This window comes from Coloeus monedula, assembly GCF_965178545.1.
Source record: "Coloeus monedula genome assembly, chromosome: 3".
Taxonomy (NCBI): domain Eukaryota; kingdom Metazoa; phylum Chordata; class Aves; order Passeriformes; family Corvidae; genus Coloeus; species Coloeus monedula.
In genome coordinates, this window is record NC_138783.1 from 5953642 (window position 1) to 6014589 (window position 60948).

General features: G+C 40.5%; 2 protein-coding genes across 5 annotated transcripts; one reads left to right on the forward strand and one right to left on the reverse strand.

The window, feature by feature from the left end:
* Positions 1 to 33848: 33848 nt before the first annotated feature.
* POU1F1 (POU class 1 homeobox 1) lies at positions 33849 to 45294 on the forward strand (the record flags this gene model as incomplete). 4 transcript variants are annotated; one of them, XM_082278042.1, is made up of 7 exons in its annotated part: positions 33849 to 33990; positions 36614 to 36763; positions 37535 to 37648; positions 38643 to 38888; positions 40408 to 40572; positions 41172 to 41232; positions 45081 to 45294. In XM_082278042.1, 7 exons carry the CDS (start codon positions 33849 to 33851, stop codon positions 45292 to 45294), a joined length of 1092 nt encoding a protein of 363 aa, XP_082134168.1. The 4 variants fall into 4 exon arrangements, with proteins under 4 accessions (XP_082134168.1, XP_082134169.1, XP_082134171.1 ...); XM_082278043.1 differs by having other exon boundaries at positions 36698 to 36763; XM_082278045.1 differs by lacking the exon at positions 37535 to 37648 and having other exon boundaries at positions 33849 to 33999; positions 36698 to 36763.
* Positions 45295 to 48972: 3678 nt separating this feature from the next.
* On the reverse strand, positions 48973 to 60589 carry CHMP2B (charged multivesicular body protein 2B). Its single transcript, XM_082278189.1, has 6 exons — positions 60456 to 60589; positions 57388 to 57479; positions 54343 to 54537; positions 51874 to 51976; positions 50848 to 50954; positions 48973 to 50718 (listed from the first exon to the last, which is right to left on the reverse strand). The coding sequence occupies exons 1-6, from the start codon at positions 60487 to 60489 to the stop codon at positions 50605 to 50607; spliced, it is 645 nt and encodes a 214-aa protein (XP_082134315.1). The 5' UTR covers positions 60490 to 60589; the 3' UTR covers positions 48973 to 50604.
* Positions 60590 to 60948: the final 359 nt, after the last annotated feature.

Sequence of the window (60948 nt, forward strand, 5' to 3'; positions counted from 1 at the left end):
ATAGCTTAGGTAAAGAGTGTGATCTTAACACCTCCACCACTGAGAAGCTAGATATTCCTGTGATTTTACTTAAAAGTGTTGTTAATATGATAGATTTGATGTTTGCATGTGCTGAAGAAAGAACATCAATTCCAGCATCAGGAAGGCGATGTTTCAGTGTATATGGGGAAATAAGGGAATTTCCCCCAGCATAGTCTGTCTGCAGTTCTGGGTTCCTTTCTCCTCCCTGAGCACGATGTCTGATGGCCAACTGTGGCAGTAGATACAACATGCTGATACCATGCTTAACCACAGATCAAATGGAAACATCACACTCTGAGAGCTGAGTGTTCCAAACACTTACACAATGCCTGCTGTTACATCCATTAGCTCCTAAAAATGTGTTTGAGAATCTGTGGCACTTGGTTGCATCGCATTTTTCCTTACTCTAATCCAGCCTCGTAGAGGAGTTCCTCCTGAAACAGAACTCTTCTCCCTGAAAAAAAAGCAAGATTCTTTTTCTTGGAGGAATACAAGGGAGGGGTGTGATGGTGGGACTGGAAAGAGGGGAAATGGGTGTGGAAGAGGCAGGAGAAGAGGTGCCTGTGGGTAAGGTAGATGTGAATTGTGGCTTGTATTTCTGTGGTGAATTATTAAGGCCTGCCTCCCCTTTGGAGTTATGCACCTTTAATCAAGCCTTTGATGGCTGATGATGGGTGTCTGATGTTTACAGTATTACCCAGGTCTATGAGCAATCCCAACTTCTTTTTTTATCTGGTGTAGACAAGTGGGGTCCTGCAGCAGTTCATGGCTGGGTGAATAGCAGTAATGGTCCTCCTCATACCCAATAAGTTGGCTTTCAATGCTACTCTAACCATAAACAGTGGTGTAGGGAGGTTGTCGTGCTTGCAGGGGCTCTGCTGTGGTCATTGCAGTGACATTTTTCCATGGTCACAACTGTTTTTAAAAATAACCACAAAACCTTTCCTTGGCATTCGGTCAGTTTTGCCTGATTATATTTGCATGAAAAGATTACATCTCCATCTTTTTTTATATGTGCTGTTGGTGGAGCTCAGGATGTTTAGGTTTGTTTGAGCAGAAAAGAAAAAAAATGCAAAAGCTGACTGTTAGGGTAAAAAAGGCACCCTTCATCCCACACACCTGTCTCATATTATTATGTAAGGATCTTGGATTCTTCTTGCCAACCCTTTGGTGTTGAATTCATCATTTCCCCCTCTAGTTGTTTCCATCAGTGTCCTTGGGTTTTGTTTCCCTCTCTTCCTTCAATATTGTCATTTTAAACATTTGTCCTGTGTTTGTATGGGAAGTGCTCAGGTAGTTTAGGATCCTCTGGGAGCTTTTTAACATTGTGTTCTCCTATTTCAAGGCTTAGCTGAAATCTTCCTGTCTGAGCTGCAGCTTCCTCATACAGCTGTATTTTTTCCCAGGTTGTCTGATAAACGCTGTCCAGTAATTGTATTATCTCTTGCCAGCTTTGATGCAAATTTACTTTCCTACTTGTCTTCCTAGTAAATATTTTTTCTTAGAGAGTGGCAATTGCTAGGGTAGAGAAAGACTGCTGTGTTTTGAACAGATTTTGTATTAAGTGTTGTAATAGCTTTGATGTTCCTTTGTTTCAGTCAAAGAAATGCCTCTGCAGTGGGTTTGGATGGCAAATCTTGCCTGGAAACTGTTGCTAAGTAGAACTTTTGTTGATGAATAACTTTGGTTGGAGCATCTCTCAGTAAGAAAAGGGGAAGTAGAAGCAGAATCATAGATGTGGAGGCAAGAGGACTGGGAATGGTAGGCTGTGAGTAGTATGGATTTGTGTGAAGAGCTACTTTTATTTATGGAGCACACTTAAGGCTAATTCCATTATAAAGTTACCTAAGCTCATATTTGATTTATTTTTTTCTTTTTTGGGGAGGCAGCTCTATTGGCTTTTTTGCAGATTTTGCTCTTTATGTGGCATTATTTGGTGTGGATTTTTAATTGTTGTTTTCTTCATGGGATTTTTTTATCAATCTTTTCTTACCAAAGATTTTAGTTGAGCTCAAGTTTCTTTACAAAAAGATCCTGATGGTTTGACAACCACACGTGGGCATGGATTTGTGGATAAAAGGCACTACTTAAACCTGTGCATTAGGCATAAGTGACTGTTGTATCATAACAGGGCAGAAGAATAAAAGGCACATTTGGCCTAAGAGTGCAACCCAAAGATATGTGCAGGTGCTTCTGTCAGCGAACCAGAGAAAGACAGCCTGCAGTGGATACAGAGGGATTTGCTAAAAGGCCAGCTCTGAGAAAAACTGACTGCCAAGGACAGGAAATCACATGAATAGCTCAAAGCAGCAGTGAAGAAGTGCATTAGAGGTGACTTGCTGTAGACAATCAGCGTTAAGGTGACTGCCCCGATAACGCTCCACACCGGAATTTTCTTGTCTGCAGCCTTCCCTGTGTGCGAACCGGCTCTAATTATCTTTCCTGCCCAGTGCATGTCAGTGCTCCTTGCCTAACTCCCAGCTCATTCTGAAGACTGCCAGGTGAGAAAGTGTGTAATTGCCTTCCCTCAAGAGGCAGCAGCTCCTTGAGAGTGAAGAATTCACACACACAAATTCTAGAACTCTCAAGGAGTTTTTCCTCAAGTATTTCTACTCCTTTTCAGTGCTAGCACAGTGGCTACTGCAGGTCTGAGACTGTGGTACTTCAGGATGGGAATGAGGGGAAATCCTCAGGATGGGTTGTAAAGTCACCCCAGCCCCTTCTCAGAACGAGGGAAAGCAGAGTCTGTCTTCCTACTCTGACACAGTTATCTGTTACATTCCTGTCTTTTACAAAACCATCTTCTCTTTCATGTCTGGTTCTTAGATATTTGGAGATGAAGTGCCATCAAGAACAAGGTTTGTGTCCAGTGGAAGTATATGAGCCTGTTTGTATTTCAAATTATGAAGGCATTAATTTTACCCCGTGAAGACCAGCTCTCATAAGAACTACTGTTTTTTTAATATCTGTTGTCTGAGAAGATTCATTCTTGCTCAGATTTGTAAGGAGTCTAACTTACTGAGACTTTGGGTGTGAATGGAGATGATCAGGTTTTAGACCATGCAAAAACTTCAGGACTGTGCCAGTGTTTGTCTTCATGAACAAAATTCCATGATAATGACCCTCTCCTCTTGAGCAAGTGTGATTCTATAATCAGCAATCTCTTAAGCTGTGACAAAATGCAACTTGTAATATTTGTAAATTTATGGCATTTTGGGGGTCCTTAAATTTTTTTTTTCTCTCAGGATGTTAGAAATGTTGAAGTGGGTTCTGTGTGGCTAAAAGTTGCAGGTTTTATCTGCTTCTCTTCAGAATAAATAATTAGCACAATGCTGTTGATTTTATGCAGGAGGACCACAGGCTTGAACAGGGACAACTTTCACTGGCTTGGTGCTCTACAAAGCCTTTGAATGATGAGATTTCTTTGGACATGACAGCATTATTTTCTGTGCACTGACATCAGTGAGAGAAGTTGCCTACTTGTTCCAATCCTTTCTTAAAAACAGGTGATGTCTCCTTGTGCTGTCTATAGTTGCCTCTTGGCCTTTAAACATCTTTTGGAAACTGGATTGTAACCTTTTTGGTATAGTTCAGCTTACCCATTTCCAGCCTTAGGGCTTTCATATATCTCCTACCACAGGTTTAAGTTTTATTCCTTATGTTGATAGAGGAAACTCGTCAGGATAGCACTTATGTGCGTTGCATGCAGGCTGGGCAGTGACATGGCCACATTTCTGGCACATGAAAAAAGTACTGAACTCAGAGATTTGGGGTTTAAAATGTTGATAGGAACAGATGGAAGACAGCCTTTTGTTTGGGGTTTCTTCCCTAGCAAAACTAGAGCTTGAAATGCGGAGTCCTCTGTGTATATGTGTGAGTGAATGGAACTTCTCCTGCCTGAGTCATTGAAATAGGCTACAGTCTTTTAATTTTTTAGGGGTGCAACAGAATTGGCCATTCCATCCTCCTTCCTTCTGCTGTCTGTCCCTCGTTTTCTCCAGTGGTGTCCCAGACATGTTGCACGTTTGCAGTCCATAATTTTTTCTGGCTTTCTGGAAGGTCATAAGGGTCTACTGAATTAGCAAGAGAATTGACTTTTCAATGCAGACAACTCTGCCCTTGCTCATGAGAATATTTCACAAGGAGGTAGAAGAGCAATGCCTCGACTCTACAGACAGTAGGAAACTATGCAGCAGTACAAGGCACAGGAGCACCCATCTCACAGAATTATCTGAGAGTACAAGGCTCAGCAACTTCTGAGTCTAAAAAATCCTTAGTTGTGACACGTAGCAGCCTTCCAAGCTGCACAGCAAAATTATTTTCCTCCTTCTCAGTCTTCCCCTCCCAGCACACGATATGTCGGATTTGACACTTAGGAAGGAGAAGGTACTCAGCAAAAATCTCACATTTTTGCTGTTTAGAGTATTTAACTCTTGAGCAAAGTTCTTTAGAATATTCTTGTCAAAAGTAGAATATTATTTAAGTGCAGAGAAGCATGCAACATATCCAATTTAGCGTCTTACTCAGAATGTATGTTTTAAAGTCCCTCTGTAGTAAAAAAAAAGTGAAATTGAGGTGACAGAGCTCTTATAATTTATGGTATGAGTCAGTAAGAATAATTCTTACTGCATACGTATGAGAAAACTATGCCAAGGTGTCACTCAGCTTACTTAAGATGTTTGACATTGTTTTTGAAGCAAAAAAACATCCCTAGCCAAATAATTAAATAATATTTTCAAAATCTATGTATAAAGAGCCCACTGTCAGCATGACTGGACTGAAACAGGAACACTAATGCAGGAGAACAGTAATAGCTACTCACCAGTAGCAGTGCACTGAAGGAGAAATATGCATTAGAGAAGGTGAAAAAAATGGGATACCTGCATAATAATTAATTTAGCAGAAATTGTTAGCAAGGCCAAGTGCTACCAAGACAAGAATTTTTCAAGAATTTGAGTTGTCCTGGAAACAGATGGACATGTTGATTTTTTTTTTTTTTCCAGCAGTTTGAGTAGTATCTACAATGACGTATAGCTCCTGTGAAATGCAGAGCTCCAGGCGCAGGGCTTTTATATGATATTACAATAGAAACTTTCAATTTGATACTGTCTTTTATTCTTGAGAAAACCTAGGCTTAAAAAAATACTATCAATCTGAGAAAATTCTTTGCATGGTGCCTGTTTCAATTATTGCCTGTAGAGTGACAGGAATACAGTGCACATGAATGATTTACTACTGGAATCTGGGTTGATTTGCAATCACTGCAGAATTCGAGGCAAAAGGGGATTGGTTGGCTTTTTTTTTTTAATGTTTTTTAAATAGTCTAAATACATAAATAAATGGTTAGCTTGTATGCTTGAATTTGAGCTAATTCTGAATTTAATAATCAGTTATGTAATTCATAATTGTCACTGCTGGTGGCTTGCAGCATAAATAGGATCAAAATAAATCAAAATAGTAGTAACCAGAATGTTGTACAACTTATCTAGGAGCCCAAATGTCAAGTTTATTTTGTGTTACTAAATAGGTGTTGAAATGGTTGCAAAAGCAAGCATTTTGAAAGTTTTCTATTTCTCTGGTAAATGAACAGAAGTAAACAAAGAAATATTCTAAGAAATTAGTTACATTCTTTTGATTGTGCACATCAGTTTTAGGCACGGTATAATTTTGTAGATCAAGGTACATTCAGAGAAGAGGAAGATTTTACTCAATTTCAACCAGAAATTCTGTAAGAGCTTTGACTTTTTCTGCTATGAAATGACCCACACCAATCAACTATTAATCAAATATCTATTTTTATAAAGAATCTGAGCCTTCATTCCAAGAGGGACAGTTTGGATTTAAAAAAAATATCAGTTTAATGCTACATGGATAGATCTGATCCATTCTTCTATGCTGTGTAGGAACCATAGTATGGACATGGAGTTCCATAGAATCACACTATTTAAACTCCCTCCCCCAATGGGATAAAATTCTGACCCTTAGCTCTACCAAAAAATGGAAAAAATCCAATTAAAAATATATTTCCCAGTGTTCATTTGGGTTTCCCACAGAACAGATAATTAACAGTGTATTGTGTTACATTTAAATTTGCAGACGTAGAAGAAAATTTTCACATTTCAAAATCAGTGTGTTCCTAGTAATGGTTTCAAGAAGTATGGAAACAGAATCCACCTAAGAGATGTGCATTGCCCATCATTTACATACCCAGCAAAGTGTGGATTAACTGGCTAATAATTGCTAAGAATTTGGGTAATTTAAAGCAGTGTGTTAATACCTTGTGGAGGATTATATTAGTATTATTATATATAAAGTATAATCCTAATATAATACATTATATTATATAATATTAGGATTATATTAACATCTTTCTTCAGGATTATGTTTAATATTCCCACCTTGGATTTAACTAAATAGGGAATAGCTGAATAGAATGACACCAGAGAAGCAGGGCAGGAAGCAATAGCATGGATGACCTTGCTAATGTAATGATCAGAATGGTTATGAGCTGATCCCAGCCTGCTGCTGTTATTTACAGCAATGTCCAGAGAGACAGAAGCTGTTATTTGTGCCTTATTTTACAGAGCATTTTATAGAGCTACAATCAGGATTTGTAGTCAAGGGAAGTGCTCCCAGACATACAAGCAGCATGTTCATTTTGTTATTTCTCTAAAACCACTGCTATCTATGTATAACTGATTTTGGAGCCTTCAGTCAACTTCAATTCTAATTTCCACAATAAAAACCCATTTACTTTGTCTCCTCTAAAGAAATAACTTGTTTGTTTAAGGACAAGGTTATCCCTCTCACAGTCAGATGGGAATCTGTAGATGATTTCCCACTCTGGCCTTGGCTGTGACACCTGACCTTTACTTGGTGAAATATCAGTGACCTAATGAATGTTATGCTCTCCTGCTTCCTACAGGAATTAGCTTGCATTCTCAGCTTCTGACAATCTCTATTTTGGCCATAGAGTTGGTAGGTGTCCTAATAACCGTGGAAAGAGTTGAGATAACAATAGCAGTGCCACTTGACCTATCACCTTTTTTTCTTCTTGCGTCTACTTGTCCCGACAGGAATTTAAAAACAGCACTTTCTAGCTGTGTTTGCTGACTCTTTCCAGTGAAACCCAAAAGGCAGGGATTAGTAGCTGGTTGTCTTGACAGTTGTGGTGTACAAAAGTCCACAACAGCTCTCAAGTGAAGTGCTTTGTCCAGCCTCCTAGGAAATGTCTGTAGAGGGTCTAGGAAGGGGTATGTGGCTTATGGAGAGCACTTGCTATCACTTCAAGGTAGAGAGTGAACCTGCTTCAGTGCAGGCTCTGAGATCACAGCCAAGTTTAGGAAGGTAAAGGAGAAAATTCTGTTTTGTCATGCTTCCATGCTGAGCATTTTGCCATGTCTGCATGCTCTGTGATGAACAGGAGACTGCCACAGCTTATCTAGACATAAAGAGCTCATTGGAAATAGAAAACCACCACGTGTTTGGCTTCTGGGAGGTGGTAAAATAGTGTAGGAAATCTCTACAAAAAGTAATAGCCACAATCTGGACAAAGTGGTTTCTTTCCAAGCCCATGAACATTAACAGCCTGGGAAGTCATATATTGACTGATGCAGTCAGTTCACTACATTTGATGTGGTTTGGATTCCAGGTTCCAGTAGGGCATGGTGGCACTTTTTAATGTGTTGTCTATTGCACAAAAAAGAGAGACAGAGGCTTTGACAATGACATTTGAAAAAGAGAGGATTTGGACAAGAAAGGAAAGTGGTTAGGTATACCTTGATTGAAGCAGTTGAAATTTGAGGGTTATTCAATTACTTTTGCATAGCATGGAGATGCCTTTACTCTTGGAAAAGGCAGCACAGGAGAATAAATACTCTTTGACAAAGCATGGAGTCATCTCATACTATTCAGTGCCACAGGACAAACAGACATGATTTTAGTGTGGGTGTTGTGTTTGGGTTTGTGGTTGGGTTTTTTTCGTGGGAACACCTACACACTTTTCCTTGCTGGCGGTAAGCTGCCATCACAAGACAGGGTGCATCAGCAATACAGAGATTTTTCCTTACTAAATATATATATAGTTTTTGTCATTGCTCATACTGTTTATACCTGGAATTAAGTTCCTTATGTATGTGATTTCGTGTAGTTGACTTCAACACAAAGTAAAGTGTTGTTATAAAGTACAAGTAGAAGAATGTTCTGCTGTATTTTCTTTTGTTTAGAATTTTGAGCTACTTTTAGTTTGGCGGTGTTTGGGGGAAATACTAATGTGTTAATTCAGAGCTATTAGAGAGAAGGAGCCTGCACTTGTAAATCAAAGACTGTGATTAACAGTGGGTATTTTTCCTCTTGAGTGGCAGGAGTACTCAGGCATCAGAGAAACACCATTTCCATCTTGAGAAATTGCACCTGTACTTGGGGTGTGGCAGTTCTGCTCAACCCTGGACATTTCTAGAAAAAGAACTTGCTCCAAATTCAAAGATGTCTTTACCACAAGCCAAAATTTTAGAAGCAAAATATAACACAAATAATTCCTATTTATTCACCTGGAGTGCCCAGAAATTTGATGAGAATGGCTTAACCAGAGAATTAAATGAAAATCCAGTCCTCGAAACTGCCCCCACCACTCCTCCATCATGCCAACATGACCAAAGAGGTCTAGGTTTTAGAATCACAGAACAGTTTGGGTTAGAAGCGACATTAAGGGCCATCTGGTTTCAATCCCCCTGCTGTGTTCAAGGGCGCCTTTCTCTAGAGCAGGTTGCTCAGAGCCCCATCCAGCCTGGCTTTGATGTGTGCTCTCTTCCTGAAGTGTTAATTTAAACCAGCTAAAGAACCACCCTGGGCTGCCCTCCTGTCTCCTCTTTGCCCCTGTGGGGGAATGAGGACAGAGCCAAGGGCTTGGGACTGCTCTGCCTAAAGGGGTTTAGTGACCTGTTGGCCAGAATCCCACCAAGGGCTCTCCAGCCAGGGTAATTTGCTAATGAAGAGGGCAGTGCAATACAGTGCCTTGTATTCTTTCTATTAGAGAGAGAAAAAGTACATTTTTGAAATCTGAAATTCTAAATTCTCTAAAGTGGAGAAGGTTATTTTATTTATTGCTTTTTTTATTACATCCCACATGGAAGATGACTGCAGGCAGACACCTGTCGCTGAAGCTGCTCATAATTTCAGTTGCTGGTATTAAATCAAGATTTATTCTAAGGCTTTATAGTATATTTTTCTTTATTTAAAGAGAATGACAAGTTGTTTTGCAGGCTTATTTTTTGGCATCAAAGCTGGTACCAACTTCTCTGCAGGATTATCTCTGTTTATAGAGAATTTCCTGCCAGAACATGACTGGGAAAAAAGGCAGCTAATGTAGTGCTAAACAAACTTAGCAGTCAGCATACCCTGAGAGTGGCACTTTGAAACCTGCAAGCATTCTCAATATTACAGTGGCTTCTATCTTGATATATCCATTTCTAGCATGATAAAAGCAAAAACCAGACCAACCGCTGCTTAAAAAAATGTGGTTTTATTCTTTTAAATTGATGAATTTTGGAAATTAAAGAAAATACATCATATATAATTGACCAGTGAAATAAAAAAAAAAAATTGAAAAATTATTCACTTTTTCTATGCAAACTTCTAGATATGTAAATACATGCATTTGAGTGACTTTCATTCAGAAGAAAACCATTTTAGTAATGAGCTTGAAGATTTAGGAAAATTAACTTGTGTAACAGTGAAGGTAGTAAACGCATTTACTGCTTTGCTTTGTTTCCCCATCGCTGCCCATGTTCTGAGGTGTTGAGCTTTTGATGGGATACTCTTGTTTTTTGGATGAGAGTGAAAGAGCAGAGGAGGCTGCTGTCCTGCTAAGTTCTTTATTTCATAGTTTCGTAGTTTTCTGAAGGCAGAGTTCAGAGGGGTTACATAAGGCCAAGCACTAACAGCAGCAGCAGCAGGCGGCAGACAGCAAGTAGGAAACATCATCTTCTTCTTCTCTAAACTTACAGAAATGTGGACTATATTTGTTAATTGACCAATATGATTAACACACAGTTCTAGTTTTCCTTTTCTTAACCTATCCTGGTCTAATAGTTGTAAGCCTTACACCAGTGTTACATAGGTATTACGCAGATTTGCATATAGAGTTTCTATCAGCTCTTATTGTTTATGTGAACACTCCATCTGAAAAATGTGAACAGTATAGTTCTATCTATATTTTGTCTAAAGTAAAGAATTCTGTGAAAAGGTAACACTGCTGCAGTAAGAACTGTGTTTAAGATTTCTTTGCTGCAGCTTCTCAATGTTTAAAGCACTTAGCATATATTTCTACTAAAAGTTAAAAATCTATATTTCTATTTCACTTTGATGTGACTTCATGTATCTCAGCTTATCCAAAGGTGTTAATTCAACCCCTGTGCTTTGGCTTTCCTCTGGGCCTGGGTTCAGAGGAGCTTTCACTCCAACACCGAGGCACAGCAGAGAGCATTTATTCTACAGCTAACAGAAAATGTAGACAGATTTGTGGACCTGTAGGCTTGTAGAGTGGGAAGTTTTCCCTGCTGAAGTTTACAGCTCCCTTGACAGGACTTTAGGAAAAAGTGAAGTGCTTTCATGAAAATAATGAACAAAGAAGTCAAGGTAAACAATAAAGAAGTCTCACTGATGGACTTTTCAGAGCCAGACTGCAGAAAGTCTGCAGCTGCCATGGGGGAAGGCATTGTAAAAACCCACTTCTGTTGAATTCCAGTGGTGTGAAGCTCTAGCCACTTGGAAACACAGTGCTGAGTGTGGGTTGGATTTAAATCCTCTGGGTGCTGCCTTCTTGTTGTGGTAATGAGCAGAGGCCTAGGAAAGGAGAATGGCAGGAGCTGAGCTCCCAAGGGACACACAGAGAGGCCCTTGGGAGGCCTCTTCTTCCAGGGGACCTGCCGGGCTTGTACATTGATCTCCTTCATACAGACCTAGAGGATTTGCAGCTTTTCAGAGTCCAGCCTTATACTGTCCTGTGATAAAAACTCTTCTTCCATGAGCACAGTGTCTTTTGACACTACCATTTCAACCTTTCTGAGGTTTTTGAATCTGTAACCTGAAATTTATGTCTTATATGATCTAAATACACAGTTTGGGATATAGCTCATAGTCTGTTTTCAAAATCCTCTCTTCTACTACTTTGTAAGTAACAGAAAAGAGTCATTTTGATAGTTAAAGTACCCTGAGCTCTTCCCGCGACAGATTTCAGCTTCTGGAGTGTAAAGAACAGATGCTCCTGTTGACTTGTGTTTTGGGTTCTGTGTGTTGGGAAGAGGAGGAGGAGTACTTCAGCCTTTTCAAAAAAACACTTCAAGAGTTCATCCTATGTCAGTTTTCCTGTTCCTGTACATTTCAGCAGCACTGAGGGCTCCCATCTATGGGTTACCTCAGGTGTTTTTCCCCGTGTTTGCCTTACATTGTTTGCTTATTAACTGTAAAGAAATATGAATGATGGAAATAAGATAGGAATAGGTAAGTGTCCTACCAGAAATAATTGAAGAAATTAAAGTTTGTTTCTTTTTTTTCTTTCCTGAAAAAAATAAGAGTTTTCAAATGGCTCTTCATCCAGGGATCTTAGAGCTTGTCAAGCATAAATGTCTCCTTTCAGAAACTGAGCAACTGGAGGCCAGGCACACAGTAAAAATCCCTTCTAGAGAGTACAAGAAAAGTCCTAAAAACCACCAGTCACTAATTCAGGTGCCCCCCTCCTCTCCCTGCCACTAAAGGCAGTGAGTGGTGCTTTGGAACCTGAAGCTTTTAGAGGAGTATGGAACACACATGCAGAGATAGCAAATGTTTTGCTTTTTCCCTAGGATATGCTACTTTCATATTCCAGGACTGCATTCATATTGGACTCTATTTGGGATGGCCTGCAAACTTGCTCTGCTCTCTGGATCTCTGCTGAGATTATTGGTGAGAATGCCAGTGTTAATTTTGAGTTTTGTTTGTGATCTGGATACTTGCCTCTCAGGAAATGAATTGGAACAACTTGGTCTTACAGGGATTGAGCTGAGAAAAACAATCTGTCAGTTTCAATCAGTGCTTAAGTCATATTTTTTGATTTGTACATGAATTAATTTTATGAAGTCCAGGTTCTGAATTCATTGAGAATAACATTAATGGGTTTCAGTGGCAACACCACAGGCTCTATTTCTGCACATCACAAACAGGGACGTGTGAGTGCAGGCTTACACAGAATTCAAGAGAAGGCTACTTTTACAAGGTTTCCCTTACGGTTTTCCTGAAGAGAAAGCAGTTTTTTCTGAGACTTGACAGACCTGAAGTCCAGGCATCCTTTAGGGGAAACACTGTGTCTTGTACTTTTTCTTGGGTTTGTAGTTGGTTTTTTAATCTATGGACTAGCTTACCTACTGGAAAGCACCTGTGTTTGCAGCTTTGCTGCAGCATTTGTTTTTAACTAAAAAAATATTAAGCAGAAGTTGGAACATTCTCTTATCTTTATTTATTCCTGGTTTTGCTTTTTTCTTTGCTTCTGTGTATGAGAATGTGCATTTGTAGCCGGGGCTGATGTAACAAGCATTTAATAGTCCACCTTCTGTGTTCTATGAGCCACAGCAGCCCGTGAACTACAGGCTCAAAACCAATTCAATGCATTGGGCTGGAGCCCTCTCCCTGTTAAACCATGCAAACGGCAGAACAAAGTTTTGGCCTGATGTCCAAAAGTGGAGACAAATAGAGGGAGAGATTTGACTGACCACATCTTCTCGTGTGCCATGAGTCTTGGCTAGTGGGGAATAGCCAGCTCATTCCCTGTACAACTAGGACTGAGGTGCTTACTGGAAGGTACACACGTTACTCTGTGTGTCCTTGTAACCATTTCCCTATGTTTTATCCAGCTTTCAATCTATAAGTAGTGAGAATTGTTTTATAATTAAATTCCTGGTTCCCAGACCTAGTTTAGGACTATTCATTTTCTAATTCTCTTTCTTTAAAGCATTCTGGATACTGGTGCAGCACTCTGGAATTTTAATTCTGTTCTTCATGAGCTGGTTACTTTCCCAAATCACTGAGATTCAGAAAAGATTCTTAGGGTTTGAGATAATCAGTCATTTCTACTACAATATGCACCTTTCTGGTACTATGTTTCAAATTATATTACTGAATTTCCAAGGAGAGTAATTTCTGTTGAAGATCTATTTTCAATGCTCAGAAAGGATGATGGGTTCTAACTCTGTAGCTGGGAAGAGATCACAGTGCAAATGAAAGCAAAAGGAAAACAGATCACTTAGGTGTAGGATTGGGGAAATTAGTCAAGGTTCAGGAGCTTTCAAATCCAAGGAAATCCTCAGCAGGGGAAACCTGGGGATCAGAACAGTAAAAATAGGACAGATGGTGTTCCTTGTTAAAATCCTGGGAAGCTGTGGATTTCCTAAGTATCTGAGCTCTGGTTATTATTCTCCTCCGTGCCTAGAAGCATGCCATGCTTTCCTGATCCATAACTGGAGATCAATATCCATCTGAGAGGTAGTAGCCCTCCAGTAGCAAGAAAACTGACTGGACTTCCTTGGAAAAAACCCAGCTTGTTCAGCTAGTCATGCCCTTTGAAATCATAAGGATAGTTTTCCATCTGCAGGAACAGTCCAAGGAGCAGAAGCTTAGGAAGTTGTCATGTCCAGTAACATAATTTAGAGTCAATTCTTGCTGTTCCCATCTTTTGTATTCTGGAAGAGAATTGGGAAGTGTCATTATCTAGCCAAGATAGAATCAACTGAAATATATTTAGCCTCCATCCTGGCTTACTGACCCTTGAACTGATGAGGTCACTAAACAGCTGCTTGAAGCACAGTGGTTTCTCTTTTTTGATGTCTTTCCAGGTGAACAAATATCCAAATCAATGACTGAATATCAGATGAAGCATCAGTGGAGGGAAGACAGGTTGTATTAATATGGATGCCATGCATGAGAAAAATATTACAGAATAATGAAGGCAAATGCAAAAACAAGTGAGGTGGTCACAGCTTTGTTTCTTACGGGTTTTTTTTTACTATACGTAAGCTCTGTTTTCAGTCCTGCCTGGTAAGATATCTAAGAAGGTGGACATGTGAAGAGCTTAGCCTGGTAACAGAATCAAGAGCAGTGTCCAGCAGTCCTGAACATTAGTACTGACCCTTAAATTAAAACACTGATTCAGCACATGAACTTAGCAGTGCAGTGGCACTGCAACTGGAGTTGGAGTTCAAAGCACACACATTTTTACAGGACACCTGGGCTGGGATGGTTTTTTTTGTAAGCTCCTTGCATAGTCTCTAAGTTTGGAAGCAAGACTGTAGTGACATAGGACAGGCTAGGGGACACGGCCTCAAGTTGTGCCAGGGGAGGTTCAGGCTGCACATCAGGAAGAATTTCTTCACTGAAAGGGTTGTTAAATATTGGAATGAACTGCCCAGGGAGGTGACAAATTTACCATCCCTAGAAGGGCTCAAGAAACAACAGGAAATCTCAGTTTTGTGGGCTAGTTGACAAGGTGGTGACCTCAGAGGTCTTTTCCAACCTTGATGATTCTGGGATTCTGTGACAGCGATCACTATAGAGATATATTTTCAGGCGTTGTTAATATTTATTCAGCATTTAAAATTCTTTTTCTGTTTGTCTACAGAACAATAAATCAGTGCTGAGCAGTGTTTGTTCATGTAACAGGTGTCCCACTGCTTTTAGAAAGTGAATACTGTATACCGTGTGACATACCACTGTCTCCTTGCCCTTGACTTTTCAATATGAGAAGACTTTTGAACAATTCACTGACACTTCCATGACTTGGCTGGCTCTAAAACATTTGATTCTTTAAGCACTCTCTTCAAAAAATGAGTATTCACAGTGTCAGCACATGAGATTACACTGTGTGCTAGGTGCTACTGTGATTAGAATAAATACTGTATTGAAACCTGGATGGACAAGGAGCTGTAATTTTGGTGTGATTAATTGAGATGGATTAAATTATTCTCACAGGTTTATTGGCTTATGCTGAGATAGAAATGAATGCACTAAGCTAAACATCATGAATGAAGAAACTTTTCTTCTCAGTGAGCAATTATGACTTAGTTCTACAAGACACCAAATAAATATATCTTTGAGACCTCTGATTTTTAAGATTCTGAAGTATTGAACCATTTGTATTCAGAACGTGGTCTAAGACTGAGAGCTTAAACCATGAGAAAATTAAGTTTTTCCTGTTGTTCTCTCACTATTTTTACTATAAATATGTTCATGAGATGCTTCTATCAAAGGATTAGACCAAATACTTAGAGGCTAATTCTCACAGCTTTACTCAATCAGTCAGTTTGATTTGCTGTTCTTGGCTTATACAGTTCTCATCAGTTAACTTATTCTCTCAACAGGTGATCACATAATTAAAATGGATTTTTATTGCAATTAAAGCATGAAGCTTTCTCTGTTTGCCAGGAATAATTCATATTTTAAACCAATGTATGAGAGGAGTAAAAGTATTGGGGAGGCGAGTGGTGATGAAAATCGCTTGCGAGTGTTGGAGAAAAGTTTTATTCTTTGGAGTACCTTTCCAAAGATGCTTTTTGTTTTTTGTTTCCTAGGGAGATGGAGGGACGTTTGATAAGCGTGTGGCTGGGTTGCATCTGAAGTGGTGACATTAATTGTGCAAAGAAACGTTAATGGCTTTTCAGAGCTCTGGGGAGGGAACTTTCACTGAGAAAATGTGTATATAGGCCTGTTATGTCTGACCTGGTTGTTCTGGATTTGTTTTGTGGTCAGCAGAGAGAAATAAGCACTTTTTGTTCCAATTCAACTCATCTGTGGGGAAAACGGAAGTCTAAAATGGATCAGACAACTGGGCCCTGAAGTACTTATTTCTCACTATTGATTATAAAGAGAGTCTGAGGCATCTTCACTGTAGTTCTCTAAAGTTAAGTGAAATAAATCAGCCTTGGAAATAAATGGAAAATTAATCCCACTTTGGCCACATGCTGGTTTGGTTCCCCCTGCTCCCCCATCTTTTACTCTGATTTTAACAACTAGGCTGATTTTTGTACTTTCCTCCCCCCTCAGGTATCCACCCAAGACTAGACAGAGGATTGAAACTAAGCTCTGCTCCTCTGGCTTTGTATCTTTCTCACATTCTGTTAGTTTTTTTGTATTGTAGGATTTGGGGTGGTTTTTAGTTAGCTGCCTGTTTGTTTCTGCTTGTTGTTGGATGGTTAATTTGTTTGAACAAATCAATTCTTGTAAATCCCTGTGAGATGCCAGCTCTGAGAGGCTGAGCTCACACTGCACCTTCTCCCCTGCCGAGCTCTGGGCTCAGCTGCTTGTATTTTGTGTAGTCCAACCTGGAATAATCCGTACCACTGAGAGAGAACTCCTGATGTGCCAGCAGATGTGAACACACAAGATGCAGCTGCTGCAGCCTCATCCTGCTGGGAAACCAGGATAATGCTTTGCTGGCTGCTGGGGGCTGCTCCCTGCTGGCCATAACACAGTTTTCACCTTCTAGGGAGGATACCAAGGCACAAATGAACTACAAAACTACAGGAATAGTTCTTCCAATTGAATGGTTTCTTTTTTTTTTTTTTTTTTTTTGTCTTGGAAATTTGAGTGTGGCTATAGTTGTTACTTTACTCCAATGTAATGTGTGTGGGTTTGTGTAGTGGTGCAGGTGGTCGCACCTACCCTTTGTCCTGAGAAGAACTCAGACAACCAGCTCAGGCGGCCAGCAACCCAAGTTTGGCATGTAACTTTCAGTCACGGCGAGAACCCATGATTCCCTTGTTTTGTTCTTTTGCATGTTTTCCCCTGATTGGTTAATATTTTGTCGTCTTGTTTTATGTATGAACTTATGTATATTCATTTTCCTTCTTTAATATGTAGTAGTTCTAGAAAGTTCTTTGTGCCTCGACGCCCCATTGGATCCTTCCCCTGAGTCCCTCCTATGTGTTGTTCCCATTGGTTCCCTTGCTGTCAATCCCACCTGCTTGTCCCTATCCCGTTGGCTGAGATCCCTTTCCCCGCCTATCTTGTACTCAGTATAAGATTCCTGGACCCTCCCCCCCCAATGGGCCACGTTGTCCCTGTCTTTTAGCGGGAATAAACCTGCGTGGAGCGCATATGGAGAGTCCCCTCTTTTTTCTTCTTTGCCTTCGCCTGCGTGCCTGATGAACAGTGACAGGAAGATCCAGCCCCTTTTGGGTGAGGAGCTCTACCCCTTTTTCCTTGTGTGTTGGGCACTGAGTGCCGCCTTCCAGAGGGGTTCCAGGGGTGGCCTCCCGGCTTCTTTGTGTCGGCACGCGAGGGGTAAAACCCCCTTCTGCCAGCTCCCAGTGGCTGGAAACCCTTCCAGGTTTGCTGCTGGTTTATTTTCAGTTTATGCAAATCGCCAAATATTCAAAGAGCAACGCTTAAGTTTTAAAAAGTGCCAAGGCTCAGTTCCAGTTTATTGCAGGTTTTTTTAGCCACTTTAACAATTGGTTTTTCAAAGGGACCTGAAAGGCCTGAATGCAGCAATCCCATTAAAACTCCAGGTTTTCAATTGGCTTACAGCAGCTTTGGAGAGCTCATCCAGAAATGCATTTCAAAAGCTGGTCGGGATGAAAAGAGCAGTGGTTTTTTGTGCCCAGAGTTGAAGTCAGCATGCAAAGAAATCTTATAATCCACAGCCTTTATTTGGTCTTTATTCTTGTTCATTTTTCAGTTTTTCAGTGTGACATTTTCCAGGCCGTGACTGAGGTGACAGGCAGAGGTAGGTGCTCTGGAATTCCTCCTGGAATTAAGCGTGACCCCCTAACAGCCGGTGGTGTTTCTGTCTCAAACCCAAACGCACAAACTGTGGTGATTTGCAAGTTGTCACACTAACAGCACTGCTGCAGCCCCCGTCCTTGCACATGTCCCTGCTCCAGGGGCTCCCTTTGCCTACAGCACCTCTGCTGCCTTGAAGATCTTATGCACCACGTGGCATTTAAAGCTCATATCTGTTCAAATTCAGAGGTGAATAGCTCCAGAGGCGTGAGGAAATGCTCTCTGCTCCAAAAGGTGTGGGGTGTGTGACAGCTCTGCGCTGGTCACTGCCAGCCTGCCTCAGGAACTAATCTCATTGTCTTCTGCATAACATGGACTTTGGCGCAGCACAGTCATTACCAGCTGTCTCCTGGCAGTTCCTGGTGTAACACCCTGTGGAGTGTGTGCCATCTGCTGCTTGAGCAGAGATTTGATAACCTGGGAAGGGGAGCAGGGTATAGGCAAGGTCTGAGACGTTCCTAATGTGAGGTGTGAGGGTGTGCAGGGCAGGTGCTTGAAGGGGGACTTGGCATAGCAGGGTGGTTTTACTGAAGGCCCTGAAATCTGTGCTCTCTGGTCGTGCTCCATTCCATTTGCCATTTCTCTCTTTTGATCCTAAACAGCTCAGAATTAATTTTCAGGTGGGTTCAGTTGGATTGTGGATATGGGCTCATGGGACTGTTCTGCAAGGGGTTCAGTTTTCCCTCCTTTGTGCATGGGTATAAGGACAGGGAGCACAGAAGGTCCCCTCTGTCTCTTTTTGTCTGTTTGTTTTGGTTTTGTGGGTTTTTTTTAAGTTTGGTTTGGATTTTTTTTTTGTCTCTCCCTCCAGTTCGTAAAAGAATTATTTTCTGTTTCTCTCACCACCTTCCCTGTTGAGGTGTGGACACTGGAGAAGGGGCAGGTGATTCCTTGGCTTTTAGCTGTTCTTTAAAGGCATTTGAATGTCTTTCTTCTTTTTGTTAAGACTTTTGAAAGCCTATTCATGCAAAAAATATGTTGAGCTATAACCTGTTGTTAAGACTGCCCTGGCCTTTGTCTGTTGTTTGCTGTTCTGTAGTTGCTTGGCTTTGACAACTCAGGATCAAATTTTTCATGCTTCGTGGGAGTCTCAGATGAATTTTTCTGGACACTTTCACCAATTCCACTTTTATGAATGAAGACCAAGGGAAAATGGCTTTGATCATCTTTTAAAAAGGTCATTGAAACTAACAAAAAAAGCGTCTTTTCAGTTGTGTTTATTTTTCTCCATGCTCAAAATGGGGAGTAAGGGGAGGTGTCTTTTAATGTACCCTTGGAAGCATGCATGCATGTTTGTGCCTTCTCCAGAAAATGTTTTTCTGAAGTGATTAGGTGAATGCATCCTTAATTTTGAGGTACCCGCATTTTGAGTTTCAGCTTTGCAGATAAGGTGTGTGCCTAGGCTAGAGCAGGTAAATGCTTTGATTTGCCTGTAACTTGTAGATCTGTGGTAAACAATTCAAGTTGACCTATTAATACATTAGAAAAGTTACCCTGAAGATAGGACATTTTGGTATTTTTTTAAGGAGGATGTTGTGCATTCTCACCTTTGCTTTAAGGGTGGAAGGGAAGGCAAATATTTTTTTCCTTCTCTGAATGCAGATGAGGCACCTCTGTGAACCTAAACAATTAGCACTGAAGGCCTAAAACTCTTACTTTCTATGAACTTGACCTGCATGTCATGAAGGAGAGGTGTGCTGAGGTGTGCTCAGACAGAGCAGCTTGTGTGTGATGGTGGGGAACAAGAAGTATGGGATGCTTGCTAAAGCAAGAGATCAACAGCTGGGTGATCTCAGTCTCTATTTCTGACTACCATTATTTTGTGAATCCTGACCTCAGTTCTGAAGAGAAGCTTGTACCAACTCTTGGGTACCAGTTCCTCAAATTGTGGGATCATGGGGTGCTGGTACAGCACAAAGAATTTGTTGCTTCTGCCTGAAGTTGACATACAATTAAATAAGAAGATAATGAAATACACCTGTAATTAGTTTTTATGGTATCTGACTGAATTTGATCACTAAAACCTTGCTGAATTATTTTATCCCCTATTGTTGTTAAGTGAAAGGAATAATGGTGCAAATGAACACCTAAAATCTCTGTGGGGCAATTTTTCTGGCCCTCTGTGGAAAAAACAAGGTGAAACCTACATAGACTTGGACCTTGGATTGTCTATGAGAGCATTAATTTATCCACTCTGCTTTAGTTTGAATAGAGATACAAAATGCCTGCTGACACAAAGAACCATTACTTTTGATTTCTGATGTGCCAAAAATTCAAGCCAATGCTGTGGAAATGCAGAGGTTTGTGTGAGTGTGTGCACAAGCACACAACTTTTCATAATCAGTGTCTTTGTAACATCTGATTCACTTTTATATTAATTTTTTTCTTTAGACAGAATGCAGTGTGTTGTAAAGTCCGTCATTCGAGACATACTGAATGCTACCAGCTACTTCTTTTTATGAAAGATGAATTTTGAAATAGATTTGTTGCTCCTCTATTTTTCAATTAGTAAGCAAAAACCACCAAGCAATTATTTTTACTAACCTTTCAGTTTATTTCATTTAACCCCAAATTCCAATTTTTTTCCTAGTTATTTGATATGAAAGTTTGTCTGTCACGTATGTTCATAGGTCCATGCTTTTTCTAGAGGTGGTCTTCACCCTGCAGTATTTCAGCACCTTTTTTTTTGCATTGACCACCGTGGTGGTGTTAATCATCATCATGTTTGTAAGTAGTCCATTAAAAAAAAAATCTTAAAAAATTTAGTGTGGGGAAGAGTGTTTCTGAGGAGCTAAGAGGGAGTTTAAATTAATCTGTGGTTTGCATTAGAAAACTAGAAGTAGGTGGGTACTAAGTAAGTTTAATTTTGTGATCATTGTGTTGAAGCAGTTGCTAAAAAAATTGGTACATTGCATAAATAAATTTTATTCCTCAGTGAACTTTATTCAAAGATTATACTTAGATATCACACTGAACCTTAACTCTTGCTCATTTTTGAAGCACATTTTGAGGCATCCTATTTAAAGGATGCAATAGCTCTCACTACCAGAGAACACAAAAGGGTGGCATACTTTCAAAATTGAAGGTTTTAACAGTATTTTCCTCTTCACAGTAGTGGAATAACTGTTATTTCAAATATTAATATTACCCAGATTTAATTTGCATTGGTAGATGAACAGTAAAGAACCTTGCATGGCAAGGGGATATTTATAACCTGTACCAGTTACCCTGACCTAACATACACTGGTTTCAGGGCACGCTTCTCACGTTCTGTGCTTACTGATGTGACCAAAATGTGTCCAAGGATTTTTATTTTATGGCTTCCACTATGCCATTTTTTAAATAATATTTTTGTTTCTTCAGCTTTACTCAAAATTGCTAATATTGGTGAAAACTGTGGAACTATTAGTTCAGAGTATCCTTTCATAGAACTAAAAGCTATCTCTGTTTTGAAGGAAGCTGTACAGATATTGAACAGCTTCTGTGTTTCAGCTGTAAGTGTAATATAAGCACACAAATCAGCTCTATCCCTCTGTCCAAAGCAAAGCTGTAAATTGTGTGTATGCATTTGTATATAAAAAAATGAGTGTTGCAAGCTTTTGCCCTTTTCCCCATGGATTTCCTACATTTAAAAGATGATTTTTGATTATAGGAAAATACCAATCTTGCAGAAGTCGCCTTCTGAGAGCTGGCAGTGAGAGCAAAGCATGCTACCACAACTTCTTCTAGATTAGTAGTCTTTTTTTTTTTTTTTTTTTTTTTTTTTGCATGTAATTTAATGTAAGAACATGGAAATTCTCTCTGGATTTTTGACATGTGTGAATCCAAGCTCACACTAAAATGGCGTCTTGCCTCCCTTTTCTATGACAAATAGTTTTGTGTCAGCATATAACTCCTTTCTAATATCACTCTGGTATCTTCCACTACAAAGGGGATATTTTTGAAACAAACACAACCCTGTGTGATAATCTGGTGGTTTGTATAATTTTTAACCATTGACCAAACAGTGAAAATTAAATAAGCAATCTTTACCTAAGAATGATTATTTAAAGCGAAGCTATTAATAAAATCCTCTGACAGGTGGAGGCACTTAGTAATATCAATTAGTTCTCTCTTTAGATATGAAGTATTCATTTTATAAATTTATTTATTCTCTATATAAAGTTTGTTGCCTCTTGAAAAATGGCTTGCTATTGGGAATACATCTTGCTATTCATTTAGAAGGATATTCTGTAGGTGATATGGACAGGATTTCAACAGTTTGAGGGGAAAAAGAACAAGTGGTTATGTTTTGCAAACACGAAGATGAGGCTGAGTGTTGGATTAAGAAAGAGATTAAGAGATGGCTTTGTGGATATCTTCTGTTCAGGTACTGTGTTTGCTGTGTGGAGATGAGAAGTTATCATAGGCTTTGGTAGAAATGTGTGTTTTTTCTCTAATTCCTTATTTCTTAGTTATCTTTCTCTGTTACAGAGAATTAGCATTGTTAATCTCTGTTAAATCCTTTGGGGACTCAGAGATAATTTGTTTCTGGCTGGCATAGAACAGTCACAAAAGGGCAGAAGTTGGACTTAATTGTAAGGACTTAATTCATCATTCAGGTTGCTCGGCTGAAGGTCTGCATTAAAATTGTAAAGCAGAATAAATACCAATAGCTGTGAATCATATCAGCATGGGAATATTAAGAAAATCAAGTATGTTTTGGGGTGTTTTTCCCCCCAGACATTTTTAAAAGTCACCATGTTCTCTGAAATAGAGAATGGAGATCTGATTTCATGTTCCTTTTGCTCCATGTTTGGGGTGCAAAGAGGGAGGCAGACACCTGCGTGCTCTCTGCAAAGGAGCAGTCAGGTAGTTCACCAGATATTTTAAACAGCTCCAACAGGCCTGGAATTGGAAAGCTGGTGTTTGTTCAGTCTAATAAAACCTCTCTCCTGTGGAAAAAGTAGATATTTAGTCAGTCTGAGAAAATCCAAAGGGAAGTTCTGGAAAAATTCCACGTATATTTTATAAAACTAGTGTCAAATAAAAGTAATTGGAATATGCAGGTATTACTTTGATCTGCTTCTAATAAATGCTAAGTGGCAGAGAAAATAGTGGTGTTTTTTTCCTTTACTAGAGTTTTGTGACAGGGGATATACTGGGTTTTTCAGTACTTTGGTATTTCCCTTGACGATACAGTAATACAGCACCCAAATTCACTTCTAGTTAAATATAAACAGGTTAGACTATGCCTAATCTCTGAAAAAACTGTGCTATTACTGACTTTCTTTCAGACATGCCAACCTTTTATTTAATATGTTGTATATTTTTGTTCAACCTGTAGATTTTACTGGACAACAGGAAAAATGTGGTGTCCTCCAGTGCATGTGACTTTGCACCATGTGGGTGAGTCAAGTGAGTAGTTGGAGGGAGCTTGGAAAAGGGAATTACAGCCAGTTCTAAACTGGGGGGAAAACAATATCTGAAAAGAGGAGAAAACAACAGAGAATTAATAAGGTAAAAACAGAAAAGAGAAAAATTTCTGTGTCTGTTTGTTCATCTAAGGAGTTTTGTGAAGATGCACTCAGCTGAATTATGTTTTGCAGAGTAATATGTTTCATATAGATGCCTGGCTTCAGGATTTTCTTGTGGTTTATGATGGGTTGTGTTACAGGAGGGTTTGTAAAAGTGGCCATTTTGCTTTCTTCTTTTTTTTTTTTTTAAATTTTCCATTTGTTATTTGTTAATCTTCACTTGGTCTGTTGAAGTCCAAACCTGCCAATACATTTCATAGCGCAGTGGTGGGATCGTGGCACCATTATCAGCATAAACCTTGAGACCATAACAAACTCAGAGATGCTGTTTAGAAATCATGTCCCTATGCTTGCTTCCCCTTTGCTTCTGAAAATACTCATTCATACTGATCTGAGGGTGAATGGGGAGGGGAATTCTCTTGGAATTCTTCCTTAGCAGCATTATGTGGATGAGGAGTTCCTTTTATTCCCCTATCTGCACAGCCTTGGTCCAGGTATGCGGTTAGGAAAAGTCAGTATTTTCCTGTGTATAACCCTTTTGGAACACGTAATCTGCACAGAATCCTCTGTGTTGCTGACTTGTTATTCAGCATCACACATGGATAATTAGTACTCTCGTGAAAGAAACACAAGAGTTTGACAGTGACTTACAAAGGATGTTATTTGTGTTAAGTCTTAAGTTACGGCAAGGGTTGGCTTATGTTTTCCTTGGAATTACTCCTTTATTTTCTCTCATCCTCTGCAATATCCTGGTAAATGGTGTAAAAGGTGTAGGAAGGTCAGTTGTGCTCCCTTTCCTTCCCCTGCCAGGGGAGGCTGCAAAGGCAGGCAGCAGAATTTCACTCTGGTGAAATCTTTGCCCATATAGGAAGGAGTGCACAGAGAAAAATCGTATTTAAAGTCCCTGGGTTTTGTGTGTTGTGCTCTGTACTCTGGGAGTCCCCTGACTTAAAGCATCTCTTGCAAGGATGTCCTGCTAGATACCTTATTAAAAGCCCAACTGCTGAGATGCTGTGTGGTCCTGAGATGGTGGTCATGGTCTGGAAGGTGAAGGAAAGGGGCATTGCCTGGAAGCATCCATTCCTTAAGGGGCAGCTTCAGGCACTGAGGAACAAGCTGGGGAGTGCTTGACTGCTCTGGAAGGGAAAAAAAATCCCCCTCCAAAAGGGAATTCCCAGTAAGTTATGTGGCTGCTGCACGTCACACATGAAATGTCATAGTTCCTGGGTGGCTGTGTATCATGCTGATGCTTCCTGGCTGCCCTGGGGCAGCTGAAAATTGCCCCACTGTGCCTCTCCCTGATATGGTGGCCTTCCTCCTGCACCACCACCATGGCAGGGCAGCTTCAAGTATGGCACAAAGCAGGAGTCACTCATGATTGAGCCATGCTGAGAATCAGGCTCCTTACCCATAGCTACTGCTGCTCTCCCTGCGTGAGAAGAAAAAGGGGTTTCAAAGGTCTAAATGCTGTTGAGTTAAACTTAGGATTTCATTTCCCTGGAGTGAGTCTATGTAAAGAACAGAAGGGCTCCCCCTCTTCTGTTTTCCCCCTCCCGTGTATGTATTTGAGTTGTGCTTTTTTTTTTTTGTTTTAACACCTGGAAAATGGCATGGTGTTTTATTTAAATATCTACTCCTTCAGGTCAGAGCATTTGCTGATGAAGAGAAGCTTTCAGCCTTATGTTAAATGTGTATGAGGTCAGACTCAAGTGCAGCACTGGGATTTAAAAGGAAATTTCAAAGCCCTCTTTTTCCTGCATCTTACTATGGTGTCTGTGTGGCTGGGCTCTTCAAAGGGATTTAGCAGAGCAGTGATGTCGTGAAAGAGCTGTAGACACAGTTCTTAGGAGAAGCATTAAAATATTTGCCTTGGGGAGAAAAGAAAACATCTGCATGTTTTCAAAGAGCAGGTAATTCTTCTACACCCATGCAAATTGTACACAACAATTGCTCCATCACTATCGTTTGAGTTGTGCTTTTCTCTGTGAAGTGCCCATTTTTCATCTTTTACCTGAACAATATTTTAAGAGAGGTGCATATACAAATGATATAATTTTACTTCTCACCTTTAAAAGAATCAGAAAGCCCTCTCTCCCTAACCCCCATTCTCATTTGTATTTGAAAGGAGAGAATGATCTCTCAGCTGTCCACTTGCATGGAGACTGAATCAGCTCAGACCTTGGACAGTGGCTTCTGAATTCTGAACACGGGACTCACATGGTCCTTTGCCTGTGGACACACTCCAGAAAGTGCAAGTGGAGTATTTGAATTCTTATTTCAGCCTAGTGAGAGATTTCAGACTTCTCCCCATGGCACAGGAATATATTTAAAAGCTGTACAGTTTTATAAGTGAAGCTCTGATCAAAATGTCATGGATAGGTCTGGCTGCTATCCCCAGGCTGTCCTCTGATTTCGTATTTTCTTGGGCAAGCTACTTAACACATGGTTTCCTCACCCAGAATGTTCAAGCAATACTTTTGGGGATAACAATGAGATCTTTAGATGACAGGAGACACTGAAGGGCAAAAATCATGCCTCTACCATGATGATTATTCTTCTCCTGAGGAGGTGCACTTTTCAGTTTTAACACTGCTTGGTGATGATTAATTGAGTTGTGAGGATTAAATTTTCAGCAAGAGTTATGAGATACTTTGCTAAAGAATAATGCATTTTAAATGTTACGTGAGATTTAAGAATTAAAATTTTATCTCATATTTCAAGGAATTTTAAATGACCTTCAGACTGAGCCAGCCAGTGGTTTGAATATGCTAATGAAATCACTTTGCTGGCAAGATGTTTTGTTTGGTAATGAAACACAAAACTGCTGACCGTGTTGAGCTGCTGCTGTTTGTCTGTCTAAGACAGTAATATTCATCCATGCAGTGTGTGCAGGCAAAGTTCAGAGATGAATATAGATGACCAGGATTTTCTGGGAGCTCATGTAATAGTGTCCTGTAGGTTTTGATCTTTGTAACCAGCTGATGACCTTTATTTTGCACTGATAATGAAAGAAAGTGGCATTACTCTATCACTTAGCTCCACAAATACAGAAATAATTGAGTTCTCATCACTAATCATTTTAGCAAATTAGAAAGTGTCACTTAGCCCACATCTTGTACTTTCACTGAGTAATGTTTCTGACGTATTGTGAGAATGTTTACTGCTTAATTCACTGCTCAGTGAAGATATCAAAGTCTGACTCCAATACTTTGAATGAATTTTAGTCTTTCTGGGGTTGTTTTGTGTTTGAGTTTTTTACTTTTTTTTACTTGGTCGTTGCTGTCATTTTCATTAGACTGAACCCAGAGGAATATAAATAAAGTTCCAGGCTGAAGTATGAACATTATAGCCATCTTGGTAAAAAAGAGCAAAATGTATCTGCACATGTTGTGATCTAAAGTATTAAAGTTGTTTAAAAAAATTAAAATCCAGATCTCAGAAGATTCAGCTGAATTTAGAAAAATCCACAGATTTCTTTTTTATCTTGTGCCTTTACTACTGTAAATCTTATTAAGTAACATTGTATAAATTATCATAAATCTGGATTAATTCCAAAAGAATGGATGTCTAAAGTTGTAGTTTGTCTGGAAAGTTTTTCTTCCACAGTTTATTCTGTTTCTACATTTTACCTCAAAATTCTCACAGTGCAGCAGATCAAAATATTTGGATATTTATTCAAAAATAACCTCAGGTAGTAAAAAAAAAAAAATTAATTTATGAAAGCTCATGAAAGATGCCCAGAGCACGAGGAGAGAATTTTGATACAGTTATTGAAATTCTGAATGAATTTTTATCAAAGGCTGAAGCTTTCTGTTTAAATTTGTTAATTTGATTTTATGCGAAAATTGTTGAAACTAAAGATTCTGCTTTTAGTTCTGGAACAATTTTAGAGCTGAAAAGTGTTCATCAGTTCTGCTGGTTAGATATCCAAATATAATAGGGAGTATATCATCCAGTGTCTCTTTTCTGTGGCACATAATGAGGGAGGAGTGGGGAGTAGGGGCAGGAGGCTCAGAGCAGAAAGGAAGGAAATGAGCACATCATAGGGTGATTGTTATTCCAGAGGGAGAAGAAGGGGGGAAAAAAAGAGCATACTCATTATTCAGTACATTTCCTGTGAATTTTACCACATCCTTGTCCCAAGCTTCCAATAAAATTGAACAATGGGCAAAAGTATTAATCATTCTCACAGAACCTTATTTCAGTTCTTGCTTATTAGGTGCTCCTCACACTTCCCTGGAGAGGCTTGGGCACGTGAGGCACACGCTCTCCTCTGCCTGTGAATCATGGAAAGGTGCTGGCAGCTTTTGGGAAGTGCCTGGGCTAGGACATTTTCTTGGGTATTCCTTCTAATTAAGTTATTTGTTAAGAGCTGGAGATGGGGTCACATATGTGGCATGGAGATGCTCATGAGAATTGTCTTGCTAGAGCAGAAAATTTTCTATGACCCACCAAGGGCTGGACCAACACCGAGCTCATGCAGTTCTTTCCCCCAGGAAAATGCAGAAGGTGCAAGTTGTTCAAAGGTGGCAGAGGCTGTAATGCCAAAGGCATCTTGATGTGGTAAACAGTCAAGGAATAATGTTTTGAGCCTTTGAATGTACTCTGAATATTTCAGAATTTTTGACCTCTACATGGAAATTTCTGAAATCCTTTCAAAATATGGTGAGGCTGGTACTCAATGCCCTCTCAGGAAACAGAAAAGAAATTTTGCTTTTGAGGACATGCAAAGTGAAAGATAGTTTCAAGAATGATTTGGGGGGTTGTTCACTGTCATTTTTTCATTGAATTGCTTGTGTAAGCCCAGTTTCTAAGAAAAAGTTGTGTTCAGTAGATTTTTGCACTGTGGGCAGGGGACTAGCAGTACTAGTTTGTACTGGTGGTTAGATTCTGGCTTTTCTGTCAGAAACTTTTCTTGCCAACTTTAGTAGTAAAAGAACAAATTCATAGCAGATCTGAAGCGATAGATGATGTGTTCTTAGGTGATGTGTAATGTTGATGAATTTCAGTATTAATGTGGTAGACACTCAAATGGCCGATCCAAGGCATTTTCTAGGGCCAGGTTTGTGATCTGAGCAGTCTGGCTTAGCAGCTTTATTCTGGCAAACTGTCTTCCTTAAGTCCTATTCATTTCCTGTACTTTCTGCCCTGCTGTGCTTACACTCACTCAATTTTTCTCTTCCTTCCTTCTTTATATTGTTTCAGGGTGTGTCTAATGGGGCATTTCTGCAGCATTCAGACGTGGAAATGGTCAATTCCCTTTATTTCAAATTTTTTTTTTTTTTACTTAGTTTTTAAATAAACATGACTTGTTGATTCACTGAATTTGGGGAGAAAGTGTTCTACTAATGAGAGTATAAACTGAGAAGCAGGGGATGCATGTTTTGCTCCATTTTGGGTTATGTTAAAGTGCACACGCACAGTACCATTTACACTGCATTCTGTGTACAGGAATATTTACCAAAGCTTTGTGAAAGCAATGTTTGTCTTGTAACATGAAAGGGAAAACTGGGAAAGAATTAATGATTTGGCTACTGCAGCAGTAGCCCATGTTTGCCCAATAAAACCTTCTTGGGGTTACAGATCCCCTTTCTGAAATGTCATAAGAACAACAGAAAGAAGTCATTTGGAGAAGAATAAAAGCACTGCCTGAAAAGTTGGGTTACTAGAAATAGCATTGCATGGATTTAAATTTGTAACTGGGTATATAAAATTCTTTCTCTCTGTGGAAAAGTTCTGATTTTCCAAAGGAAAACATGGCAGGGCGAAAAAGACTTTTGCTACTGAAATGGTTGTTATGTGGCCCTGAACAAACTGAAAAATGAGTCAATTGTAACGCAGGTAGTTTTAAACCTGGCCTTTAATAAATGTGAAATCATTGTTAGTGTTAATATTTTGTAAATGCTTCAAAGATGTTAAGTGCAAGTTGTTTTTTTTTTCCACATGCTTGTCTAAGCACATTCCCGGTATAGATCCCCTGTATGGTCCCAGTCATAACTGTTTGCAGTTATGATTCTACCCAGTTTTTCACTGGAATAAGGCTGGAAAGAGCTTGGATCACTTCCATGAAGTGTCAGGGTCTCCACCAGTACATTTGTAACGCGAATCATTTTGAGGAGCACCAGTCTGACTGGGAGAATGAAGAAAAGCAGTGGAATTTTATCTGTTATTTCAGGTTGTAGCTCTTACGGATAAGTTTAGCCGTATTTTATGATGCTCCCTGCATGGGGAGCTCTGCCCAGGCGCAGGTTGTTGTTTGAGAGCCGTGGGAACACCACCTTTCCCTGCAGATAACAGATCATGTCTGTGCTGCACGTTCAGGGGGCTCTTTTCTGCAGAGGTGATCTAAAGTTAAGGACAGGTGGCTCAGGGAAACAAGTAATCTTACGTTCTTTTTGGTCTTTATCAAGTAGTCCCACTCAGTCTAAATCAGGCTTTAAGGCTTTTGTTTGCTCTAATGCAATTACACGTTTTTTCCTCAGACTCCATTGAGCCAGACTTTGGCAGCAAGACCGAATAAGCTTTCTATAGGTTTTTAAAAGCAAATTGCATTGTGTTGCTCCCTGGGAAAGTGTCTTCCTTGAAAATGTTTTAATCCGCCCTCCCTCCCCATCAGTTGTGAATGAAACTGCCCGTGGCTTACATTGACAGTTTGTGAGTCAATTTGTGTCTTACCTAAGAAGGAAAATGTTTTTTTTCTCCTGTGCACAGTGTAATGCACTTAGAGATGTCTTTTTCACTTAAAGTGTAGGAAGTAGACCATAGACCATAGATCTATGACATCCCTCTGCCTTGTGAGGATTTCATAACATGGACTTAGTTATTCCAGTTCAAGGACTTTCTGGATAGGAAAAACAAGGGGAAGAATTGTGTAAATGTACAGAAATATGCAGATCTTTAGAGCAGTTTTATAGCTTTTACCCAGCCCAGTGAAAACTAACCATGAAACTATGGAGTTAAAACCTGGGAATTTCAGTGTTCTGAATAAAAATGAAATGCAGTAGATGAATATTGACACACAAGTATGTTGTACAAAAGCGTATGGGGTGACAGGATGAGAATTGCAGTAGTGTTGGAAAAAAAGAAAGAGTTGAGGATCCCTCTCTCCATGTGCAGTGAAGGCAAAAATGAAGCTCACTTCCCAAAGAACCACAGGTTCTCTGAGATGCATTATTGGTATATATAAATGTATATATGTGTGTGTGTGTGTATAGATATACACATACACTCCTCTCCAAAGTGTAAATGTGTGAGTGACTGTTTCAGTGGGATGTATTTCAGTGGGATTTTTTTCAGCTGCAGGTCTATCATAACGATTAGGCTTGTAGAGACTTCCATCTCCGTAAAGCTCTTTATTTGAACAAGCCTCATAGTTTTCAATTTATCTACCAAAGGGCTTGGAGACCAGGGAAAAGGAATGATTGAATGAATGATGCTGCCAAGACTTAGGCTGTGCCAGATTTTCTTTGTAATTTTGTGGTTCTTGGCAAAGGTGAGGCTGGAAATCCATGTTGCTGATCAGCATAGAATCATCTCTTGGGAACAGAAATGCTGTGCTCCCATGGAGGAAAATGATGGAGCTTTCCCTGCCTGTCTCATTTTCAGACCTGAGATCTTACTATGGGATGCTATTTCTGAGCTGAGAAAACTGCATGAAGGGATCTTTTTGCCACTAAAACAGACAGCTTAATGCTGTCTTAAAAATCCACAGTGGGTTTTTGATGGCTTTCTTCATTATTTTGGGATTCAACCAGAAAAGATTTAGGGGGAGAATAATCAGTCTACTAACATGGAGTAAGGATTGAAGTCAACTTAAGGAAAAACATTAAGGTAAGCTCAGAATTATCCCATAATGAACAGTGTAAAAAAGGGCTCAGTTTTAAAAATCTAAATTTTCCCCCATCTTCCTTACAGAAGTTATAGCCCCCAGTTTAACTGAGGATTCAGCAGGAGGCAGATGGGCTTCACTGTGACATTTACCATCCCAGTGGAGAATGGGGCTTGGGTTTCAGGGCAGAAAACTCCCACTGAACTTTTGAGGGCACTTGTAAGTGTGGGGAAGGAATGATCTCCTTCAGTCAGTGTCCCAAAATTCCTGCCAGAAGCCTTCAGCTGAACTGTGTGCTGTGAGGCAGAGTCTTAAAACTGACTAAGAAATTACAATATATGGAACCACAGGGTAGCTTTGTGTCAGGCAATCTGCAGCCTTAGCATGGTATCCACAGAGGGTTGTAACAAAGCTTTATGAGAGGTGCTACTCGTGTTAGAAATGAGCTCAGATGAATGTGAAATGTTTCCAATACCTAGTATTGGTAAAAGTCTTAACCAGGATCCTCAAAAATTATGCCAGAAAACTTTATTTTAAACTGAATGCAACTAAAGAAATGTGGTCATAATCAAAATGAAAAATAATGAAGTTATTAGAAGAAGTAGGCGATGTAGCACAGACACGCAAAATCAGAAATTTTTTTATTCGGCACTGTGAAACAGAACAATAAATAGACAGGGCATGAAAAAACTCATTTGAGGTGGTGTCTGGCATGGTGTCACAGAACAGCTTTATACTGCACTGTGAAGGAAAGCTTAGTGCCTTGTGATTGCTGACTGAATTTACTTTCCCAGTCCCAATCAGTCCCAGCTTCTGTGGGTGAGCAGCATCCACTAAAGCACAACCCACCCCTTCTAATGAACTCCATAGGTCTGGAAAGCCTGAGGACCTGGGCAAAGCTGGGTAAGGCTCCTCACCTGGGGAAGAAATGGAAATCTGGAACTGAGCTCCATCTTGTACTTGGGGACAGGCTACAACTTCTTTGCATCTGGACATGAGTTTACAGTGAAACTGTAAGTTTTCTGTTTACTGACTTGCTATTTACAGTGGCACCTGTTGGGATTTGAGAAAAAAAGAATTGTCAAAGAGATGTAAAGTTACTCTTCTTCTCCCATGGCTTCAAAACTCTGGTAGGTTGAGGGGAGCCCCTGGTAGATTTATCGTGCCCCTTGCTGAGGGAGAAAAGGAGGTGAAAATAACTAAAATGATTTTTGAATAAGAATCCACAGACACTGGGATACATTGAGCCAAGCCCAAAGTAATGCAGATGGCACTTCATTTGATGACAGTACCTTACATAATATTACAAAAATTATTTTGGTTTTTTTTTGTATATTTTGCAATCTGAAAGAGCATGTGTAAGTAGTAGATAACCACTGTTAAAGCACATGCACTGTTTGCCATACGCAGTAATTCTGAGATTTTGTAACAATCTTAGACACAGCCTTTCCCAAAGCACGCTTAAAGATAATATAAAGAATTCTACAGAGTGGCTCAGTGCAATACCAGTTTTCTGCAATAACACATGGAAAATTGTGCAATAACAAGTATGATTGCTCCTATCTCATGTCTCTGAAGTTGGTGTTAAAATTCTAGTTCAGACATTTGACCATGTTTGGAATACCAAACACACAAAAAGCATTGTCATCTTTAGGTAAAATGTGACCAAACACCTTTGGTAACAAAACCCAAACCAAGCCAAACAAAAAAACCCCGAAGAACGAACACCCCACCTTTATTGCATTTACACAGAATATGTGACTATGGTGCACTGCAGAAATTTTCATCATTTTTAGGGTAACCTATATGCTCATTAGTGCTCCAAAATAATTCCAGTCTCATGTTGGAAAAATCACCTCCTTTGAGTAAAGATCCTGGTTTTACTTAAGATCTTCTGGAGAAGACTTTAGGTGCTGCAGTAATAAAAATTAATAGGAGGAGCTCCGAATGGGTTTTAAGTGACACCAAGGACTCTGTCAAGTGTTCCTCTTAGATAAACATTTAGCACATCATGCTTATGTAAAGATATCTGTTCAGAAAGTTCCTCCTGGATACAGCTGCTTCATATCACACACCTCTGATTTATACTGGTGTAGGTTAAGACAAATGATCACCGTGCAACTGCTGGGAATTAGGTTAATGCAAATTATTTTGCTATACGTTCTTGACTACTGCAGACTTCTGTTTGAGCTCTCAGACAGGTTGCCTTCCAGACAATTGCCTGGATGAGATTGTGGAGGCAGGTGTTGGCTGTGGAAATGTACTTAGTGTTAAACTTACTTGTCTGTTGCCACCGGCTTTGGAGACGATACTTTTATTTTTTTTTTTCTGGTCATTGTCCTTCACAAAAGACCTAATTGAAAATACCTGTCAAATCATGTCTCTGGTTTCCCTCTTCTTCCCCCTCCCCCCCAATTAATTGGACATGTATTGTGTTTGTGTGGGAAGGAAGGAGGCTCTGTAGCAGGGTAGCAATATTGCTGGGAAAAGAACATTAAAATGGATAAAGGGATTTCCTGGTGGTATAAATACCTGCACACGACCTCCCTGTGCTCCAGAGCCCTCCTCTGTGTGTATACCCAGGTAAAATCCTGGAACAGAGTTCGAAGTGCCATTCATCCTGCAGGATCTGCTCTGATAGAACACGGGACAGGCGGCTCTCTTGCCTCTTGGAGGGTATGAGCTGCCAAGCATTTGCTTCCTCAGACACCTTTGTGCCCTTGAATTCTGACTCTTCTCCCTCTCTGCCTCTGATAATGCACCACAGCGCTGCAGAGTGCCTGCAGGTCTCCAACCATGCCACCAATGTTGTGTCTACAGGTACTTTTTGTAAATACTCCTGCTCTCATTTGTAATTTTTGGGTGGTACATGAGTTCGTCAAGTTCTCAATATTTAAAGAGTTTAGTATCAGTGTTATGTATGATTGGGACTATGCCAAAGCAAAAGCAATTTCACAATACTCTGCATATAAGTGAATGAGAAAACCCACAACTGTTTGTGTTTTAGCTAAATACGTAATTTTTCTCTAAGTTTGTTAGAAGATGAGACTCAAATATGCTACCAACTTTAAACAGGTTCAAACACTGTTGTTGGTATAACTGCAGTCTTCAATGACTGTGTTATGTAAATTAATTGAAAGGTTGTTTATTATGCAACCACAGTTCTAAATAATATAAATTACTTTAAATAGCAAATCTGTTTAGAAGAGCTTAGGTATAAATATCACTTGGGTGAGTTTTAAAGAAGGAAGAACATTTCTTCGCAAGGCATATCACAAACTGAATCTAGGCTAAGGTTTAAGTGGGATGTTCAAAACTGGTAGTAGAAATCTTCTCAATAGTTTTGAATTTTTTATGTTTGTGTATATAATCCAATTAGATGCATTTAAATACTAGGACTATTTAATCACTGAATATCTGAGACAAAGAGAATTGTCTTGCAGCATTTATACTTCAGAGGTGGGATTTTGGAATACAGGAATTGTCGATAGCCTTCAGGAACTGAAAAAGAAATAGTTTATTTATTTGAAATTGCATTAACATTAGAATTTTATTTGGAGTCTTAACAAGAATCCAGCTTTCTCCTGAAAAGCCTTGGTAATAAAGCATTTTAATGAAAAGAAAAAGCATGTAAGCAGTGAAAACTGATCATCGGTAACAGAAAACAGGATCATCTTACACATTAAGCAAGAGGCTCAAAATATCCTAATAGAGCTGTGGGTTAGCAAGAGTGGCAGGGAATAGGAGAATTTAAATTTTGTATGAGGTTAGATTTATGTGTCTGTATCACAGCAGTATTTTCTAGATGCATCTGACTTGTAATGGAAAGGACAGGATGACAGCCAGCCCAAAGCATCTCTCACCTGCTGCAAGGTTTAGGTTTTGGTATTTTGTAGCTGCCACCCAAGGACAAATGCCACTGCATTCAATGGAAATTTTAATTGCAGGATCACATCCAGGAGATGATCCTGTGAAAAAATAACCCTGGGAAAGTAGAGGCAGAGGGTGGTAACTATAACGAGTCAGGATTTACAAATTTCATACATAGATTAAGGAATTGCAATAAATGATGCTGCTCTGTTGAATTCATGTGAGGAGAATTTGTGCACAATATAATGGTGAAAGAATTTTGAATAACGACTTATTTCAAATGTCAAAAGTTTTAAAAATGGATGTAACAATCCTGCATCACAAGAAAGGTAAAATACTTCTGTTCGAGTACTATGCTGTGTCATTCAGCTGAGTATCCTCAACACTGTAATTGCTATTACTTAATTTAAATAGCATCATCCTCACTATTTAATTTTAAATCATTATTAGCGAGTCAAAAATTATACTTTCATGCGTAAGAGTTATAGTATGTGGATTATGAAATAGTGGAAAAATGCAACCAGTAAACATTTAGATCTGAACAGAAAAGTTTAATTGCTCTACATGCATCGCAGTTATTAACACAATCTTTATTTCACTGCATCTACATTAGTGTAAGCATGTTTGTCTAAGTAGATTTTATAACTGTATCTAAACAGGACATTTTATGGTTATGATTGCTGTTGTAAAACCCAAAGATTCTAATCCCTAGTTAAATAGACTGTTTTGAACAACAGGAATGTGTTCTTTAAAATGTGGGGTTTACATATCTGAATGTTCATGAACATTAATTTTTAATATTCTGTTTTATTGCAGTTGTTAGAGGAGACAGTACATGCTTTTTCCTACTTATATATGAGAGACTGCCATATCTCCATATTGCATTCAGAAAAAAAATGGTCTCATTCTTCAGGCACTGGCTATTTCTGAGCACAGATCTGAAATACCCCTGTGAAAACACCAGAGATAAACAGTGTGTTTGTTGGTGCTGGTGATGGAAAATGTTTATTTAGGCCTGACTTCTTAAAAGAATCCAGATTTTAACATCTTGTTCCTGTACTGCCTTTCCAAAGCACTCCAGAATGTTTTTTTGTGGCTTGGGACTTAAAAAATTGTGACTTTTGGACGCCTCAAAGCAAATGTCCCAAACTGCTGCCTTTGGAACCCAGGCCTTAATTCACTGTGGGGTTTGCACAACAGGGAGGGCAATTTCCTGAGAACAAAGAATTAGTTTTTGTGTGAGATGGAGTGAATCAGCGTGTGGAATGTGTGAGGAGAGGAGCAGCTCTCCTCCATAGCAGTGCAATGCTTTCCCTGCTCTGCAGTTTGTGTAAACTGGGTTATGCCCATAGATTATACTAAAAGCAATGCACCAAGAGACAGCATGACAGTCCCTAGTCCTGCCTCAGAGGATGCCCCACTCTTCCTAGTGGCAGTTCTCCCTGACAGGTGCCTGTTAACCTGATGGTTGTGGCCCTGTGTTAAATGCTCACAGAAGAAGCTACAACTGCACAAGAAGGCACTGCCTGTCTCAAACTTAAAGGCTGTGTCTTGAATCTTGAATTCTTATGAGTCCCATCTGTTTTCTCCTTGCTCCCAACTCGTGCACGTTCGTGTGCTGGCTTTGCCATGACAACGCTGGGACACCCTTGGCCAGGCCTTCACTACTCTGTGCCCTCCTGTCACTATGGGAATCAACCTTCCACCTACGGGGTGATGGCAGGTAAGAGGCCAGCCCTCAAGTGGGTGAGATGTTAGTGTGTGGATTTTAGCCAGTTTTCCTTTAGAGCGACCAATCCAAGACAATTGTTTAAAGGAGATGGGATTTGGATTAAGGCTTTAGAAGAAGGGTTAGGAAATTAGGGGTCAGTGCCCAGAGTTTCCCCAAACCTCTCAATCTCTTGTGAAATCACTCTGTACCTTACGTCTCCCTACAAGGCTGGGAAAGTCCTGCCTTTTTGCTCAGCTCAGGGATAGCTGATTTCAGCAGGCAGATCATGGATTTTTACACTCATGAATGCATGCTAGCATCCTGCTCATTGTTCCATGTCCCAGGCTCAGTAAGAGTGAGGAACTTGTATGCTGTGCAAGTATAAGTAGCAGTCAGTGGATAATGACATGAACCAAATTAACATAACTCCCAGGAAATAACTGGGACTTGGAAATAATACAAAGTCAAACTCAGAATTTTATTTCATTTAAGAATTAAGGAAATACCAGAGTAAATCGGCATAGACTAATATATCTGTATAGGGACAGAGTGTAGACTTCCTTCATGGTGTGCAAATTTTCAAATGCTCCTATTTCATCATGCATTCCTGTGTCTTTTGCAACCATTCCTGGCATTGTCCAGATCCCTGGGGAAAGTTAATAAGTATTAAACAAATTGTATTGCTCAGAAATTCATTTTCTTTAATTAAAAAATAAATACATTTTTACTCTTCTCCTTTCTTTTCTTCTTTTCATCTTCTTTTCTTACCTTTTTTTTTTTTAGGCATCAAGCCTGCAACTCCAGAGATGCTCTCAGCAAGTCTCTCCCAGACTCGCATCTTACAGACATGCAGCATGCCCCACCCCAACGTGGTAAATGGTGTCAGCACCTTGCAAAGCAAGTCCCCCTCTTCTAAAGTATTTTTCATTGTTCTCTGAGAAGTGTTTTTTTTTTTTGGTGCTTATCCTGTGTGAAGTACATAAAATAATCCTTTGGGGTTAGAACCTCCAACCTGATGGGAGTAATCAGGGCAGTGAAGAAAAACCTAACCCTAAAAAATGGAGGAGTCAGCGGGAGGTTAATGAAGTTCTGAGTTCTTCTGCAAAGCTTTGTGTAGTTTAGAAAACTGGGAAGGATGGCCTAAGAACCTGGATTTTACTGGCTGATTTTTTTACTGATTTTACTCCAGATGCACTGAGGAATGTTAATATTTCTCCAGTAATTCCCCATCCTTTAGGTCAGAGACTTTTTAGCTCTATGTACAACATTTAGGGGAAAACCAGCCTTCAGTCTTAACTGAATCTCCTTGTTAAGTCTGACATGTGTGAACAAAAGGTAGTGAAAGATAGTTCTGTTTTGTCCTTGAGCAATTTCTTTTTAAATCAGTGGAATCATTCTGAATGAATTCTGTATTTTTTTTTTTTTCTTTAAGCTCTTACCTGTGTACTTTCCTCAAAGAAATTTCATGCTACAGCTAAGCTGAGATAGTACCTTGTCTGAGCATCAAATGGCATCTACATGGGAATATTCTTTGTACCAGAAAACAGAGCCTGGCAAATTTTAAGTGACTCAAAATGACACAGATCCATCAATCTTGTTGTGCCACTTATTTCCAACTTAGAGCTTGGATTTTTCTTTCTGTAAATTTAGGCCATTTGCCTCTTATTTAAGTGCTTCACAATTGGCTAAGTAATAGGATGGCTGTGGCTGGTGAAAGGGGCTGTTGATGTGCTGGGACAAGAAAGAGAAAATATATCCTAGGAAATTCTAACTCTTGGATTCTCTCATGTATGCTATGGAATAAATATGGATTATGAGGTGGTGAAGGGAGGTTTTTAGCGTGTAGCAGTAGAGAATCACTGCAATGAGCTTTCTCTTTGGTGTTGCTCAGGTGGTCTGACCCCTTGCCTCTACAAATTCCCGGAGCACGCGCTGAGTGCCAGCTCCTGTGCCCTGGGCCACGGCTTCACCCCCATGCCCCAGTCCCTCCTCGCGGACGATCCCGCTGCCACGGACTTCAAGCAGGAGTTCCGCAGGAAGAGCAAGTCTGTGGAAGAGCCCGTGGACATGGACTCCCCTGAAATCAGGGAGCTGGAGAAATTTGCCAATGAGTTTAAGCTGCGGAGAATTAAGTTGGGTATGTGCTTTATGAACAAAAGGCTGCAAGATTCCAGTAGAAGCCCAATTATTTCTGAGTGTTTTATGGTTTGGCCTCTGCCATTGTCTGGTTAATAACTCTAATCGTGCCTTGTCCTGCAAAACTTCCTCCATTCCTAGAAACTTGCATGGAATTAATGAACTTCAGCTTTTAGTTTGCAGAAAGGGACTTTAAAATTTCCTGCCCTTGAAGTATTTGTCTTAAATGTAGAGAAAATGATTGCTGTTTGATAAATTACATTCAGTGTCAGGTGCAACATTTTGCACAGCTCCAAATTATCTGCAGCTTAGGGCAGGACAGGCTCTAACCTCTCCTACCCATCCTCTTCCCCGTGGAGTGATTCCTCTGATGGTGTGCTGCCATTTCACTACACAATGGGTGACATCCATGGGAAATCCTTCACACTAGTAGCAAACTTATCTTTCTGGTTTATTTTTTTGTGCCAAGTCACAGTTGGGCAGCAGTTGGTATCTTTGTTGCTGAGACATAACTGCTGAGGACAAAGGCAGGCTGAGCCATGTCTGTCTTGACATTGTCACATGTAACATTGCATCAGAATTATAGGGAATCCTTTTATTTTATAGATCTAAAAAAATTGTAAGATTATTTGGGGTATGTGTGTGCTATCCCAACAGCTAGAAAGCCAGTGTGTTCCATTTGCAGTCTAAACTGAAATAAATTAGGGTTTAAAAAATATTTGCAAACTATTTTTTCCCGTATATCCTGTATTAGATGTCAGCCACACCGATGGAAAGCATTTGCCAGGCTGCACATAGTTAATCACTGCATCTTCATCCTGAATTTTTGAGGGAGCAAAACTTCCTTTGGTGCAAGCAAACAACATGGATCTTGTAGAATGGGAGAAATGCAGTATGCACAGGAAAAATAATCTGAGTTTGAGCTTTAAAAGGGAGAACAGAGTTGTGGGTCTGAGACTGAGAAACACAGGGTTAGTGCAACCAAAAAGGAGGTTAAAAGGTGCCTTATGGGAATTCAGCATCTGAAGAGATGCTGCCTTGTCCTGGCACCAAAGCAGAAAAAGAGGATGAGGATCCAGCCCCCCAGCCATGACAGATCCCCATTCAGAGCACTGAGCAGGGAGCTGCTGATGCAGAGTCAGAGTCTGCATGGAAACTGCAGCATTTCTCTGGTGACTTCAGCTCAGTTGTTGCAACAAATAACAGGAGACCAGCAGTGCCTCTAGGGATGAGCTCATTGCTGTTGCACCATCTACAGAAAGACATGTGGTGTCTGAATCCTTCTCAAATCCCTAATGTTAAAGCATGAAATGCCACTAAATCAGTGTAACACTCCACAAAAACCACCAGGAGACTGAACACGGCTCTGAGGTGAGCTCAGCTGGCCACAGAGACCTCTGCAGGAAGCTCAGCCTGAAGGCACTGCAGCACACACTGTCCACATCTGGGCTGAGCATCTCAAGGAAAGTAACCCTTCCTAGAAAGCTTCACAGTTGCTGTTTCCTGTTTGTTTTTGCCAGGTTATACACAAACCAACGTTGGAGAAGCACTGGCTGCTGTGCATGGCTCTGAGTTCAGCCAGACGACGATTTGCCGGTTTGAGAACTTGCAGCTGAGCTTCAAGAACGCGTGCAAACTGAAATCCATCCTGTCCAAGTGGCTGGAGGAAGCAGAACAAGTGGGAGGTAGAGGATTAAAATTCGCTAAGTGTTGATTTACACTTCAGGCAGAATCCTTCTAGGGCTAGTATGTGTCTTCCACAGAGTAAAGGTTTGGTTTTACCAGCTTTAAATGCTGAGACATGCTTGTATTGAAGTACAGTTATTCTTTTTTTTTGAATGAGCAAGGAGGGGAAAACTAAAATATATGGAATGTTCACAGCAGCAGAAACATCAATTGGTCTGCTGGAAGAAATTTCTTCTGGTCCCATCCCAGCAAGCCAGTTCCAATCCTGTAGACAGAGCAGGATCTGCAGGACAGCCTACTTAGCAGCAGACAGAGATTTTTTACTAGCAAAGGACTCTTGCTTCTGACTATTTTTGCCTATAACCATTTATAGTTGGAGGTAAAACAATGACCAACCATCCTAAGAATGGATAGATCTTGTGTGTGATGCTCATTTGATTCAGCAGCATTTTCTGTTGTGCTTTCTCCTTCCCTCAAAGACAGTGACTATTTTTCTGGAAATAAATGTGCTTGTTTTCCAGTCCCTGTGGAATGTAACTGCCAAGTTTTGTTGTTTATTTGTTTTTTTTTATTGTTTGTTTGTTTTTTTTTAATACAGCTTTGTACAGTGAAAAAGTTGGAGTGAATGAGAGGAAGAGGAAGCGCAGAACCACCATAAGGTAAATAAATATTTAGGTTATTACAGGTTAGAAACCACTTTGGCTAAGATGCTTCTTTTCCATCTGTCAAAATTGAAGTGCTATTTTCTATTAATGAGTATCTACATCTCATGCTTCTAAAAGTTTCAATATTTGGAAACATTCTACTGAAAAATAACAGCATAACCCTCCAGACCCCAAATTCATTCCAAAGATATTATTTTTTTTCAACAACACACTTTGATATGAACATATATTTCTAATTCTGTCAAAACTTTATTATATCTGTAGTGAGTAAGTTATCAGAGCACCCTTATTTCCATTTTGGGAGATTCTACATTACACCAAAATAAATTGAATTATTTTGGTGTAATAAATAAACATATAGATTAAAAAAGCCATATAAATTTGCCAGAGAACTGAGGTCCAGTTAGTTTGAGGGAAAGCTTTTGTATGTCCTGTTGCATCCCTGTCACTGAGTTCTTTGACATTCCAAAGAAACACTTTAATGAACTAAAGGGAAAAAACCAGAGTTGTTCTAGAAACATCTTCCTCTTGTTTCTCACAACTCTGGTGGCCAACATCTACCACCTCTCTAGCCTCAACTCCATGTGGAAATTAAGTAGGCTGGCAAAACACATCATAAAAAAAATTACCAAAAAGTCAAAATTTTTGAGAGTGTGGAGTTCCTTCTCCTTTAGATATCCCAGATTCCTGTATCCTTTGGTAAAGTTGTATTCACTCAGGGGCCTGTAAGGAGCTGTAGTTTTCTTCTCCAGGAAGGGAATTTGTGTCTGGAGATGACCCTGGAGCTGTTGGGCTGTTGTATTCCTCCTAATTAATCATTATCTCACAGTTCTCATCAGTTGCCCGCATTCTCCACCATTTTGTCGCGGGTTCGGTTTGTAACCGGGCAGAAACACCAATTTAGTGTAGTGGTTTGGTCCAAAATACTCATTACTGTTTATCTGCTGTGAGATAAGAATTAGGAGAAATGCAAAGCAGGCACCAAACTTGAAAGAATATAAAGAAGTTTATTAACAGACCTAAAAGAAGGGAGAAAAGAAAAAAAAATTACACCACCTTCAGAACTCTCCTCCTCCCCCCACCTTCCTCCCTTCTCCCACTGACAATGTAAAAAGACAACCCTTAAGATGTTCAGTCTGTTTACCACTTCCATAATAACCTTGTTCAGTCCATTTAGAAAGAGAAGTCTCTTCTTGCTCATGCTATGAAAACATTATCACAACGAGACAGCCGCCCACTTCCAAATATTGTTCAGTCCATTTAGGAAGAGGAGTCTCTCTGCCTGCATGTGAGTCCTTTCCCCCGACTTGCAGCTTTTCCCACAACTGCTTTCGAGGGTCCACTCTTGAGGTTTTTTTGGGGTACAGTTTTAAGGTTGAGTCGTTCAGAAACAAAAACAGAGGCCCTTCTCCTTCCCTGGGAGCAAAGGGTCTTCATCATCTTCATCGTTAGGACTATCTCTGGGAGCATCTCTAGGGACTGAGGTTTCTCCTTTCCTGTTGGGAGCCAAAGTCCTCATCTGGTTCATCTCTAGGGACTGAGGTTTTCTCCTTTCCCGTTTGGAGCAAAAGTCCTCATCTGGTCCATCTCTCCCTGTCCAAACTTCTCATGAAATTACAGCTGTGTCAGCATCTGCCTATCTCGGCGCAGGTGCTTTTGCTTACGAGTTGAACACTCCACCCCCCATATCTTCATGAAATTCCAACAGGATACTCTGATATATCATAGCTTCACAACAGAATTTCAGCTTTAAGCATCTCCTCTCTCTCTTCCCTCAGGTTTTCAGCTCTTCACAGCAGTAAAAGGGTTAATCTCACCTCGGCCTTGCAGCTTTGCAGCTGGAATGTTGAATTTTTCTTATTGCAGTGGAGAGGGGGGAGAGCCGAGCCGCTCCAGCTGCCCACAGCAAGGCAGTGGGGGGGGTTCCACGGCTGGAACAGGTCCATGGCTCCAGGATGGCCGTGGCCTGGCCCAGACTGGCCCAAGCAGGGCCTGGCCGGGCCCGCTGGCCCCCACACGGGGCCCGCAGCCACCTGTGCCAGCGCCGGAAACGAGAGAGAGCTCTGCCCAGAGTTTGTCTATTCTTAAATGTGGATCACAGAGGTGGTCACAACTTTAAGTGGCTTAGAGAATTGTCCATATTCAAACTGGCCACTGATAGGTTCTATCAGGTCCCAGAGGAAACTGTAAGCACCCCTTAGCAAGGACATCCCTTCCGGGACTATGCTTGCTAACCTATGACAGGATGCTTCTCAGTTAGGAGTGAGTTGGGGATGGAAAATGTTTCACAGCTCATCTCAGCACCTCACAAGAGATGAAGCTTTACTCTTGAGAAGACACTTATTCCTTCCAGCTTCTCTACAGGCCAGTGAGGACTCGAGTGGCAGTGCCAAGACCTTCCCCATTCCATGGAGCATGGCCTCCACAAGAGCTGTGAGCTGAGAGCATCTCTGTGCCCCTGGCCAGAGGAACCCACTGGAGACTGTTCCTCCAGCACTGTGGGCTTTGGTTTTTAACACCTATTGATAAAATCAGACCTTATATTATGCATTTTTACATCTAACCCTGCTGCAGGGGGAATAACAAGCAGGGCAGGTTGCAAGAGCACGGATAATTGAGAAGTTCAGGACAAAATCCTGTGTAGTAAGAAAATACTAATTATTCCTTTGAAGGTATACAGCACCTCAGTTTAAAGACCTGAAATGAATCAGGGAGATGGGCTTTATCTGAACTCTAGCCTTACTCTTCGCCACTCCTAATGAATATTTGAAGACAAATTAATGGTATAAGAAGAATCTCATGAACTAAATTAAGTTAGACCATAGTAAAAACTACTAAATTTGAATTTGTGGAAAGTATTTTATTTCATACTTTGCTCAAAACCTAAGAAGTTGTTAGTCAAAAGCGACGATGTTTCTGTAGTTCTGTATGTGCAGAACACCATGCTATTAATTAGGCAGTTTTGTTAAATATTAGTAAATATTGCAAAATTGACCTGTAAATTAAAGACCAACAGATGAAGTAACTAGAACTCGATACCGTGTGCATTCCTGTAGTGGAAATACCTGAGCCTAACTTCCAGAATAAAGCATGAAGTGCCCTCTTGTGTCCAAAGAAATTCACAGCTACTGCTGAGACGATGCCTGCCGGTGGCACACGAGCATGTCACAGATGTGTTCTTTGAGAATATGTAACAGAAACTGGAAGCAAATTCTATCTGAAAATAAGAAAAATAACAGTATTAAACTATTCTGTTTGGTGAACTACTCAACTTTGGTCGCTGCTGACTCTGAGGAACAGATTAGGGCAGACATTTGGAAAATATGATGATGGCTAAAACAGCTGGCCATAATCCCTGTGATTTCTAGGAATACTCTAGTGCTGTCTCTATAACTAAGTGATGGAGCTCTTCCTCTTTGTAAACCCAAATGATTTGATACAACCAGGTAACTCCACTGATGTGCATTTGCTGGGGTAGAAAGGTGGTCAGGCTTGTTCCAATTACTGTGACCCCACTCATGACTAATTAGTAGCTGTATCTCCTAGATAATATCAAGAGGCATTAAATACCTCATAATTAACACTGAAATTGCACCGAACTTGATGCTATTTTTGCCTTTTAATCACCCCATGCTGAAATTCTGTACAATGTCACACTGCTCGTGTCAGCAGAGAACTACAGAATACTTTTAGTGCTTTGGGTTTCCTTTACGTAGAAAACGATGAAACAAACCAAGTCACTGCTTTCAGTGCTGTTACTTGATCTTTCTCTTAAACCTAGTGGTGGAAGCCTGAATGTGCAGAAAAGTTTTCTAAAGGTGAAATTTTATCCCTTTCTCCAGTATTGCTGCCAAAGAAGCCCTGGAGAGGCACTTTGGAGAACAAAGTAAGCCTTCTTCTCAGGAAATCGTGAGGATGGCTGAGGGGCTCAATCTTGAGAAAGAAGTTGTGAGAGTTTGGTTTTGCAACAGAAGACAAAGGGAAAAAAGAGTGAAGACCAGTTTACACCAGAACACCTTTAGTTCTATTATCAAGGAGCACCACGAATGCCGGTAAAGCTTTTCCATGTACAGATATGGATGTTGGTTTTGCTTTTTGTAAATATTTTAAGTACTATGCTTGTGGAAGACGCAAGTTTAATGTATAAGGTTGGAAACTAAATCCTACAGTGTCTGTTTAAAGATTTGGAGGTCTTTGCAACGAATCTATCACACATTGTTCAACTAGAAACGCCTCCTGAATTTCACAGGTAGCTGCAGCTTCCCCGTGCTGTGCCTTTCTTGCCTCTGTGGTACAAGTTAACGACTAAATGTATGTGTGTTGTACATGGAGAGAGGTTGCAAAGCTCAGTGTCAGCAGCTGTAGCATGGGAAGGATTTTGCTGCCATTAATTGAGGCAGTGTGAGCTCACCAGGACAGAGGTGTCACACTGCTCCTGCTGGGTGCTCTGTCTCAGCCCAACATTTGACTGCCTTGAATGATTGTCAAGTAGAAGAGGCTTTGTTAATGCTTGTTATCAAAGGTAATCCTTGCTAAGTTGTTATATGCCTCAAAGTTTGGTTTGGATAGGCTTAGCTATAAAAACAGGAATACAAATTTACCTGACCTTAAGGCTCTGTGGCCTGAGGGGAAGAAAAAATAATTATCAGGGGTTTTATTACATTGGGCTTTCTCTGCGTTGTACTTTTTTCTGATTAAAACCATGTGTGTACATACTTACACCAGAGATGGTGTGTTAAGCTAAAAAGCATCCAAGAGAAGAATTTATTGCACTGCACATTCCCACTCTATTACACCCCACTAATTGAAAATAATCCCTTATTTGTCATCCTCTAGCCTAGAGAGAGAATTGAGGGAAAAAAATACCAGTGCCAGAGCTCCACCTATCAGGCAGGCTCTAAGAAAACTGAATTAATGACTGTAGTAGTCACCAGGGATAGATTATCCAGCCATCTCATCAGCCCTGCTCATTGTTATGGGAATTAGCCCATTACTGTATAAGTATTTTGATTGTTTTCCCAGGACTGAAATTAAGTGAGTACACGCAAGTCGTACTGGCCAGATACATTTTATTTTTCCATAAAACAAACCTGATGATTTAGAAAATGTCTATTTAATAGGCTCACAGAAAGCCAAAGGAGTTTAATGTTCAAGACCACTTAGAAGCAGCATGTACAAGTTAAGTGTTCACTCTCTAGTGTACATTAAATTATCTCTGATACTTACTACAGTGACCGTAAGCATATTCAGCTGTGGAAATCAGGCCCCTGCAATTCTAAAAAAATATTTTTTTATGGATGAATGAACCACTCTAAGCCCTTAATTGAGAAGAAAGCCTCAGTTTAATAACTCAAAGGGGAGAAACTGGGGCTATGTGCTCTCTTCAGGCTGCTCTTACCACTAGCACAGCTCACCCACTACAGCAGAGACCAAGGTGTAGAGTTTATCCACCACAGGTTATCAGCAGATCATGAACTTCACACAGGATGGAAGTAAGTTCAGCTGAGAGAATTAGCACTCAGCAGAGGTGGTGGCATGCATTTGTGTACCTTTCATGTGATGTAGTGAAATGTTATATACGTTGAAGTTACTGTCTGATATATATAAACTTTATTTATATTCTAAATTATTTTCTTAATTATAAAAGGTTTCCAAGAGATGCTGTCAGCCTGTACTTCCCAACCTCCCCATCCAATAAAGTATTCCTATACATTTGGCACTCCAGGTAGTGGTTTGTAGTTCTGTTTTAGTAACACTTTACTGTTTTTAGCTGTGTGGCATGCTGAAGAGCATTTTAGAATGCTGTAACAGTTTATTCCAGAGCAGCCTCATTGTAATGTGGTGGTTTCTTGCCCCTCAAAAAGTCTCACAAGTGAAAGCTAATTGCAGCAACAGAGTAAAATAACACAAAAGGTGGCACATAACACAATTGTCTTGTAAAGGAATGACAAAAGGCCAAGGGGAGAAGCAGCCACTATTTAAACACACCTAGCTGTTGCCACAGAAATAAAAACAAATTAGAGCAGAATTGTTTAAAGAAGAAAAGCTGGGTGAAATCAATTTCAAGTGCTGCAGCTGCAGCCATTACTTAAAGTGACAATTCACATTTTTTTTCTCTAGGAAAAACTTAATTACCATCAATTACTCTTGGCTGGGGGGAAAACCAACCTGGATATAAAGGAGGATTTCTGAGGGGTAGCTTCACAAACCTGCAGGAGTTTAGTTGGCCATTCAGCCAAGCTGTGCTGCACTCTTTTTCTTTGAGATATTTGTGGGGGTTTTTTTCTTGGTCTTCTTTTCCCATGGTACCTTTAGGCAGGGTGTTAAAGCCACACTAGAGGGCAAAACAAGGCATTACCACAGTGTATAAATCTGAGGTTCAGCTGTCTCTGAAGAACTGTGATGTGCTGTGCCCTCATGTGAGGGACACAACAGGCCAAGGCCAGGCTGCTGATCAAAGGTAAGGCAAATAACTTGAAGTTACTCTCTGCTAGATTAATGTGTGTGCATTGAATGCTACAGAGTGTGCTCAGCTATGAACTGTACTAAAAGGCTGATGGAGGTAGGCTGTTCACCTTCCTACCTAATAGAAGAACTAGGAATAAATATGGGAAGATGGAAAGAAGCTTGAACTGGAAAAAAAAAAAAAAAAAAGGTGGTTCTTAACGTGCTTGGAGAAAAAAAATCTGTGGAACTTCTCCACTAAAACATGTGGGTGCCAGAAGTTTTTTTGCATGGGTGAGTTCTCAGATGAGAAAGCCACTCAAAGCTGGTGTGGTGTAGAACTTGCATGTGGATCTGGAAGTGCTTTATGTTTAAAACAGAGATTGGAAGAGTATTAGGGGAGGAAGCATCATCTACATTCATCCTGTTCTTGTTGTTCTCCTGGGCATTGCTTTCTGGGCACTTGCGGAAGAGGACTCTGGATAGAGCCATTCTTAGGTGTGTGCACAACTAGGTCACTGTTCCTGAATGGACTCTATAGTTGCTATTTAAATTGTTAAAAAGGGTAAAAAAAGTTAAGGATTGAGTGGTTCCTTTGTTTTTTTTATCTCTGTAGGCGATACAATTTTGTTACAGGCTGATATAACATGCTGACTATAATTGCTAACGCGTAACAAGCCTGCAAACCTACAGCACTTTTCACTCTGCTACCTAAAGATTTTTACACAGGTTAGAGGGGCAGGACTGAAAAGGTAACTTGTAACAAACCACGGGCTTGATACTGATGCCAGCCCTCCTTCAGCAGTCCTAGAGGCACTAAAAAGCAATGCCTTAATTCCTGTTCCTCAAAGACCCAGAGGAAAGAACTCATAATGGAATTATGCCCAATTTTAGCAGTTACTACAAGGATCAAGTGTACACCTCATTCAGAAAGGACAGAAGCCTTGGTGTTCAACCACACTACAATCAGCCAGTAATGTTTTATCCCTGTGTTCACATTAGGATTTCTCTTTTTCAGTGCCACAGAGCAGTACTTGGGCATGAGGTTCCAGACAGGGGAATGCAAACTTGAACAAGTCTTTACTGAATGTTGAGTCAAAGGCCCACAAGCAACTACAGTAAATATTATGGTACTTTATAGCTCAGAGGAATATTTATCAGCACTCACAAAGAAAGCCTAATAAGAGACAGATGTGTAACACTAACCCTAGAGAGGACAAACTCATTGTGGAATAAAAAGCCTTTTATTGGATTTTTACAAAATAACTTGTAAAAAAAAATCACCTTGTATTGGATATATGCAATATATTAACTTACACATTCCTACCCACTACCTGACAGATTCAGTTTGTCCATTATTTCTTGGAAAGAGAAAGAACACCTGAAATTCTAGGGCAAAAACCTGAGGAAGGCTCTCCTGTGAATTCTCTTTCTCTGCTGACTTCAATCCTAAACAGTAGATGGTGCAACAACAGTAGATTCACTGAGCTTTCCTGCTACACTTTGTCTAGCAGCAAGGTCTCTTCATGAAGTTTGTTGCCTCCAGTTATCCTGGTTTTGCTTTTGGGAGGTATTTTGCTTTTCTCTTTTTAAAACCAAGATGATAATTGTTTCTGTTCAATGAGCAGCACCACTAAACCAGCACTGAGGGGTAAATATCTCCAGCAGAGTCAGGGCTGAGGAATATCACACCATGTAGGGAGTAATAACTGGGAACTGCATTCTCATTTTGTCTATTTCAAGTATCAACAGTTCTTATTCCTTAGCCCAATTCATATTTCACTTAAAGCTAGAATTGTGTTGATGCAGTTCAGAGACCATAGAAAAACCTTCACAGAACCAGAATGCTTTTATTATAGTGTTTAGACAAGTAGTTATCATTTATGATCCAAAATTGTTCTCAAAACTGATACTTAGATTTAGTTTATCAATGTGATCAGTTGCATCTTAGCAAACAATACAATTATGTAGTTATCTTCCATTAAGAAATACTGTAAAATATATACAAACGTTGCTTCAGGCAATGTCCTTTTTGCAAGTGCACAAGTTGCATTTCTGAATGAGTGCATCTCTCCACTTCAGCACTGAGTCCCATCAAGTGTGCACAGAGGTCTCACCAAAGCATTTTGTGAAACCATCTTAATTAAGTTTACTCACCTTCCAAAGACTCATTCTGAAAGAAAACCACAAAGGTACAAGATTTATATACATAAAGGCACAGCAATTCTGTTGAAACCAGCTATGTTACAGTACAGTAGAGTTCAATCAGTGCCTTTCATGCAACAAAGTTCGCTAACAAATGTAATTCTTCTTCCAAAAAAATTATTTGCACAAGGAGTGTATCCTTCCATTCTGATAAGAAGAATAATGAGCTATTATTTCATCAGCTCAAAAGTTGCTACAGGAATTTCAAAGGAATACATAAAATGTTTTTTTCTTTCTGCCTAAATCTGCTACTCTCAAAGCTATATCTCATGGAAAAAATAGTTTCCAACTAAGACCCAAGGTGAAGTTTTGTTTGTGCTAAGAGATGACAGACTAAGAATGTTTCTATAGCAATAGTTTTGTAATAATGATAAATACTACATAGATGCTGTCCTAGGAAATGGAATCACCAGCCACAGAATAGCCAGTTCTAGAGATAGATCAGGAACTGAGATGGAAGAAAACTTGAATCCAAAGGATAGATCTGGATCAGGTATGAGTGAATTTATCGTTAGAACTACACCCCTGGTTGGTCCAGAGTCAAAAAGACTCCATGCAGTGGACAAACAATGTACTTTTCTTTGCAAATTGATCTTCATGTTGTCATTTCTGAGACTTCAGGGTTTTCCTAGAAATCAGTTGCATTGAAAGAGTATTTGCACTCTGTACATGTGACTAGAGCTGAACACTCAGCAGGCAGACTCTGAACTGGATGAGTTAATCCACCCCCAAGGCTTTGAGCTGGCGTTCAATCTCCTCATCCGATATGGTGGTGGTGGTCGATGCCGATGCAGATGGCAACCCTCGGGCAGCTGAGGGAGCTTTGGCCATCTAGAAGGAGACACAAGTTTTCTTCAGTCAGAATAATGCAGGTTATGACAAGCTGACTTGTAGAATAAACTGTTTTTAAAAATGGAATGTAGGGGAAAAAGCACACGAGCTGTGCAGAAATAGCCATACCTTGCCAGAGATTTCAATCCCAATCTCATCAAGCACTTGGTTAACAATATCTTGGCTTTCTTCCTCTTCATCAGAAGCATCAAAAATATCATCCAGAGTATCATTAACTTAGAAGAAAGAAAAAAAGAATCCAGACTGCATTAAACAAAAAACTTAGTACCATCTAGGACCCTCCCAGAACAGAGCAGTAATACCCCTGGGTAAGATACCAGCAGAAAGCACCTGCATGTTAGAGAGGCTTTCTTAGCTCTGCCTTGCAAAGCCTGTGAGCACAGCCAGAGCAACAACATGGTAAGGCATGGCTGCTTTTATAAACGTTTAGTTTCACCAAAAGAGTTCAGTTGCTGTACCTCTTCCCATACTGTAACATTTCTGCAAAACATCTACAGTTTGATAAAAATCCCCTTCCTCTTCTTCCTCCAAGTATGTTGCAAAGTTGTTAACTACTCAGATAACGTGTGCAGCTGAGGTGCTTCCATCTTGGTCAACAGTACTGGTTTGAGTCCATGCTACTCAGTATGACCAACAAAGGGGCAGGAATTGGGATGGGGAGGAGACTGTGAGCAGCACCAGGAATTAGCTAACAGTGAACACATGCACTCAGGAACAAGAAACTTACTGCCTCCTCAAGAAGTTGGTTGTGGCTTAATTTAGGAAAAAGGAGACAGCCATATCATACCACCATGTGCAGACAGCTGTGATTATCACTATCTAAACTGTGTCCACTTAAAGCAATTTTTCAAGTCTCCCTACTAGTTATGCAATCAAGGCCTTGAACTACTCTTAAACCCTATTCCCCTGCAGTATGTTTTTTCTAAAAATATGATGAATAGTCTAGATTGAATACCTAGAGCTTCTAAAGAGTCTGAGGCTCAGCCTCCCTGCTCAGACATACATTGTTTTGTTTGCTCTGCAGTTTTGCTGTCAGTTTCATTAACTATAGAAATAAACTTCAAACATCAGTGTTTCTAGGCTGGTTCTCCCCTGCGAAGAGCAGCCAGCTGTTCCCTGCAGTGCAGAACTTACTCATTTCTTCAGTCATTTCCATCTTCATGTTTTCCTTCTGGAAATTCTGCATAGTTTGTAGTGTCTTTTGTGGATCCATTTTCTTATTAACTGCTTGCATTGTCTATTAATATGGAAAAAACTCTTAAATCATACAATGAGACATTAGTAAATAGCAATGCATTCATTAAGAAAAACCTTTCAGCCCAAATTCCACTTTCCTTGACTCTTTACATCCCATGAGAACTGTAGGTAAGTGACAGATCAATAGTACAGGCTGCACTTAGTAAGAAATATTACTATCTAGTGCCCCAATAGACAGACTTTCAAATGTGTGTATCTTTCTTGCACCATGACCCTCCCCTGGCCTGGTATTAGGAAAAAACTGACTGATCTGAATGAAAAGAATGGAGAACATTTCCTAACTTGAAGGTTACAGACCTTAAAGAAGTAAATGGCTGCAGGTACTTATTCAGAAAGGACCATTTATTTGTACCATCACTGGAGGACAGGCCCTAAATTGTTTCTTTCTGTTACAATTTAATGGAAAAATTACTTTTCTCTGAAAAGAAAATATTGAAGTATTGAGGAAGTTACTTGCTTAGGGTGCACCTGTGTGATGGGTAGAGATCTTGGTGTGAGATAAACTTCACCCATTTTACTACAGGTGTGCAGCACTGCCTTTGTGGGCACTGCTATGGGATAGTTCCCTCTTTCCTAAAAAGCAAGTTACTGTGGGATATCAGAATCTACATACAGTCGTGAGCAATTGAAATGTAAAATTTAACCATCTTTGACAAGATAAAAGACTTGGTTAATTACAGGAGCTACTTGGTTAATAATCAAGCTACTGCAGCCACTACTGGCTTCACAGGTCTTCTGCCTTCATGTCTGAGTTTGTTCAAAGTGGTAATGTATTCTTGAATTCTGATGTTACTTGAATTTCAAAGACTGTGTTGATGGTCTTGTTATTTGAATGTAAAAAGTTTTTCTGGACTTGCAGGGTGTTGGCTCTCTAGAATTCTTTTACAAGAGTTATAAATGGACATCAAAAGTTTCTGCACCGATAGAGAGTTTGTATAACTTCAGAAAATACGGGTCGGATGCATGATTAAAATAAACAGGTACCTTAATTGGACTTCACCACATCCAAGATTAGCACCATACATGTTAAAAAGTATACTGACAGTACTTTGAAAGCTTTGCGTTCACATATTTACCTTGTCTTGTTAAGGCAACTGATCCCATACGTTTTCACTGATGGTTTTATGAGATTAACAATTCTTTAACCTTCTCACATTGATAAGGCAAAATATTAACTTTAAAAGTGACCAAAGAAATTTAAGATCTTCCTCTCCAATAATGTTACACAAACTAGGCCATCAAAGTACCTGCTGTGTTTCAAAAAACATAATTTTCTGAATGCTGGGTAATTTCTTAAAATTTTTTTTTTTTTCCCTACTGATGTAATCTTCATAACTACTTCAGTGATGCTTTGGTTTTGAGAATGCTAGATCTTTGATTAACTTAGATAAAAACAAGTCACCCATGTAATAATTAAAAAGCAAGACCAACTTGTTCACATGAGCAGTGTTGTTGGAATACTGAGTAAGGTGTTGAACCTGATCAGTCAGACAAGTCCCCTTTGTAAATTTGCTGCAGAGCCACAACTCTGTATCACTTCATGGCTGGAATCTGCCCTCATGCTGTGTCTAAAGGGCACCTGACCACAAAGCCTTTGTGGTAATTCCTTTCTACATCAAGTTGCATTGCTGTGTGTAACTGGATTTAACTTGGACTGGGATCAAAGCCCAGCTTGGTCTACAGTGATGCATATTAATTATCCTTCCTGCACCTTGAGCTGAACAGTCCTCCTTGCCAAAAGCCAAATCCCTCTTCATCAATTCAGGGAAATACGGGAAAGTTAACATCTAACTTGGAAAACTGAGATTTTTCACTCTTTCATGAGATGAGATTTGGGAGAAACCTTAATGCAGTATTATTTCCAGAGAGAGCACAGAGAGAATGACAGCAAACTCCAGATTAGATTTTTTTAGGAACTTTAGATCCAAAGTAATAACCTACTTTTTTCAAAGGCCATAAACCTATTGTGACACACTGCCTTGATTTCTTGATGAATCATGACCTACTTTTTCCCAGTAAAAACTGCTTGTGACAATATATACAGGCAAGGCACTGTAGCAGCAGGGATTGGGGTTTTTATGTACTAAAAGAGTTCATTCACTGGCATTAGGTTATTTTTATCATGTAAACATTTGACAGCTGTCTAGCCCAAGAAGGTATGTAGGTGCTATGTGGCTGGACTGACTAAACAAAAATTTAATAATATAAACCCAAATTACATTTCCCAGCTGCATCCTCACCACCACTTGGGGCAGTGACTTTTATCCCTGCAATTACGCAAAATCACACAGTTTTTGTAACCATATGCTCCATTTGAATATAAAAGAATATCTTGTAGTGCCTTACTTTGGCTGTAGCTGACATAGCTCCTGCCATCTTCATCTGGGAGTTCATGACCTTTGTTTGAGTAGACATGGAAGTGACTTTGGAGCTCACAGCATAGGTTCGATTCTTCTGCTTCCGCAGCTGCACCAGCTGCTTGGCCAGCACTTTGCAGGCCTCTTTGTTACCAGTCTTAGCCATTTTCTTGATTTCCAGTTCCTGTGAAAAAAGGTGTGGGATTAATTCTACAGAATTTTCCTGCATGCAAAGACTATAATTAAGCCTTACCACTAATAATTAAATTCAAAAGTTGACTATTCTCTTGTATCTTTTAAGACATTTCAAGTCATATAAATAGTTCCTTGCTTTTTTAACAAGGCTGTTTAGCAGAATCAATGTCATGCTGGTATGATTTGACCACAAGGAAAAAACTCAAACTGAATTATAGTGTGGTAGCACACAGTTCCCCCAAAGACTTCAATTTCTGCATGATGTCACATTCACTTCTATGTGCACATTCAATTCCATATCTGGATAGGGAGCCACATTTCAAAAAAAGCCCCAAAAAGTGAAGGAATTGTGATGTCCAGTCAACTACTGGTGCCATGACTCTAATCAACTTTGATTTCTTGCCATCAAACAACATCACTCATGTAAGAAATGGAAAGTTCTTTTCAACACTTTCTCAGCCTCAAGAGAACCTCACAGCCTTTTTGGGGAAGAAGTAGATAAAGTTAGATGACCAATAATTATAGGCTGTTTACCCTCATAATTTAGCTGGACTTAATAATGAAAGTGGTATAATTTAACATGTGCTTATGCTGTAAGAAAGACCCTTGTGTCTTAGAAAACCAAAACAAAACCCCAATCTGTCAATTCAAAGAGAAATAACAATCTGTTTAGCCCAGAGGTACCAGGAAAAAGCCTGACACAAATAATCTTTTCAGCTGGGATTCTTCAAAGTGGGCCTTCTTGGCACACTTTGTGACTTGGTAATGTAAACTTTGCAACCACTTTTTCCTTAAACAACCTTTTCAAGGAGGTCTTGCCACAGTGGCTCAGTTTTCTGTAGATGTGCATTTGTCCATTTTGATTTTTACCATTAAGTAAAAGCAGCTTTTAAAGACCAGCTTTATCCTGGATTTTTCAGGAGAATGTGCCAGCTAAAGGTATGCAGTTGCTTCACTTTATGTGCTCTGGCAATCCAGAAAACTGCATTTACAAGAAGCTATGAAAAGATAAATTCTACATGCAGAACAGTCCCATTTAAAGGCAGGTATAAAGTGACCCACTGCATTACCCTGACTACCAGAAAAGTTCATAGTTAAGTTTATTACAGAGATGGCTCTGGCACAAAATCTCTGCAGATTCATAATTTTTAAAGGGTATGTCATACACACTATTTTTAATCCAGGAAGGTACAGAGTGGCAAAGAAGCAGCATGAGACTGTTCAAATGTAAGAGGCCTGAAATAGAAGCTGTGCTCTTGGAAAGTAGATCACAGAAGCCACAAAAATTCCTGTAACATCACCAGAATAATATTTCCTTTCTTTTTTGTACCTAAAATGCTGTGAAGGTTGGAGGGATTGATTTGTACCCTGTTGTTTTAACAGCAAACATTTGAAAATAGGGATTTTCTCAGTAAGTTCAAAGACTTATATAGCATTTATAACCCGATTTTTAAAGCAAAAAATAGTTTTACAAACCATTGCTAAATCACTGCAGATAATCCACCTGCAGAAATCAAACCCTATATACAGATGATTTTTCTTAATTAAAATGAATCTGGGTAAATTTGGGGTACATTATTTGTTTTTGAGAAGTTTGGGGCAAGTTTATTGAAGTCAGTTATGCTCTTCTGGGGAAAAAAATGAAAATTCATACAGTCGTATCAGGTTACTGAACTGTCTGCATATATTAAGGTATTTTTATCCATAGAATTAATATAACTGGGTTTTCTTAGATTAGTACCTTAAAATTAAGGGGGAAAAAGGTCTTTCTAGAGAAAGCACATAATGAAATGTTTTGAGATCGACTGATAAGTCCCTGATCCTTCTTCACCTGATCTGACACTGAAAATGAATATTTACTGTCTATTGCTCCTCTCATTCTGGCAGCAAATTTTAACTTTTTCAAAGACATATTTCACTGCTCCTTTCTTCTTCTCCTCAGAAATCCAACATTACTGAAACCTCTTAGTGTGGTAGGTAATCAACACTTCAGCCCGAATATTCACTAAAATGAAGGTTATTTCCAGATTTGGAATATTTCATACTGGGAAAATGCCTTATTTATGAGCAACCTACTTTATCTTACATGTCCAAGGCTCTCAGAAACAGTTTCTCTGGTCTTCTAGTTTATTATTCCCAGCTCTTGGTATTCATGCAGCCTGCTGCCATGAACCACACCACCTCAATAGCTGCTGGAACTGGCTGAATTTGCACAGCTTTTCCCACAATCTGAGCATTCTTCATGCATCAAACCCCACCATCTGGCACATCCATTTCTCCTCTTACAGTGCCACACAGGTGCAGCATTCAGCCACTGAGTACTTGAAAGCTCACACACAGTAAGTTCTGAATAGATCTTAATTTGGGCAACAGTGCTACTGTTATTAGCTAATTTTAGGGAAGTTCTGTATGAATGAAAATAACCCTATGGGGTATTCATGATATTCTATGATTTTTCAAGTATTCTCTCCCACTGGAAAGTCATGGCAAGTGTGATAGCACTTCTTTTAATTTTTTCACCCCAAGACCACTGATATACAAACCTTTTAGAAAAAAAACTTCTGAAGGATAGAGAATGCCAGGAGTTGTAGGGAAAAACCAATGTGGTCATTTCATCTAAACACATTGTTTCAGGATTTTCCTATGCCAAAGGCTGAGAATTGCTTTTAGACAGTAAATGTTTTCCAACACAATTTTAATAACTGAGAAGTGAAAATGGGAAGACAGCTTTTTTTAGTATTCAATTATTATGCATTGATTTGTATCTTTAAAACTTTTCAAGTTTTCTGTCACGTGTGCATGTTTTCAAGAGCAAAATGAAGTTCCCTGTCATACTTACCAGTTGTTTTTCCTGTTTTTCAAGTGCTGCTCTATCTCTGCTTATAGCCCTCTGTGTACCTCTTAACTCTCGATTTTGCTCCTTTATTATATCTGGAAAGAAAGTATTGATAGCTGGGAAAAGTTTTCATACTCCATAAACATCTGCTAAGCACCCCGCAGACAAGCAGCAGTTTGACACCTCCCTTTGTTCAGAGTGAAGTGTCAGCATTTCAGAGATAGAAAATATTAGCAAAATACAGTTTGGTGTATCCAACATCATCGTGACAGCAGTGTTAAAAAAAAAGCTGTTTTACCTAGGATGTTACTTTGCACCATAACCACAGCAAGAGCCTTAACCCCACGGTAGGACATCTGTACACACACTTTCCTGCAAGTCCAGCACTAACTCAGCAGTATCATGTTCACTGCCATCCCACTGCTTTTCCTCCAGCCAGGCCTAACTGCAACAGTAAAGCAGCTGAAGGAACCTTGATTTATGAGATCTCAGAGCAGGTGAGGAGTTCCCAGCTCCACTAAAACAGTGAAAATAATCCCAGGTTCAAGTCCCGGATCTTGCTCTTCTCTGTCCTTATTCTGCTCTGGGGGAGAGTTTCCCTTCTTCAAGAGCAGCCCTTCTTCAAGTCAGCCAAGAGTGTTTGAACCTTTTCAATCAGGAGATGCTTAAGAATAGTAAGGTACGAAAGTGGGGGCTTTTATAACAATTTTCAGTCTCCTGACAACTGACGTAGCCAGCAAAGCTTGAACACTGTCTGGTGTTCCTTCATAGGAGTTTTGTGCACTGTACTATTAAAAATTATTTACTGGCAACATCCTGTTAGTAAAGCAAGTATTGTTTACAGTCCAGGCATCAATCACGCTAGTTGCAACTAACTTTTGATAGGATTTACAACACGTGCTTGGGTGTGATTCACCTGGGCAAAGGCAGAGCAGCAGGTCTGCATCTGACTCAGCATCCTCTGACCTTCATAGAGGAAAGAAATTTTTATCTAGGGGAGATTCATCTGCTCCTATTCTATGTCTGCACTTTGGTTGGGAGTTTGAAAGCAGCAGACTCTCACATGAACTTTGTTTAGAGCTCTTTCTTCTAATCCACAGTAACATCATGGCAGGGCACTGCTATTGTACCTACAAAGTTTGAAGCAATGAGAATCAATACATACAGGCAGAGTTACTCACAGAATTAAAGGATAAATTCTATCTAGAACCACAGGCCACCCTTTCCATTTTTTAAAGTTTGGGGCAATTTTTCTGCAAACAGAGAGAAGCATTCACACTCTTCATTCCCAAAACCAGAAATACTGTAAAATACTCATTGCTGAAATTGTTTCAACATTAATAGGTCTGAATTGGAAAACCACCCCAAACCTCCAGTGGCATTTTAAAGACACAATATACACTTCCAACTTTGATGGAGATTTGCCCAGTAATTGGGCAAAGAAATATATATTTTAAAAAAACCCAGTGTGAAAATGACAAATGTTTTTACAATGCTACCACTGCTGTGAGTACTACACAGAAAGCATCCTTGGGAGATGCAGACTTTTCAGTGGACAATAACTGAGAACTGAAAGATAGCACAGAATATAACTGCATTCTTCTTCACACAGGCAAAGCAGCAGTGAAAATCATTCTGAAAATGCTACAGGCAAGTAATTTTGAAGGTAGATAAATGCATATTACTTGCACAGCTGCACTTGGTGAAAGAAAAAGCTTAATAGCTAAATACAAGACTGGCTTTTCTAACTACACTATTAAAAAAAATCCTTAGCATAGTGAGCTTGAGAGGTAGGAACTTCAAGGTGATAACAAACAAGAAGTGTACTTAACTCAGGAAACAATAATGGTGAGCGCAATGCTTACTTCTGTGGTTTCTGATTCCCCATAGTAGCTCAGCAATAAACTGAAAACAACTGTCTGCAGTTACTGACCCTTTCATCTGTTTTTAGAAGTGAAGGCCAAGATGAGAATTTGGTTCTTGTTTCTCTTTGATAACTGAGGCAAATCCCTAGTTAATCAAGCAGACCGAATACGACAGGTTATTCTGAGATAGTCTTTTGCCAGCAGCCACTCCTGTGTGTCACGCTGGCGTCACACACACACACCAGGACAAGGAGGAAGCACCTCCATTCCTTAAAACGGGTTGGACAAGGGACATCCAGCAGGGCTTGACCTGGCTCCTGCAATCCTTCCTTGGTCATGGAAGCTTAGCACCAACTCCCCTTCCTCCCTTCTCAGGCAGGCGCCGCATCTAAAATGGCAAGAGCCAGGTGGGACCTGTGCGTGTTCCCCTCCGGTGACAGACAATTGGTTGATGAGCAGCGTCATTTTTTGCGAGCCCTTTTCAAACGCCGACCCACCAGATTTGACACGGGGCACCCACCCAAAATGCCAGAGAGCCACACCTGGGGCTCCCCAACCCTGGGGCACGACCATGTGGACAGCTGAGCAGCGCCCAGCGGCCTGCTGGCAGGTAAGGCATCTTTTTGGGCTTTACTTTGGGGATCGTTATTCCTGCTGAAGTTTAAACGTTTTGGAAAGCCAGACTGGCTACAGAGAACCAAGACCAAGTTGTTTCCACACCCCCGCGGAGCCCAAGGCCGGGCGGTGGCGGCTCCCGCAGCCTGGACGTGGCTCCCGCACAGCGGCACCGCTCGCGTCCCGGCTCCCCCTGGGCCCCGGCAACTCCCGGCGGGCCTGTTTTGTTTCCCTCGCTGCCAGCTCCTCCTCCTCCCTCATCCACGTCCCGGGATCCCCGGGCCCGGCTCCCAGCCCTGCCGGTGAGCCGGGAATCCCCCGCCCCGCTGTGCCAGGGCCGGCCCGGCCCGGAGACTCTCCCCGAGCGCCGCCGGTGAGTCACGGCGGGCGGGCCGGGGCCTCCTGCTCCTCTCCTGCTCCTCTCCCTGCGGGCTGCCGCTCCACCGGGACGCGGGGCCCGGGGCCGCGACCCCCGCCGGCCGCCCTATGCTCCGGAGCCCCGGCCGGGACCAGCCCCGCGCCCGGGGTCGTGCGAGGGCTGGGGGCGGCTGCTGCCGGGGGCCGGCGGGGCCTCCCCGGGCGCCCACTCACCGTCCACGGTCTTCTTCTTGAAGAGCGAGGCCATGGCGGCAGCCGGTCCCGCAGCCGCCGGACCCCACAGCCGCCTCGGCGGGCTCCTGTCGCCTCCTGCTCCGGTGACCAGGAAGCGGCCGGGCCGCGATCGCCCGGCCGGCTCCGCCTCCCGGCGCCGAGGGGCGGAACGGGGCCGGGCCGGGGCTCCGCGCTGCGCCCGCCCACCCTGCGGGGCTCGGGCCGGGCCGGGGCCGGGGTTGGTGCCGGCCCGGGGAGGCGGGGGTGGCGTGGGGCTGCGGGAGCGGCTCCGGGAGCGGTTTCTCTTTCTCCCGGCGAGGTTTCGGTGTCTGACCGCCCTCGTTTGGCCGCCCCGAGCCGCAGGAGAGGCGCTGCGGGACCCACCCGGTCATCCTGGGGACTCGCCCGCAGCCGGGACGGGGCGGTGATGTCCCGGCTCCCTGCCCCCTGCCCCGCTCGGTGGTTTGGGTTTTCTTCTCGTACGTGTTATTAT

What these genes read in the sequence shown, in the direction of transcription:
- CHMP2B (XM_082278189.1), bottom strand. Translation starts at nt 60,489, where the DNA reads ATGGCCTCGCTCTTCAAGAAGAAGACCGTGGACG. An exon ending in AAAAACAGGAAAAACAACTG is followed by an intron (nt 54,538 to 57,387) that starts GTAAGTATGACA and finishes CTTTTTTCACAG; the next exon opens with GAACTGGAAATCAAGAAAAT. An exon ending in GGATTGAAATCTCTGGCAAG is followed by an intron (nt 50,719 to 50,847) that starts GTATGGCTATTT and finishes GTCTCCTTCTAG; the next exon opens with ATGGCCAAAGCTCCCTCAGC.